Here is a 50,870-nt window from a genome sequence, read left to right as displayed (position 1 = left end):
TCTTATTTTCCCTCAGTGTATTTATACCCCTGTGTTTGTTCAGTCTTCGTCTTGCATTGTGGATGTAACCTTGTCTCTTGTTTGCTTGTCGTGCTTGTAGTTTGGTTTGGTTTTGTTTTGTTTTGTTTTGTTTTCATTATGGACTCTCATTTCAATAAAAACTCGCTTTTGCATCCCGCCTCCATGCCTCAAACGTTACAGAATGCAAGACCACACAGGGAAGCAGCGAGTTTGCAGGACCTTATCAAGGAAAATGAGGTCAGACTTCAGGAGAGATACCATCTGCTCTGTCGGCTTCAGCTGTTGCTCCCTAGTAAGGAGAAAGCCTCAGCCATGGACGTCACAGCAGGCCCGCCAGCCTCAGCCATGGACGTCACAGCAGGCCCGCCAGCCTCAGCCATGGACGTCACAGCAGGCCCGCCAGCCTCAGCCATGGACGTCGCTGCAGGGCCGCCTGCCTCCGAGGACGTCGCTGCAGGGCCGCCTGCCTCCGAGGACGTCGCTGCAGGGCCGCCTGCCTCCGAGGACGTCGCTGCAGGGCCGCCTGCCTCCGAGGACGTCGCTGCAGGGCCGCCTGCCTCCGAGGACGTCGCTGCAGGGCCGCCTGCCTCCGAGGACGTCGCTGCAGGGCCGCCTGCCTCCGAGGACGTCGCTGCAGGGCCGCCTGCCTCCGTGGATGTCGCAGCGTCCCAGCCTGCCTCCGTGGACGTCGCAGCAGGCCCGCCTGCCTCCGTGGACGTCGCTGCGGCCCAGCCTGCCGCCGAGGACGTCGCAGCAGGCCCGCCTGCCTCCGAGGACGTCGCTGCGGCCCAGCTTGCTGCCGAGGACGTTGCTTCCGAGTTCCCTGACCTGCTGGTAGCCTCTACATCCCCAGACCTGCCCATGGCCTCAGCGTCACCAGTCCCAGTTCCTGCTCCCTGGGCCACTCCTGCTCCTGCACCCCGGGATGCCACAGTTTCTGCTCCTGCACCCTGGGCCACTCCTTTTCTCATTTCCTGTCCTGGTTCGGTGCCGGCCTCTCAGCATTATGCTCCGCCGCCAACCTCCCAGCGACCCCCTCCTATGCCAATCTTTCAGCGTCCAGTGACGGCCTTCCAGTGTCCTGCTTCAGTGCCGACTTTCCAGTTCCCTGCTCAGTCTGCCACCCAGTTCCTTCACCTGCATGAACTTAATTCTGTGTTTTCCCCCAAGTCTCTAGTCCATAGTTTTGTTTTTGTCCCTGTAACCATGTATATATCTGTACCCGTCTCAATCAGTGTTCCTGTTTCTGTGTTTGGTCTTATTGTACCTGTTCCTGTCCATCTTTCTGTCCCTGTTCCTGTCCCCATGTCTATGTTAAGTCCATCTCCTGTTCTCTCTCCACTTTTGTCTTCAGTATCATCTCCTGTCTTGTCTCGTGTCCTGCCTCCTGCTGTCTCATGTGTCTCATCCTTTGTCTCATCTCCTGTCCAATCCCATGCTCAGCCCGCTGTCCAGTCTCCTGTCTGTTCCACTGTCCAGACTTCTCTCTTGTATCCAGTATCTCCGCTCCAGTCTCCTGTTCTCTCTCCACTTTGTCTTCAGTCTCGTCTCCTGTCCGGTCTACTATCCTGTCTCCTACCCAGTCCCTCCTCCTAACCGGCTCCCACTTTGGATGGCCTTTGTTTTTCGCGCCTCGGGAGCTGCGCGTTAGGAGGGGGGTTCTGTCACGGATTCTCCCTTTGTGCCTCTGAGTGTCTGTTTCTTCACTTCTGTTGTAGCCATGTGCCTTTTGTTTTCTTTTACCATGTGCTTTTGTTGTTGTTCTGTGTCTCCTCCCTGGTCCTGCCCCCTTGTTATCTGTTCCACCTGTCTGTGCTCCGCCCCTCATTAGTCCCAGGTGTTTCTTATTTTCCCTCTGTGTATTTATACCCCTGTGTTTGTTCAGTCTTCGTCTTGCATTGTGGATGTAACCTTGTCTCTTGTTTGCTTGTCGTGCTTGTAGTTTGGTTTTGTTTTGTTTTCATTATGGACTCTCATTTCAATAAAAACTCGCATTTGCATCCCGCCTCCATGCCTCAAACGTTACATTTTCATGAAACAAATTACATTACAGAATTACATGAAGTGAACTTCTTACAAGTGACAGTAAGGAACAGTTTATTAAATAATTAAACAATCCTGATTAAGAACTACAACAGTGTCTCATCAATATGTGTCCAAAATGTATTCTGTAGTGTTTTTTTCTTTAAAAAAAGTGACTTGATGTTCGTTTATAGATATTTAGCTATGAATGTAACATGAAACGATCAATATCATGTCATATCCACTTAGACATTCTAGGCATTATAGCTACAAATACATTTATTTTTTAGACCTCTTGTTAAAATCATATCTGTCCTTCAACATCTCTTCCTTTATTGATATGGTGTAATGCTTTGACCTCTGCACGAACTGCATGCAGTTCAGAACTTGCAGTTCAGCAGCAGCACATTTCACAATTTTGAAATGTGGGGAAGCAGCTCAACTATATTGCTCCAAAGCAACTACAAATGATGAAACAATGATATTGACCTTAGATTGAAGTAAAATGTAGTCTAAGAAAACAAGAACTTTTATCAAAAATTATGTATTTAAAAAAAAAAAAGTGTCACAGTTATTGGCACCTTTAGAAATTCCCTTGGTGTGTTGACATTCATAAATCATAAGCCATAGAAAACAGCTACAGTCTGAAAACGTCCATATCCACTCTTTAGGCAATGATTAAATGACTAAATTACATTTAAAACAACCAGAGCAGTAGTGAACATTCCTAGAAGGGGACACGTGTTTATTTTACCCCCACACACTGTGAGTAGGATGGTTAAAGAGGCACAAATTTCTGCTTGAAGATTTTTTGCATCTTGGGGTCACCAAGTATCAAAAACTACCTTCTAACAGGCTATTTGGAATGTGTGTTAGAAAAAGCCTAAAAATTTTAATCACAACTGTAAACACTAGATGAACTAGGAGCTTCTTAGATACTGCTGGAACTCTGCTTAGAACTGGGTTCTTTGAATTGAATTTGATAGAGAAATATACTCTTTGGTGACCACACACAGCAGTGCTGCTGGAGTTTTTAAACACTGTGCTTTTACTGTCCACTCTATTAGACTTATCTTATTGGTGCACTGTGTTGATGTAAAGTCAGAGAATGTAGCTCATCTGTTTCTGTGCTGTTTGCGTTGGTCATGCTCTTGTCCTTCATCTGTGGTCACAGGATGCTGTTGGCTGAATATTTTTGGTCGGTGGACTATTCTCAGTCCAGCAGCACTGCTGTCTCTGATCCACTCAGACCAGCGCAACACACACTAACACATAACCACCCCATCAGTGTCACTGCAGTGCTGAGAATGATCCACCACCCAAATATTACCTGCTCTGTGGTGGTCCTGACAAACAGGGTGAAAGGGGGCTAGCAAAGTATGCAAAAAAACAGATGGATGGATGGATAGATAGATTTAGCAGCCAGTAGCAGTCACACAACACAGGACAGTAATAGTAATAAGGGTGTAAACAATATAACAGGAAGAATAAATATAAAAAATCCTATCTACAGGCAAATATACAAATAGAAAAATATGACAATCTGGAATAATATCTATAACCTGAGATGAAAGTGAAAGTGGCAGTGCAATGATGACCAGGAGGCACTAGTAACGGCATATAATGACAATACTGAATAAATATGTGCAGATATGTTCAGGTAACGGCATATAATGACAATACTGACTACACACCTAAAAAGATGGTTCTCCAATGGTTGTTTAGTAAAGAAAATGGCTCTATATAGAACTATGAACTCCTAAAGGACCATTTGCATGATTAAAGGGTGAAAAATGTGCTGTAAATGTTTTTCAAAAAGGGTTCTTCTATTATTATGATGTCAAGCTTGTAACAATAGAAGAACCTTTTAAGGTGCTACATAGAAACTTTTTTAAAAAGCTTCTACATAAAATCATCTACAGCACAGTTTCTATCAACCATGAAGAACCATGTTTCTTTTAAGTGATACAGTCTGTTATTGTGGGTCTACAAAGTGCATCTATATGGTAAGTGGAGCTGATATTATGGAGAAATAGTGTAGAAACAAGGAGGTCTGCTTACTGAAGTGGTCCATCCGTGTATGAGTTCTTGCTTCAAAGATATGCACAACCTCATCAGCCCAGAAAAAAAAGAAACAGCTGCTCAATCATTCAACGAAATGCAGTATTTTTAATTAGGTATCTCTTCACCCTTCTGGCACCACTAACTAGGATAGAAGGTGTTAGAAGGTGGGAGTAATTTAAGTCAGCTTGTAAACTGAGCCCTTTGGATCTTAGAGACCAAAAGAAAAACTTGGCATGTAGCCTTTAACCTCATTCTCAGGCACCTGGCATCACGCACACTCACTACGTATTGTATTCAGTTATCCAGCTAAACACTTGTTCAAGTAATACCACAGGAAGCACTGACGTTGTTAAGTCTATCTCAATCAGAGTGTAGAAAGACTTTATATATAACAGGTGTTGCAAAAAAAAAAAAATGAGACGGAGATGGATTGTAACAGAGCTTACAGGTTTAGAAAGAATTGCACACTGCAGAATCCAAAAACACCACAAGGGGTGCCAAAACACATATATACCTAATCTGACCTAATTTAAGCCTAATCAAATCCATACTTGTACTTGGTCTGATACCTAAGAATTTACTACTACTGGATGCTACTGGAAATGACTGGCCCTCTGATAACGAACACACTCTTCTGTCAGCTGTGGCTATACATCCAAAATGTAGGCCTTAGCAATAGTGAAAGTCTGAATGTGCAAATGTGTGGTGTCCCACAGGGTTGTATTCTTGGACAAATGCTATTTTTATTATACTGTGCATTCTGTAAGCATTTGGACAGTGACGCAGTTTGTGTGGGTTTTGGCCCTGTACTCCCACAAATAAGAGCAAAATGACATATGTTTTCATATATGTGTTGGATGAACCATTTTAAAATACTTCATCCATGTAGAAAACAATCAAAATATAAGATAAGATATTCCTTTATTAGACCCACAATGGGGAATTTCTCACTATGTTTTATACAAAGTCCCTATATTTTGGGGATAATAAGGACTGGACAATTATTTAGAGACTGCATTGTATATGACACCACTTGGTGAAAGTAACACTGCTAAAACAGTCTTCTTCCTTTAATGAAATGTCACTGTAACATACCCTCCTCAGATGATGCAGAGCAAGTAGTACTGGTACTAGTACAGTCTTCTTCCATTTATGAAACATCACTAAATTATGTTCTCTCCTTACATAAAAAAAATGACAAAACCAGAACATGGAACTTCTTGGTTGAACTATTGTAATGCCTATTTAAACTCTATTTAGCGCAGATGCAGCAGCTGGAAAAAAGTAAGTTTGACTATGTTAGGTATATTTCATTGACATCACATCAGCAGCCAGATAAATTCCAAATTACCGGCAGTGATCTCTAAAGATCTTGCTCCTTGCGCTTGCATAATTTTCCTGTTTCCTGTTTCAATCTTAAAGTGTCATTTTCATGGATTTAATTTAAAAAAAAAAAATTTACTATCAAAGCTCACTAGCTATGGATTTACATTCCTGTTATAATTCAGGTCTCAGAATAATCTCAATTATTAAGCCTTGGTTGAAAACCTACCTGTTAGTATGGCAGTTAGTTAATATATTTTCTTCAGATAAGGATTTGGAGGCTCCATAAAGAGTTCAATCTAGATGTTGTCAGTGTTATCTTCCTGGCATGCTCACATGCTCAGTCAGGCTTTTTAATTTATGTTAGGCTTGTCTAGGTCACCATACAGACCTTGTGTTGAGGACATACTTTGGTGAAAACACAATTTACCCCTAAATATTGCCCAAATCAAAGAGGGTTGGTGCCTAAGGTTTGCTTCTTTAAATTTTTGGAGCTATGAAAGCAAGGTGCGTAATGGAAGATTTTGTCCATTAGTACTGTGCATACTGCATGCTAAAATCATCACCCACATGCCTCAAACCACATTGCATGTCACAATGTCAGAAACCACATAACCAAGGCTTTATGAGACTATTGAACAACTCCGTATGGTGCTAATTTGCTAGGGCATATGCTCCTATTACTTGTTGTTTACATTAGCCTCACAGCTCCAGTGTAAAGGTAATGATGCAAATTTCTGACACCTAACATGTCTTGGCTGATTGGCTACATTCAGGGTAAGGGAAAAACATGTACATTGTTTCTCAATATGTATCTGGTCACATATAAGTGCTGCATTGGATCATAAATACACAGAGCACTGTATTTGAGATCACTATGTTAACACTGGGTAGGGCCCCCCTATGCACTCTAAAACAGCCTCTTCATGGCATGGATTCCATAAAATGTTGAGAACATTCTTGTGATTTTGGACCATGTTGACATTCTAAGTTACTTTCATGCTGTGAATCTTCCACTCTACCACATCCCAAAAGTGTTGTATTTGATTCAAATCTGGTAAGTGTGAAGGCCACTGAGGAGCACTGAACTTATTGTCCTGTTAACGAAGCCACTTAGAGACGACTTTTGCTTTGTGACATGGTGCAAAATCATTGTGGAAGTAAGAATGATGGCCATGAAGGGATGCACATGGTCAGAAACAATACTCAAATAGGCTTTGGTGCCAAATTCTGACCTTACCACCTGTGTGCCTCAGCAGAGAAATTGTTGCAGAGATCCATCAAACCAAGTTTTTTTTTTTCAACTCTTCAGTTGTCCAGTTTAAGTGAGCCACTGCAGCCTCAGCTTTCTGTTTTTGGCTGACAGAAGTGGAACCCAGTGTGGTCTTTTGCTGTTGTAGCCCATCCACGTCAAGGTACTATGTGTTGCACATTCTGAGATGCTTTTCTGCTCACCACAATTGTACAGAGTGGGTATCTGAGTTACTGTAGCTTTTCTGTCAGCTTGAACCAGTCTGGCTATTCTCTGTTGAGCTCTCTCATCAACATGGCCCGCAGAAGTTAAATAACTGCATGAATGAGATGGTGTACAAGTGTTTCTGATAAAGTGCTTGTTGAGTGTACATAGGTCATCTATGAGGCAGTGTTTCTTAATCCTGCTCAGGGACCCACAGTACTGCCCACAGTTCAAGTCTTCACCTCTGCATCACAACTGATCCAGCTCATCAACTGAGAAAGGAGCTCTTCATGAGCTGGATCACGTGGGATGGAACAGGAAACAGTGGCACTGTGCAGTGGTGTGGGTCACCAGAGTACGGTTGAGAAACAGGGTTACTATAACTATTACTAAAACAAAAACTAGAAGTGGAAAAATGTGCTCGTTAACTGTAATAACACACACACAAAAAAAACCCAAAACACAAAAACTAACTCAAAGCTGTAATACCCACTGCAAAACGAACTAAAGCAAAATAAAATTACTGAGGAAAAAAAAAAAAAACTTTAGTTTTATTTGATTTCAAGGCATGAATGACAGTTTATAAGTGGATCTTTTCTGTGTTTGGTCTTTAAGGAGAGCTGGAGCCGAGCTGAGCTCAGCCCTACTGTGTTCATTTTATAGTTATCAACTTTTCAGAAAATAAAAAAGATGAAAACTTTTTTTTCCTTAAGACTAACTAAACTTAAAAAAAAAATAAATAAATAAATAAATAAACAAAGAAACATTAGCTAATTATCAAGCTGTTCATGAGGAACAGGGGTGTTGGGAGGCAGAAAATACCTGGAACTGCCAGGACTAGAGTTCTATAGTTGGAAACCACTGCTATGAAGTATGTAGTTGGGAAAAAAGGAAGAAAAAGAAAAAAATTACACACACACACACACACACACACACACACACACACACACACACACACACACACACACACACACACACGAAGTACCTTTATTTTGAAATTCGATGAGCAACCGGAACTCTCGAGTATCCGGATATTTCTCGGTGTTGTGTTGGCATCCTGCATCGAGGTTTACATTACAATCTGAAGTTGGATGGTTTTAAATGGACAACTTTTATATGAAACCAGGTAAAATAATTAAATCAGTATTCCAGATGACGTGGCATATGTCGGGTAAATAATAGTTTGTAACTAGGATTCCTACAGGTTAAGTTGATTGAATATTTATGGTCAGTCCACGTAGGTCACAGCAGTCTTAGTGTCGGCTTATCAGCTTTCTACAGCCAGTTCACCACTGTGTACGGAGCAGTAAGAGCCGGACACTTCATCTCCACACTGTCTGTACCACAGTGTCAGTTAGACGCTGATCAACTAGGTGTTTAGCTCTGGTATCCAAAATCTGAAGGGGAATTCTACTGATTTTACATTGTTCTTAGTTAATTAGTTAAGATGTACACAAAGTCACCCAGAGTGATCTGATGTGAAACGGTTCATTATAGAGAAACATAAAGACTTTCTTTTCTCTCTCTTTCATTTCTTTAGAGTGGTGCTGAAAGGAGCCAAGGGTCACAATGTCTACAACACAAATATAGATATTTTATTTAATATCTAAAACGACCAGTTAATCAACATTTGTCTTCTGAGTTTCCATATGTAATGTTTTTAAAGGTAAAACGGTGGCAAATAAATATATATATATATATATATATATATAAAATGTATGTATGTATGTATATATATATGTATATTTTGCTTTAAAACGTCCTGTATGTACTTCCCTGGCCTGAATGGATTTTATGCCAAAACCTTCTCAAACTATTGTAAAAAAGTGTCTCACATATCAGGCAGTGTATTCTTTTCATCCCATGTGAAAACATTTTTTTGAGGGAGCTTTTAGAGGCATTAAACTCTTCAGACGCCTGGTTCCAGTCACCACCATTGTAAACACTGTGAGTCTGTAGTTTCTAGAATTGAGTATTTCACCTCAAATCACTTTGAATGACTTTGTTTACATCTTAACCACTAAATTATGCTAAAATTCTGGAAAATATTTGGACTTCCCTTTTAGTACACTTGTTGATATGACCACTATTGAAGAATAGAAGGCTTCACTTCAGTTTCAAAAGTACTGATTGTTGTAAATAGTGGTCATGTCTCTTAAACACAGTTCAGCTTCTGCATAACAGCAGTACTAAACCATGGCAGTACTCTTTGTGCCTTGAAGGGCTTTAACTACATAGCAGTAACCTAAACATTGTGGTTAATTAGCACACAAAGTGGTTAATAGGAGCTGTAACGTCAGTGATCTGCGATGCTTTATGTTTTATCTTGTGTAGGTAATCAGGAGCGGGGATGGAACGATCCTCCACAGTTTTCTTATGGTCTGCAGACAAGTGCTGGGGGGAACGAAAAGAAATATTCTAAACAAGCGGGTGCCCCCACCTCAACTCACAGGCCAAGGCAAGTCAGTAGACTAAGTGATTAGGTTAGTGTAGGAGGCTGTACATGCCCTGAGGTTTAAATCTGCATCCTATATTTAAAGAACGGTTCATCAAAAAAAAAGAGTTTTCCCCTCACCCCAAACGTTGCTCACCCAAGACATGTTTGGTATCTTAAGTTTTGCGCTGACAATCTAACACAACAAAAAGTAGTGGATGTTTTTCAGACTACTATATTAACCTCCACTGCAAAACTAAAGAAGGCCTTAAAACGTAGGTCTTAACAATAGTGAAAGTCTGAACAAATGTGCGGTGTCCCACAAGGTTATGTTCTAGGACACATGCTGTTTTTCTTTTACAGTGGCACAGTTTGTGTTGTTTTGGCTCTGTACTCCAGCACAAAACAGCAAAATGACAAATGTATTTATATCTGTGTTGGACAAAGCATTTAGGAATCACCTCTTTTATATGTAAGCCCTACATTTTAGGATACCATAAGTAACTTAACAGTGGTACAACTACATAAAAGTTGCAAAAGTTTGGGCACCCTGGTCCAATTACATGTTTTCTTTTTCTAAGTAAAATAATAGTACCCATCCTCTACAGAGACACATTTCAATGCACAATTTCTGTTTATTTGCTGAATTTAACACATTGGGCAAAAATAAAACTACTGTGTGGCCTGTGCAAAAGTTAGGGTACAGTTGATATTTGATTTTATTTTTTTTTTTCCAATATTTTCTAATATTGTGCACTACATTAAGCTGAAAAGTGCCATATTAATGTTTGAGACCGCATATAAAGAAGCCAGAGCGGCAAACTTTAGACACTGTTTAGGTAAGGGGGAAATCTTCTTTAATAAAATGTTTTTCCTTATAGATTTCATGCTCTATCTAAAAATGTATTCTTTTGGAGCTACTGTTGCAAAGAGCTGGATGCAGTTTACAGAATGTTGGCAAAAATTCCATTCAACAAAATGAGAAATTGTTGCAGAGACATTTCAGTGTGATATTCATTTCAGTTTTGTTTAATTTGCTTTGTGTGTGAGGAGTAACACTGTTAAGACAGACTGGATGTAAAGTTGTATGCAAAAGTTTGGGTGTCCCTGGACAAATGACATGTTTTTTTGATTTTCTATGTGAAAATAAGTTAACACATCCTCTACAGAGAACACACTTTTGCACATTTTAGTGCACAATTACTGTTATTTGTTGAATTTAACATATTAGAAAAAATAAAACACAGAATATGGCCCATGCTTAAAATTTAATATCTGGCAGTATAATTTTTCATAGTCAAAAATTAAACAGACTCCAGTAGTTTTATATACACAATGCTTTACTGGCTGTCTGTGCCTGTTGACAATTAATTGCAGTAACAGCACCAGTGATAATGATGACTCATTTACCACTGGTTTACAAACCTGTTGTTCATTTATTGCTTTATTTTGTGCAAACAAGACATTTGAGCATAACTTTTAAACATGTTGGGTGATGTGACTGCAGGTCACGTAGCAACGAGGTTTCGCCTGGCTAGTTAGCGAATGAAAAAGGAAAAGAGAAAGACAGACGAACATTTGGAGATGAACGGACTTATTCGCATTTATAAACAGCGCAGTTGGTTTCCTGGTACGTTAAATCTGCAAGGAGAGACTGTCAAACACTAACTAAAAAGTTGCGAAGATGAAGTCGCTTCTCTTTCCAATTTTCCCGTTCCACCTTAAATGGTGCCACTTTTACATTCGGCGCCTCAGTCAGAATTTAAGGTGGAACAGGAAAGTTCATCAAGAAACTGGTGAATGAGAAGCGACTTCAGCCTCGTAAAACAGCCGAAAGCTGACATTTTACAGGAAACTATTCAACTTTTGAGGAAAGGTTTTCTGGCGGAGTTGAAAGAAAAGCGGCTGTAGCTGAGCTAAAGCTTAAAGCAGAGCAAAGTAAGTCTGTGTTTTCATTTATATTGTTTAGCCTAAACTAGGACATCACATACTGACACATACTGGACCTAACCTGGCTTTAATGCAGAGGGAGCCGGTCGGATTTCTCGATCATCCAGTTGTGTTTTTGTTATGTGCCACCACAGACTGTCCGGGCGCTGCACTTACCCACTTCCAAGTTCTGCCCTTTGCGTTCCGTCAACATTACTTTATAAATTAAATATTTAGAAAATCGATTTTTGACATTTGTGAATCGATTCAGAATCGTCCACGTCCGCATCGCGATGCATCTAAGAATCGATTTTTTCCCGCACCCCTAACCTCATGTTACCTGTGCTTTATCAGTGGGATTTCTGCTGACGCTGTTAAATCTGTGAAACCATAATATTAGCCAGTTTTATCAGCTGATCAGTCCCAATATATTGACTGTCAGGTGCCACGGAGGCTTAGTGGCAATCTGTAACTTAGAAATCATGTTTGCTGTTTAGCATTATCAATGTTTAAGAAAGGTAATTCCACAGTGTTCTATTGTGTTTCCAGGTCCTGGGCCAGGATTGCCTCTTTCTCCAGCCGCTAGTTCGGTCCCTCCAAGTAATCCAGGACCTCCTCCTGTGGGTGGATTGACTCCACCCCCTCCTAAGAGTAGAATCTCTTTAGGTGGACTCTCAACAGGCTCACTCTCAGGTTCTTCGAAGACTCAGACTAATTCATCAGTGCCAGCAGAGAATGAACCAGAACTCGATGAGGTTCACGCACCTCTTCTCTGGGCACTAGCTGCATGTAGGCAATCTGTGAAGGTATTAAAACTTCATATAATGAATACATATATTGTCTTATATAATGACTAAATTATCCTAGTTTTCTTTGTAAATTCAAGTTTTATGTAAACATTACAGTTTCTAAATGTACGGTTCACTTCCCAGTACATATTTAGAAACTAAACTGCAAAATGTGCAGACATCACAACCATAAACATGTTTACATATGATTGCCCATTAATGAGTGGCAAGTGATAAGGAATGTTGTTACTGCAGACAGTTTGTAGCAGAGTTATTGCAGAGGAGAATGTGGGAAAACGGTTAAACATCTTTACTTTGTTCGAAGACAAAGTAGCCTTCCAAAGCATCCACACATCCATAATGAGTATTTCAGTGTGAATGAGAAAAAAAAATGCAACAAAAGTGTAGAATATAGCCCATTTTTCAGTGTCTGAAATAGAAATGTCATAGAATTTAGGAGCATCACATCCTTTGTGCATTTTCTTTCCACAGAAACAGGTTTGTGCTGATGTTGAAAGACGGCTAAAGCTTTTTGAGGAGATGTGGAAGAGTGGGAAACTTTCTCTCCCAGTTAAATGTAGGATGAAAGGACTTTCCCAGGGTGAGTCATCCTGTCCTGTCTTGTCTTGTTGTTTCATTACACTTTATTGCACAAAAATTTTTATATGGCTCGGAATGTTCTGATTTCTTTAGGTGTGCATATATACACATAAAAAATGTTATATATATATATATATATATAAAATGTGTATGTATTGTTTTTGCGCAATAGTGGTGCTCCTCTGAAATACAAGAAAACTGTCTGATGTCTGACATTTTGTGTTTCTTTAGAGCTGAAGAACAAGAAGTGGGATGCAGCCGATGAGATCCATAGAGCCCTGATGGTGGATTATGTAAATGAAGTTAGTCAGTGGATGGTGGGGGTTAAGCGACTCATCGCAGAAACCCGAAACCTGAGCCCAGAGCTGCTCCAGACAGAAGACACCCTGCCCCAGGTGGAAAAGGACCTGGCGCAGACAGAAGACAAACTGCCCCAAGCAGAAGAGATCCTGCCCCAGACGGAAGAGATCCAGCCCCAGACAGAAGACGACCTGCCCCAGACAGAAGACAAACTGCCCCAGACGGAAGAGGTCCAGCCCCATATGGAAAAGGTCCAGCCTCAGACGGAAGAAACCGCTCAAAGCGACAGCTCTGCTGACCCAGTGCAATGTGAATGAGTTTTAGACTTCTCAATCTGAGCCTTACTCAATAATGGACATTACTTTATGAAACCTCTTTTCAAAGCTGCTGTGGGACCAATCGCATTAGAGATTCTGTGATCACATGAGGGAGATTTAGTGTTAATACTGCAATACTTCAGTACTGTTTATGCTGTACGAATACTGTATAATACTATAACTGGTTAATTTTGCTCCTTTACTTCACTCATTCATCTTCATAGCCCTCCTCTATCACTGATTATGTGGACAGTGGAGGGTACTATGAAGCTAGGCCCCAGAAGTGGACGTACCATGGATTTATGTCAGTTAGGTGGGTTTAAAGGCATACTCTATCGCTTTTTTAACTTCAGTCTCTGTGTGCTGCATTTGTAGCATACAGTCAGTTACCAAAGACAATAATTTCCCTGCACTTTGTAAATGAATAGAAAACCTGTTGGCTTAAAGGGAAATTCCACAGATTTTTCAAAACCTCTGCATAATTAAATCATTAAGAATTTAACAGAGGCATTTAGAGTGGTATGATGTGGAATGCATCGTTTTAGAGAAACTTAGAGTAAGAATTGTTCACAGTGGCACTGATAAGAACATGTTGAAAAGAGTAATGTCTCTAAGCTGCCTCACAGAGGGTTATTACATGAAGTGGTTGTGAATATGCTGCCTGATATCAGATGTCGTTTTACTGTATTTTTGACACAAGATTTTGTCCTAAAATGTGTTTTTGTAAATCTTTTTATGGTGGAGGGGTACATGCAGGGTGTTGTACGGCAAAATAGTCCCCAAAGAAAACTTCAGATTTACCATCATCAACATTACGTTTACAAATTCATAAGAGCTGTGTACATTCACTGTTTATTTTGGATACTAAATGAAATGGCTGTATCTGTGTTGTAGAGATTGTGACCCCTGGTTCCTATCATCATCACCACAGTAAAGAAGTCAGGGGTGAACGTGCCATTTCACATCAAACATTCCAAATGACTTAGTTTACATCTTAACAACTGAAATATGCACATTTTCTAAAAATCTGTGGAATTCCCAGTGAAGCATTCTTATCAATCGGTTGATGGGCAGCTGCCTCTTGCTCTGTATTATAAGTATCAACAGTTTTTCTGTTCTTTTACTAAATGCATAAAAATATTGTTTGTGGTAACTGATCTTATGCTACAGATGGAACCCATAGAGATTAGATTGAAAATGCTGGCGTCTTGGTTTACTTATTAAAAGATTTTATTTTCCACCAGTGAAATCACTCTAAGCTATAAACAATACACAATAAGAGACAGTTTTAGTTCAGGTTTTTTCTATGCAATTGTTCTTTCAGATAATTCCGTTTGCATGGAGTATTCCTTGGCATGCTTTTTTAATGCCATTTGGTTAAGCAGCAATAAACACCCATAGCAACTGTACCACCCTGTGTAATGGGGTTGCAAAGGCTATTGTAACTGCATGTTTATAGACTGATTTCCAGTTTACATATACGTGATTAAACATCTGGGTATATGGCTACGATTCCTTTCTTTAGTAAGATCCTAAACATATGTAAATCTCAGAGAGAAAAGGGGTGCATACTGTATGTACTTGAGTATATCCTCGACTCTGCTGCTACCAAACTACACAAGTGTGCTTTGTTAATAATTGTAGATGCCCCATCGCAACACATTTTTTTATCATGTAAATAAAATGATTTAAATAGACTCCTTCTTCCTCATTAAAGCAGATTTGTTAACTCTGCCATGGTTAAAGCAGGTACTAAACAACGCTTATGTAAGTACACAAAATGTTTCTTTAGCAAATTTCTTCTGAATTGACCACTGGCTGAATCTTAGGGGTCCAAGCATCTGAAGGTGCTGGTAGCAAAATCTCTGCAAGAGTCTGAACCTTAATAGTTATCAAAATATGTTGACATTTGTAAACAACATTGCAGCCACATTCCAATCAATCCCTCTGGATCAGAGCATTGTTGACTCAACACCTATAACTCATTAATAGGTTTGCATCTCAAAACATTCAGACGCTTTCAGGGGGTGCTACTCAATTTTAACAATGCAATTACAAGTGTTTTCATAAAATGCATTGTATTGCTTCTACTGTAAATTGTTTGAAAACAGCTCATTTGAGCTAATCTTAGCATTTTGATCCAGGCATTTCAATACTGGGCTTGAAAATAATGTGTGGCATCTGGAGGTAAATAAAACCCACCACAGTCCCCACATATTAATTATTGCGCTCTTGACGATTATGAATTAAATTACTAAAATGTAATTTTTTTAGTCTCATCATCTCAAAATTTAAATCAGCTATATGAACTGTGATTCAGATGACGCATGCACACTTTAACTCACAAGGGCCTTTAGGGGGCGCCACAGCGCCCAAAACACTCAAAATAACTTAAAAATGTATTTTTTCTTTCTTATGCATAAATAACAGGTCTTATGTGATTCAGTTTCTTTTAGCAGGACAGTTTTGCAATTAGTTATGTCAAAAACTGAAATGCTTGTCCGACATGTTGACTTATTTGTTCAGAATCTGCAGTTTAGTATACAATTGTCAAAAAGTAACCTGCACAAAACTTGAAAATGTTTTCATTTAAGGCCCCTTAGCAATAAAATCTGACCCATATCATTTATCATCTGTCTGCAAAAAGGCCCCAGTCCGGCGTGTTAGACCTCGTAGGGTTGATTCGTGTTTGGATCCTGCGTATTGCCGCTTGTGGCTATATTTTTTATTTAAAACTGACACTGTGTTGACTTGAACACATGAAACACATTAGCACATTTCAAGCACTTTCCATTAGCTCACAATATTTATAGCATTATTAGCACTTTAATAAGCCAAACTGGGTTTTCAAAGATGCAGATGAAAAAAATCAGTTGACATTTAATATAAACATACTATTTAAATAACATACATCGAAAGTAAGAGTCAACTGGCTATTTAGCACAATAAGTCATAATTATGTCATAATAATTACATTTTGCTAAAGGTTTAGCAGCATTCAAATGCAGTGCATGTACCTGACTCACATTATTTCCATCATAGAATTTCAACACAGATCAGAAAAAATAATAATAAATTGTCTGACTGCCAGTCACGTCTGGAGCAAGAATGTGCCAATCCCAGTTGTGCATGCCTTACTGAGTAAAAATAACTGTTGAGGTTTTTTTAGCATATAAAATGTGCACCTATTTTGTTTGATGGACTTGGATTCATTTCCATTCATTTACCATTGTCCACCTTAGTAAACAAGCAAGGTTAAACCACTGCTTTAATTACAAATTACGCACAAAAATATACTCTTGTTAATTATCTCAACTAAATGCAGTGTTCAAAACCCAATCAGATTTTGAATAAATTATTAATGAAACAGCTCATAAAATAATTAATCATTTCTACATCATTAAATGGTTAAAATGTAAACAAAGTCATTTTGAGTGCTTTGATGTGAAATGCTTCATTCTAGACAAACTTCAGTCAGAATTGTTCACAGTGTTGGTGATAGAACAAGACTTCTGGAGCTTTTAATGTGCCTGAAAGGTGCCTCACAAAGTTATTACACTAAATGATTACGGATACGATATCTTACGCCTAAGACAGGGTTTTGATAGTGTTGTAAGAAGGTTTTGGCTTAAACTGTATTTTTAAAATACACGTAGGCTGTTATAAGGCAAAACAGTCGAAGAAGAAAATGTATTTTTTCAGATGTATGTTTTCCCATCATCAACATAAATATAAAAACTTGAGTAGGTTCACTGGTCATTTTGGATAGTAAATTAAATTGTTTACATTTTAACATTTTAATTAGGTAGAAATTTTGAAAATTGGGTGGAGTTCCCCTTTAAGGGGACCTTTAGATAGATTTTCGGAACTGCATGTTAACTCGATTTCAAACACTGTAGCTCAGGGCTGCCCAGAGTGTGGACTGCAGGCTGAAGTTAGCCTGTGAAGACGTTTGATTTGGCCTGTCAGAAAGTTGACCCTACCCAACCCCCTTAACTAGCAGGGGCTGTTTTTGCACAAGGCAGAGGTAGGCAGGCAGCAGCCTAGGGCCCCCATGTGCACACAGATTAGACATACTGTATGTGTGGATGTTAAATAACCTGTTCTGAAATGTATATGTATTTTAAAAATAGCTGTTATTTGTGATTGTAGCTGTTATTATTCATTTCAATGCACCACCATCCTCCGGTCAGGGTTTTAATGAATTATTCCATGTTGTTACATCATGGCACAAGATAGAATGATATGAACAAGGCAACTGAGTGATAATCTAAATGATGTAGAGGAGGTACTTTGGTGTGATTTGCTTGTTGTTGAGAGGTAAATTCAAATAAAGTCATCAGAGAAATGCTAAAAGAGGAAGGAAAGCAAAAAGTTTCTTACTTCACTCCCAAAAATTAGGCCCAATTCCATTCCTTATTTTATCCCTACCACTTGTTTTCGAGTGTCAACTTGCCCCTTGGAACTGAGTTAAAAGGGGTAGTGGTTGAAATCTTCCCCCACGAAATGCAACAATCCTCAAATAAAAAAAGAACATTATCTCACTAACAGGCTACTATAAGTGCTCTGTATGCGACCCTGCCTGTCTGCAGTGATTGCAGAGGAGGTAAAGCTCAGCAACCTTGCTGCTGGGCTTTAGTTACATTTAGGGAATCATGTGCTTTTAAAGAGGGGGATGCGATAATTATTTAATTATTCTTTGGTGATATGAAGCTCAAGTCATGTATTCGCCAGCTTCTCGTTCAAATTTCCCGTTCCACCTTAAATGGAGCAGTAGTTACATTCTGACGCTTCAGGCATCAGTGACTATTTAAGGTGGAATGGGAAATTTAGCTATCTAGGTACAGAGACATCAGCATAATATTAGGGTTTTTTATGCTTGTTATGAAACAAAGGACCATAATACATTGAAACGACATTACACTAAGACAATACAATGGTTATTGCATTTTTTTAACATAGAAAATACTCACATCTGTGGGTTTCTTTGGTTGCTTGTGCAGCCATCTTGCTGTGTTTTCTTTTCTTCTCATAACACTCCCTGTGCCTCTGGAAAACCTCAGTTTGGAGGGCCGTGTAGCGCTAACACTTCACCCTACCCCTCTATCTCAACAAAAATTGGGACACCCTACCCCTCCACTCAAAAGCCCAGAGCCTCACTTAATTTAAAACATGCATCCAGGGGGCCCTATTCCACTTTTGCCTAGAGTCCCTCAGTCACTAAATGCTAGCTGGGTAAATAAAGGTCCTGTCAGAATTTCTCACTGCCCATCTGCTCAAATCTGTCCTCATCTTCCTTAAGTAGCTTTTTCATTCTCGTCTTTTTGGCGCTACCTTGATTTTCTGCAGTTCTTGTTGCTGCTGTCCATCTTCAGGATTCATGTACGAACACTGCTACATTAGTAATGCAGACACACTACTGAACTCTGTAGCACAGCCTGTTGTGTCAGCCAGAACCAGATTCACACCGTCATGCTGACCATCTCTTAAGGCTGAATTTAGCTTCTTACTTGCACTTCCGTTCCACCTTAAATCATGCAGCAGTTACATGCTAGCATCCGTACAGGAGTCTGAATGTACCTGCTACATCATTTAAGGTGGAACAGGAAATAAGATTAAGAAGCTAACTTTTTCTGATCTCCATCACTGTATGAGGCTTAGTTGCAAGCAGCTAACCTGGGCTGTACCACTTGAGGTGGGGGAACCTGGTTTAACCCCTAAATTACTACAGATAGACACTTGGACGTAAATGGTAAGCATTGTTGTTTATACATTAGCTCACAGTAACTGACTCCCCCCATTTCCCTATATATATATATATATATATATATATATATATATATATATATATATATATATGCACTGCTGTGTCTGATCCACTCAGACCAGCACAACACACACTAACACACCACCACCACGTCAGTGTTACTACAGTGCTGAGAAGGGATCTAACAAAGTATGCAGAGAAACAGATGGACAACAGTCTGTAATTGTAGAACTACAAAGTGCACCTATATAGTAAGTGGAGCTGATAAAATGGACAATGAGCATAGAAACAAGGAGGTGGTCATAATGTTATGCCTGTTCAGTGTGTATATACATATATACACTTGACTTGAGGAGGAGGACTGAATGAGCTGCATCTTACTGAAAGGAGGAATTGCAGATTGCAATCTGTTTCCACTGGGAATTTCCTCTGTACATTCTGTTCATGGTTTAAAAAAAAAAATACAGAACTCATGAGCTTTATGTGGGTGTGTTGAGGTAGATAAAGAATTTCTTACCCTCATCACAGTCTCAACTTCTGAACAGCTTCAAATGAAGCAGCACACAACCTATGTATGCGTCAAACTTAGCTATAGATATACTCACTGACTACTTTATTGGAGACACCTTCTATAGCCCATCTGTTGCTATGCATGGTGTTTTAGCCATTACTAACGGTAAGTTTCTGATCTCAGAGCTGCTCTTGGTTGGGTGGTTTCCTTTCAGGTGGTGAACCATTCCATAGTACACCTGTAATGGACTTATCAAGTAGGTGGACCTACAGCCAGTGAGTGTACGGCCCGTGTTTCTAATGACGTGGACGGTGAGTTTGGTCTGTGAAATACTTTTTGGCCACTAGAGGGAGTTGTTTTCTGTGTGGAAAAGAAACCTGTTCAGTTCATTCAGTTCATTTAAATTTACAGCTTGATGAGACCTTACAATCTCATGGCTGTCCTGATGTGCCCTTAAAGAGGAAGTCCACCCTTTTTTCAAATTTTCTTCTGAATTTAATGGTTCAGCTGTAAAGTAAATAAAAAGGTGTTTTTATGTGAAATGGCTATTTGCAGAGAAACAGACTCTGATTTCTTTACAGTGGTGCTGATAGGAACCAGGGGTCACAAATGCCTACAACTCAAGAACTGCCACACATTTTGCTTTTCATGTGCCTGTGACTGAGCTTTATAACTTGCACTCTATTCTTACTGCACTTTACCCTTAATAAGCTAATTTTAATAACATTTAAGTCTTTTGTTTTAATTCACTTTTATGTTTTATCATACTTTATGTACTTTGTACTTTTTTCAATTATTAATTAATAATAATTTTTAAAGGTTATCTTTTTTTTTCTTAAACTTTAAAACTTCATTTTTTTTTTTTACTCTTGATGTTTCTTTTGCTTTTATTTATGTAAAACACATTGAAATGCCTTTGTGTATGACATGCTATATAAATACACTTGCTTTGCTCAGGTTTTTTATTTATTTATTTATTTTTTGATAATGGTACAGTGGTGGTACATCTGAAAAAAAAATTCTTTGGGTACTACTTAAACCTTAAAACACTGCATGTAACTCCTTGCCATGAACAGATTAAAAAAATGCTTTAGGCCCAAATATTCTGTCTTCGATCCGAAACTATTGTAAAACAAACCCTCAGATGTCATGCAAAATATCTGTACCGTGATATCACAGCGCTTCAGACGTCTGGTTCCTATCAGCAGTTCCTATCAGTTAACACTGTCAACAACTCTTACTTGTTAAGCTTCTCTAAAACGATGCATTCCACAACAAACTACTCTGAATGACTCTGTTTACATCTTAATGATTTAATTAATCAGAATTTGTGAGAAATCGATGGAATTCCCCTTTAGTGACATTGACTACATGGCTCCCTTTAGGCTGGACAACCTCCTTGCCATTTACTTTGAGTCATGAGATTCTAATTCAAGTAACTCCACGTGTACTGGACTTTTGAAGCTGGCAAAGTCCTTCTTTTGTGCTTCACCAAATAGCAGCTAAACATCTGCAACTAGGCTGGGCTATCTTATTGTTAATGTAAAATGAAGGTAAATTGTTAATAAGTGAACTGTACAGATGGTGCTTTCTTACATCATGTTCTTGTAGGTGATTATTTCATCATCAACAGTGGGCAAAAATGCATAGATATCTGTGGAAGCTCACTCTGGATGAGCTCCTGCTGCTACAGTTCCAGGGGTACAAAGCTACCCAAATAACATCTGGTCAAATGCGGTCCTATGGTCCGAAACAGAGCATTGAGGAATGGGCTCAGGGGACAGTTCAGGCATGAAAACAGATGGGCTCCAACTGTACAATTATATGTTGAACCTATTAGGTAGGTCATAAAGAGCTCATAAAATGAGTGGAGGTACAAGGTATTCTTTTTACAGCGTCAGGAAAGAGCAGGAAACATATTTCATAGAAAACTACACAGAAACCTTAACAACTAAATATAACTTTTTTGTGTTCACTCTGCCTTTGATTACAGCTTCCATTCTTTTCACACTGTTTTAGTAGACTTGCATTCAGTTTTTCAAACAAATCTGCATGGATATTTTTCCATTTTTCCTTAGACATTGGCTGCATTTTCTGTTTCTCCTGATCCAAATAAACCGAATTACAAATTTAGAATCATCAATCCATAAAACCTCACTCCACATCTCAGATGTCCGGTTTTGATGCTCAAGTGCAGTGCAGTTCTTTTTTTCTTAGTAATGGCTTCGCCTCTTGACAGCTACACATCCTTTCAGAAGCTTAGCGTTGAGTTCTAATAGAGTTTTGGTGGCCTACCAGGTCTTGCGTAGTTGTTACAAGTTTAAACTCAGGTTTTGAAAGCTTTTCGGCTTTCCTTTAAGTGGATGGTCTTCTATCCAATCTTCTATCCAGTACTGTAGGTGTTTGGAATAAAGAGGATTCTCAGTATACACAATATTTAGCATGCATGAGTTGTAGAATTACTATAGAATAAAATTGTTGCACTATTTACTTGTATTTTGTAGGTGTCTGTATAGCAGGGGTGTACAATCGTATCCTCAAACACTGTTAAAAAAAAAAAAAAGTTCTGTGCAGGTACATTTTTTTGTTCATCAAGGTACAAACAAAGTAAATGTATCCTCAAAGGTACAACAGTGGTTTTAAGGTCCACTTGTGTGCCTTAAATAAGTTTTTCCAGGTGAAAAGTACATGTTCGTACCTTTTAATAACCTAATGTTTTAAAACAGAACATTAAAATAAAAAAGCCTGGAGACGAGACGGGGTGTGTGTGGAGTCAATACAGCTTAAAAAATATAATTTCAGTGGATTTTGGTACAATTATGTTCCCTGACTAAAGGTACTGATGGGGGTGCCCCATCATGGTCCTGGAGATCTACGACCCTAGTGTTCAGATCCAACACAACTGGCTCTAATATTCAGATGCCCTAAAGGCCTTCATTACCTGGATGAGGTGTTTTGGTTAGGGCTGGAGCCAAACTGTGCAGGGTGGTAGATCTCCAGGACCAGGTTCGGGCACCCCTGCCTTAAGGGTACCGCCCCAGGGACAGCCTCGTTCCTTTATTTCTGAGAGTGAAGCACTGGTGTTGCTGCAGGTTTTCACTCCAAACAAGGTGGAGCACATCTGACTCTGCTTGCTTAATCAGTTGGTTTCAGTCTTTAAACTGCTGATCATATGAGCTCCTACATTGCTGGAATGAAAACCTGCAGCCACAGCAGCCCTTTATGGGTAAGATTGGACGTCCCTGTTGTAGAAACTGCGTACTTCTTCTTTAAAATAAGGCTTAATTTGAGCCAAAGTTAACTTTTTTGTGCCTAATCTGTTTAATTTTTAGACAGTCATATTTTATTATTGAAGACAGCCTCATTACTTTCAGATGCCTGGAGAGCTCATCTCTGTGATCCCCATCTTTACTTACTTTGAGGGTTTTTGAATCCAAAGTTTACAACTTGAGATTAAGAACACATTTCTTGTAAATCTTTGGCCCTTCAGTACAAGGCTTGCCTACGAGTATAACAACACCACCCTAGACCTCGTCTTTCATATTTCATGTCCCAACCAGTAGCTCTGTCTTTAAATATTATTTTCACCCTGGTGTCCTCTCATGACATCACAAAAATTGAAAATGGGCTGTTATTATTAACCATTTATGGACCGTATGGGGTGGGAAGTGAAGGGTACGCTTTGAAACGTTTAATATATATTCTACACTATATATATATTGCATATACAGTGCATTAAACTCATATTTCAAAAAGAGTAAAATACGTAATGGGCCATTTAATCGCGGTACCATGCTAGTGTAGATTCAGTCTTACAGGACGAAAAACTACAAACTGTTCTCAACAAACCTTGATGATGGACTCCTTTGTAGACACCAGGCTGCTCTCGTCTTCGCAGCTTATTACCTTTCGCCCAATTTAAACAATTCCAACCGGCTGTTTTCCTGACCCAGCAGTTTTCTCTCCTACGACTGTTTTCCTAAGTATTTCATGCTAGACTAGCCGCTACACGAATCGTGATCACGTTCTAGTGGCGTGAAGAGCTCAGCCAATCGCATTCGCCGCTCAACACGGTTATCCAATCAGAAGTGCAAAACAAGAGCGGCCAATCAAAACGCAGGCTGAAAAACATTTGGTTGGGGGCAACCACGCGTTAATCAAGCACTGTGCGCTCCGAAGAGAAAGTAGCAGGAGCAGTAGCAGCATTCAGTGCACTGGCTCGGAAGTAGGTCACTTAGATTGAGCATCGCAAACTAAAGTATCTGAAATACTTTTACTTTACAGCTTCAACACTCAGAAAGCACTGTGCACACCATGGAGAAGAAAAAGATTATTAACTTTGGTGCCGGGCCGGCCAAACTGCCACCCTCCGTAAGTCTTCCACATATTTTCATTCAAATTAGCATCTGTTGTTCATTCGAGGAGCTTTATTTTTCTACGGAGCTTAAGTCAGCTTCTTAAGTGCCAGTTTCTTGTTCGCATTTTCCCGTTCCACCTTAAATGGTGCAGCAGTACATGTAACTGCTGCACCATTTAGGGTGGAACGTGAAGATTCGAACAAGAAGCTGGCGAATAGGAAGCCAGCTTCTGCCTCGTTATTTTCTCTCTCTTTGGTACTGCTTGTTACTTCTAAGCACACTGCGTTAGATTGTGTCACCCAGACCTGCAGGAATTTTGTCGTTGTTTACTTTGACCCAGCAGCTTTGCTGGCGAGCTCTGAATTGAAAGTAGCTCGAGCGGAGCTGGAAACAAGGTCGGTTTTTCAAGTTGAGTGCGAGGTGGTACTTGTGGGTGTTGATGATGTTGCATCAGCCACTCATTCTTCTTGCTTTAGGGGCTCCTTCAGCACTGATGTACGCAAGATTTGAATACCTGCCCGTGTGCTGCCTGTGCGCTTTTGCCTGAGACTGTTTCGACGGTAACACTGATTTTCTGGAATAGAAGAAGATTCAGTGGCGCTTTAATTCGCGCATCGTTCTCGCACCTCTCTGTGACGTAATCGAAAACAAAGACAAATAAACTGAAGAGAAAGTGGAGATTTCGCCGTTGCAGATTACAGGCAGATGAGGGCGGATAACAGTAATGGTACTTTCTACCCGCTACCAAGTAATACTGAGGCAAACGTCCTGATACCACTAATTATTTGTATTTCTGCAGTGAAAACCAGCACACGTGGACACCAGAAGTATATTTAAAATTTACAGTAGTATTACTGTCATAGGACATTAAAGGGCCCATATCCTACGTTTTATCTTTAATGTTTCATTAATGACCGTGTGCTCGTCAATGTCCCAAAAACAGTCGTAATTTTTTTTACATGACCATTTCCAACCTCTCCTTATTCCTTAAAATTAAGATGTGTTGGTACTGTGTCTTTAAGACCAATATGTGTAAGTGACACCTGTTCTGAGTGGCAGCACCTCATTTAAATATATATATATACACACACACATATACACTCAATGAGCACTTTCTGTGGTGGGTGTTTAGTAAGGATCTAGTTTAGTCCAAGTGGAAGTTAGGGGTCCATCAGTGTGTTCAGTAATCTGAGCCCCTTGAGCTTAATGACAGCTCTTCTTGCCACCTGGACGTATTCAGGAGCCGCTTCTTCATTAGTAACAATTAACACAGGATTAACCGGTTTTTAAAATGTCACCAATAGAATAAACACATGGCAAAGTAAACGAGTGGAATGAAACATAAAATGAAAGAGAAAGTGCTGCAGGTACATAATCAGAGTCAGTGTCATGGCATACCACCTCTTTAATTTATGCAGATGTTTTGGTAGGGAGCCAATAAAACAACGGTCTTCGGCAGCTTGTGAGCCAGCGGTTGCGCTTGCAGGCAGAGTTTGAGGTCAAGCAGTAAGTGCACTGTTCCCCCTACTGACCAAACTCAATAGTGTTAAAATTACGTAGGGCTGGAAGAATAATATGTGCAGAAAACAAAACAACTTTTTTTTTTTTTAGGATAGTAATGTGATTATTTTCCTAAAATAACATTTAAATGCTGTATTTATGCAGTGAACGAGATGCTTCTGCGCTGTTTGTATTTTGTATTTTGTATTCAAAGATCAGATTTGTCCAACTTTGATGAATAACGGCTGTTTTAACTGTTTGTCCCCTAGATTTCATATTTTTGTTGAATACCATGCAACTGATACCGCTGGTAATCCCTTGGTCAAATTATTATACATTCACTGATCATTTTATTAGATACACTGTACTAGTACTGTGTAGGGCCTCCCTTTGCCTTTAAAACAGCATCTGTTCTTCGTGGCATGGATTCTACAGGATGTTGGAAACATTCTTTTGAGACTCTGGTCCATGTTCACATGACTGCATCATGCATTTCCTGCAGATTTTTCAGATGCACTTTAATGCTGTGAATCTCCTGTTCCACCACATCCCAAATGTGTTCTACTGGATTCAGATCTAGTGTCTGTGAAGGCTACTGAAGAACACTGAACTCATTGTCCTGTTCATGAAACCAGTTTGAGACGACTTTTACTGTGACATGGTGCATGATGGATGTTGTCATTAGAAGATGGTAAATTGTGACCATGAAGGGATGCACATGGTCAGCAACAGTACTCAAACAGGCTGTGGCATTCAAGCCTAGATTCTTTTGTATTAACAGGCCCAAAGTGTGCCAAGAAAACATTCCCCACACCTTCACACCACCTCCACCAGCCTGGGCTGTTGACACGAGGCAGGTCCATGGGTTCATGCTGTTTGTGCAAAAATTTGACTCTACCATCTGTGGGCCTCAGCAGAAATCAAGGTTCTTCAGACCAGGTTATATTTTCCAGTCTTTATCAGTTCAGTTTTGTTGCCCATTGCAGCCTCAGCTTTCAGTTCCTTCCTGACAGAAGTGGAACCCGACGTGGTCTTCTGCTGTTGTAGTCCATTCACCTCAAGGTTCAACATGTTGTGCATTCGGAGATGCTCATGTCTAACTCCTGGAGATGTCTAACTCTGCCGACCAGAAGTGTAGTCTACATAATGCATTGGTATACATGATGTACTTGTATTTGTGTACAGTTAACAAGATACTACTTGTTTTTTCCAGTATCTATATTGAATCTTTGAGGAATAGTTAATACCAGTACCTGTCTGATTTTTTTTTTTTCTCCTCAAAACCTGCTAAACTTTAAAATGAGTTATTTGTAGTTGGTGGGCATCTAAAAGTATACTGTATTAAACAGCATACACAGATATTTTTTAAATGTAACTGGAAACACAGATGTGCTAAATTATTTAAGCACATTTTGAGACTGTACTTGGCCAATACTACGACTGTGAAATTGACACAATAATAGAAAATAAGAGATTAACACCAAACCTAAAGTCTGAACAGCCAAAGAAATAAAGTTCTTCCTTACTATTTATCAGACCGGCTAACAAATTGAAAGCAAAGCTTTAAGGTGTTCTAGAAATGCAAGTCACATACGTATTTTCACAAACGCTTGCTAGGAGCTGTTGCCAGGTTGCTAGGGCCCAGAATAAAATGTGCCTTTTAGAATCCTGTTCTTTATGTGTTTCATATTATTATTTCACATTATTTGTTTCATTGCATGTTTCAGAACCTGGTCAGTGTTGCCAGACTGGGCAGGAGGCCTTGGAATAGCATTTTATGCTAGTTGTTATCACAACATTTTTTATCAGTGGTGTTTTTCAATTACTATGTAGTATTTTTTAGTATGTACATATGTAGTACAAATATGATTAAACATTTTTCATTGAATCATTTAGGTGAAACATTTTTCTTGGCTTTCTTTATTTTTGTAGACTATTGTTGATGATAATTTCTAAAATATTCAAAGATGAAAATTTAGTTGTAGCCTTAGTCACATTAAGGCAAAAGACTGGATTTGTGTCTTTTCAATCTGGTAGCGTGAACATAGCCTTCTGTGCAGTGTGCTTTGTATCTTTGTCTGATTGAAAGACACTCCACTAGTTCAAGATTTCTGGCAGAGATGTGGTTTTTATATTTATTTATTTATTTTATTTTTTTTCAGGGGTTCTCTCTGTTTGGTGCCCCATTAATTTCTTTTCTATTCTTGGCAAGATTTTGAATCCCTGCTGAGGGAAGTACTTTTTGTTTGTTGTTGTGCAACTTGGCCGGTGTCCCGAAAGGCTGAAGAGTTTCTTTTTAAACCTCATTGGGCCACACAGCTCTGCCACAAATCCGTTGGCAGGGAAAAATGTCCAGATGGTACATTTTTGCATCAATGTTGTGAATTATGTTATATGACCAAAAGTATGTGCATGGCTGACCATTGGAGTTGGGCCCCCTTTTGCAGCTGTATTTGCCTCCACCTGTTTGGGAAGGCTTTTCACAAAATTTTGGAGTATTTCTGTGGGAGTTTATGTCCATTCAGTCAAATAAGCGTTTGTGAGGTCAGCCCCTGAGAAGGCCTGGCTTGGAATTGACATTCCACTTTTATCCCAAAGATGGTCAGTGGGGATGAGATCAGGGCTCTGTGCAGGCCACTGGAGTTCCTCCACACCATGCTTGTTAAACGGTGTCTTTCTACACAGGGTCACTATCATGCTGGAACAGGAAAAGGCCTTCCCCATAGTGTCTTTCTATCCTGTAGCATTAACATTACACTTCACTGGAACAAAGGGGCCAAGCCCAAATTCTGAAAAACAGTCCTGATCATTATTCCTCCTCCACCAAACTTTACTGTTGGAACTGTGTATTCTGGTAGGTAACGTTCTCCTGGCTTCCGCCAAATCCAGATTTTTCCATCAGACTGTGAAGTGAAGTGTGATTCATCACTCCAGAGAACACGTTTGCAGTGCCCCAGATTTCAGTGGTGATGTGCTTTACACCACTAAAGCCGAAGTTTGGCATTGGGCATGTTGATCTTAGGCTTGTGTGCAGCTGCTTGGCCATGTAAACTCATTTCATGAAGCTCCTGATGCAGAGTTATTGTGCTGATTTTGTTTCCAGAGGCAACTGTAGTGAGTGATGTAACAAAGGACCGGCTAGTTTTACCCCACCTCCCGTGAGTTTGCGTGGTCTGTTCTTCATGGCTGAGCTGTTGTTGCTTCTAGACACTTCATTTCACAATAATGGCACTTACAGTTGACATTGACTGATCTACCAGGGCAGGAATTTCAAGAACTGTGGAAAAGATGGAATTCTATGACCGTGCCATGTGTAAAGGCATTTAGCTCTTCAGTACGACCCATTCTACTGCCACTGTTTGTCTATGGAGACTACAAGGCTATGTGCTTAATTAAATACAAATGTTAGCACTGGGTGTGGCTGAAACACCTGAACTCAGTAAGTAGGAGGGGTGTTCACATACTTTTGGCCATATAGTGTGTGTCTTAGTTCCTACCGATGAGCCTTATGGGAATGGTTGTGGTTGTTTTTTGTTTATTTATTCCCACCTTTAGGCAGTGGAGACAGTAAACAGTGTTCCTTTTTTCCATCAGGTTTTGCTCCAAGCACAGAATGAGCTGTTGGATTACAGTGGCATTGGAATTAGTGTTCTTGGTAAGAGGCCATTTTGACATGAAATTGCTTAGCTAATATGTAACTACTGTTATTAATGATTCTTTTTAATATCTAGAAATGAGCCACAGGTCAGCAGATTTCATCAAGATCGTAAACACCACAGAAAATCTTTTCCGTGAACTTCTGTGAGTTTTTAAGTTTTATAATTGAGTACAGTTTACACCACCGATCACAAAATAACTGTTAACATCTGTGTATTTTTATTCTTGCTCTTTTACAGAAACATACCTGAAAACTACAAGGTATTGTTTCTTCAAGGCGGTGGAACAGGGCAGTTCAGCGCTGTTCCTCTGAATCTGATTGGTCTGAAGGAGGACAGATGTGCGGATTATGTCGTGACTGGAGCTTGGTCTGCAAAGGCTGCCAAAGAGGCAGAGAAGTACGGCAAAGTGAATGTGGTTCACCCAAAACTGGACAAATACACCAGTGAGTTACGAAGAAGCATTCAGCTTATCTTCTTGAACACTAGAGGGTGCTGTATGAAGTGATTTGTGATTTGCAGATTAGATTAGAGTGGTGTTGAGTGAAGATTAGAGAGAACTCAGCCATTTGCACGTCAGTCAGCTGATCAGGTAATGTAGTACTTCTTGGCATCCAGAACGATTCAGTATGTTTGGTAACTTAAAAAGGCACATATTTTCTAAAAGAGGCTCTTGTCAAGAGCATAACAGCAAATATACTGCATTGCTATGAAAACTTTTTGAAGGTGCCGAAACTGTAAAAGGACCAACACAAGCATATCTTACTTGGCAGTCCAAGTTTGGCTGTTTTTCTGTCTTTCTCCTCTAATGATAAAGCAGATATAAATTAAACAGCTTCTGTGTGGTCAGTTACATCATTTGATGAAATTTGGTATTGCAGATATTACACATTAACAGTACAGTCTTCAGCTGTCTCAGATACAGAGACCTAAAGCAGCTCTTCACATGTAAAGCTGCAACAACTATATATGTGATATCTCTATTGCTGATACACACTGACCGGCCACTTCTTTAAGTACACCTCCTTGTTTCTACAATCTGTGTTCATTTTATCAGGTGCATTTTGTAGTTCTACAATTACAGACTGTAGTCCATCCGTTTTTCTGTATAATGTGTTAGCCCACTTTCACTGAATAACTGTACTGTATTCTGTACAGTCATTTTGGTAATTAAAATGATGAAAAAATGTAATGGAATTCACTTTCTAAAACTTCAATATAATACTGTAATTTTTAATTATAAAACTTTTTGATCTCAGAAATAAAAAAGAAATACTTCCCTTCCTTTCAGGTATCCCAGATAAAAGCAGTTGGTCACTGAATCCTTCAGCATCCTATGTTTACTACTGCTGCAATGAAACGGTCCATGGTGTTGAGTTTAACTTTATTCCGGATACCAAGGATGCGATTCTTGTCTGTGACATGTCGTCAAATTTCCTGTCCCGACCAGTGGACGTTTCAAAGGTTTGCATTTACATTCTAAAACTTTCTCTTTTTATTATTCTCTTGTTTGGGATGCTGTGCAAAATGGAAATAAAAACAGAATGCAGTGGTAGGCGAATCATTTAAACCCCACATTAGATTTAAATTAGCACAAAGACAACATATGCTGAAGTGGAGAAAGTTTGTTTTTATCTATGCTCATTTTTTTAAAAAATTGGGACAGGGACATCAAAAGACTGGTTAAAAATAGCAATTCTCAACCTAAAATAGCAAAGAACTTGGAAATTTCATCGTCTATGGAGTATAATATCACTGAAAGATTCAGAAAATCCGGAGAAATCCCTGTATGCGAGGAACTAGGCTGAAAACCAATATTGGATGGCTGTGATCTTCGCCCCCTCAGGTGGCACTATATTAAAACGAAGTGATTCTGTAGTGGAGGTCACAGCAACACTCGAACACTTCTGAAAGCCACTGTTTGTCAACAATTTGTTGCTGCATCCGAGTTAAAACTGTACCATGCAAAGAAGAAACCATATATAACTCAGAAACGCCACCACATTCTCTGGGCCAGTTCATTCAAGATGAACTGAGGTGAGGTGGAAAGGTGTCCTGTGGTCTGACAAATCAAAGTTTGGAATTCTTTTCGGTAATCACGGATGCTACGTCTTCCGTGCAAAAGAGTAGAGATACCACCTGGCTTGTTATCAGAGCTCAGTTTGAAAGTCAGCATCCCTAATAGAATGGGGGGTCATTAGTGAACATGGCGCTAGTGACTTGTACATCTGTGAAGGCACCATTTAAATCTGAGTGATCTATGCAGATTTTGGAGCAACATATGCTGCCAGCCAGATGACGTCTTTTTCAGGGAATTATTTCAGCAAGACAGTGTCAAACCACATTCTGCATGTATTACAACAACAGGACTCTATAGCAAGAGTCCAGGTGATAAACTGGCCTGCCTGTAGTCCAGACCGGTCACCTACTGAAAACATTTAGCACATTATGAAATGAAAAGTACGACAAAGGAGACCCTGAACTGTTGACATCTAACTGCTGAAATCCTATATCAAAGAAGAATGGGAAAACATTTCACTTTCAAAACTACAGCAGTTGGTCTCCTCAGTTCCCAAATGCTTACAGTGTTGGTAAAAGAAGAGGCGATCCAACACAGTGGTAAACAAAAAAAAAAAATTCTCAGTTTCGACATTTGATGTTGTCTTTGTATTATTTTCAATTAAATATAGGCTTTAAAAGATCTGCACATCATTTATACTGCTTTTATGTACATTTTGCACAGCATCCCAACATTTTTTGGAAACGGTTGTTTCACATATTTATTTTTATTGGTTAATTTATTTGTATTTATTTGCTTCTGCTCCAAGTTTGGGCTCATATTTGCAGGCGCACAGAAAAACATAGGATGTGCTGGAGTCACTCTTGTCATCGTGAGGGAGGATTTGTTGGGTAATGCCCTGAAGGAGTGCCCTATTGTACTGGATTACCAAGTGCAAGCTGGAAATAACTCTCTCTACAACACGCCCCCTTGCTTCAGGTAAATCTGAAAATGAATTCCCATTTCAGGAACTTGATCTGGTGGTGCTGAAATGAGTCAGTATTTAGTAGGGATGCACCAATGCAACTTTTTCCCTCCTGATACCGGATCCTTGACTGTTGTCCAATACTGTGTACCGTTACTAACCCTCTTTAACCTAACCAGCTTATAAGTCCTGATATTTATACAGTTTCACTTTTTAAGTATTTTATTTTGGTAAAAGCTGTGTTCCTTGTCACTAAGAAAACATATCAGAACAATCCATCCTGTAGTGTGGGATGGTTATAAATGTAGCTTAACCAGTGATCCAGGCAACAGCCAGTGAGAAAGCTACTTGTACAAGTGGTTGGCCAAAAAAATTACTATATTAATTTATACCAAACAGCCACTTCATTACGTGCACCTCCTTGTTTCAGCAGTCACTATCCATGTTATCAGCTCCTCTTACTGTATAGGTATGCAGATACGGTGTCTGATCATATTGTACCAGCGCCACACACTAACACACCACTAGTCTGTGTCACTGCAGTGCTGAGAATGATCCACCACCCAAATAATACCTGCTCTGTGGGTGTCTTGACCATGGAAAAACAGGGTAAAAGGGGGCTAACAAAGTATGCAGAGAAACAGGTGGACTACAGTGTAACAGATTTACATCTGTTCCAGTAGTTGCATTTTGTGTTTGGTCATGAGGTAATGTAGGTTAATGAATCCAGGCCTCTAGAGGGAGCTAGTTCATCTTAGTGTCTCTAGTATTCCATATAAGGGTGGCAAAGAAGAAGTTGAGCAGCATGGTGACTCCAACAAACAAACTGCTGTTGTTGTGGAGAAGCTCCTGCTGTGCAACTTTCACAGTCCTTTGTTTGAAGAACTTCTATTCCCTTTTCATTCAGTAAATGTTGGATGTTTTTTTTTCTTTATCTTTGTGCTGGATACAAAACATTGTGTTGAGGCTTGTTTGGGGCTTATGCTAAAGCTAAGGTTTGTGTTAGCAGGCCACATTTTCAGTTTTTCAGTTGTAAATTAATTTGACAATACCTGTATTTGCAGAAGGACTTTTTTGGTGCCTATTTGTGAACTGCTGGTGGCAAGAGAGGCATGTGACACCTAAAAAGATTCAATATGCATGTGATGTGATGGACATTCTACTGTGGGATTAACTCATTATCACCCAGTTTCCACTCATCTCTGTTTTTCCAAAAAAAAGGACTGGTTTGACTTTTTTATAATACTTCGGGACTCTTGAGGAGGCCACAGGCCCATATGGACTCAAATTGATTCTTTTTTTTTCTCTTTTTGTATTTGTGTGTGGTGGGTTGAGGATTAAATTGCTTGTGTCTGTGTAGAGGTGGGATTTGTATTCCATATTAGCCTGTTCATCTTTACAATAACACCAGAAAAGGTACTCCACCTCTGTTGTATTTCTTATTTGCTTGTCCATTCATTCAGCATAGTCCAAGACGTTCTCGTTCCCTGTGTTTTTATATAAACTCGGTAGGAAAAGGGTCCTGCTGGGTCTTATAACAGTGTGTAAATGTAGAACTACAAAGTGTTCTTATGGTAAGTAGACCTGATAAAATGGACAGTGAGTGCAGAAATAAGGAAGTGTACCTAATGAGAGGCTGATCACTGTAGAACTTCGCATCACAAATTCACATCAGTGTTTGAATTTAATTGTTTGGTTTTGGTTTGGGGTTTTGCACTCCGTTCCCAAAGTTTAACCTTTATTTCACAAAATACTATGAACATTTCTGTTACGGCATATTTGGTATTTGCAGTAAATAATAATGTCACCTCTAGAGACACCGATTCAGTGTGTGTATATAGTCAACACAGTAACCTTTTTTTTTTTTTTTGGACTCAATCAAGTGAGGGCAGCAGTTGTTTTTTGGTTGTTAATATATTCATTGGCACAGCTCTAGCTTTTGCAAATGGGTCGACTGTAGTTTTGTGAAACCTGCTGTTTGTAAAGAAGGCTTCCGCAACACAAACACAATGTGAAATGAGGATGGGGCTCTTGATAACAGCTGTGTTGATATGACTGTGTCCTTTTTTCCCTCTGCTTATTTCTTCTTATTTCCTTGTTCCTCTGTTATGGTTTTACAGCATCTACATCATGAACCTGGTTCTGGAATGGATCAAGAATAATGGAGGCACAGAAGCCATGGAGAAACTGAGTCAGAAGAAGTCTTCTTTGATCTATGATGTCATCAACAGCTCCAATGGATTTTACTCGTTAGTGCACTTTTATTTGTCGCAAATGTTTACCTGTATCCTGTAAATGTCTGTTTTACAGAATAAAGTATTAGGGGTCGACTGATTGCGAGCCAATATTTATAATTTTTCTGATAATCGTAAACAGGATTAGACAGGCTTCGATGCAAGCAATATACTGGCTTGAACCAAAGCTGCCTCATGTGATCATTTGGGGAGCCCTTTATCTAATTAATTCATTTTTATTATTTTGAGAAGTTTATTTTTAGCTATTTAAAGTTTGTTTTAAAATGTTGTTTTCCAGATGATTATACTGTCTGGGTGCTCCAAGCATGTGGTTATGTTTCAGAAAGATTATTTAACTTTTTTTCATATTTTTTGTAGTTGTTATTCCGAGTTTTGTTTTATAAAACAAGTTTCCCTGCATCCATACCCTTTTAAATCATCATTTCCAGATCTTTATACAGAAGGGAAGCTCCATTCACTTTTGTTTTATTTGTTTAAATATTTAGTGTTTTAACAATTCATTTAACATTTGTTTCATTATTTCATGGCTCTGAAATAGTGTTTGGCTGGTAGTGGAACATTTTCTATCATTCTTTTGTTGTGCACACTTTTTTTTTCCCCCAAAAATACTGTCAGATGCCCTGTTGATGTGGATTGCCGTAGCCGCATGAACATTCCATTCCGCATTGGAAAAAGGGAGGGAGATGAAGCCCTGGAGAAACTTTTCCTGGATAAGGCTTCCAAACTTGGAATGATTTCATTAAAAGGACACAGGTATTTATACATACTGCACTGAAAATACCTAATATTTTATGTCACATTTTACTTCAGATTCAATTAATGTCGATATCATGGAAAACTGGATTTTCCTTGCAAGAGTTTATTGTATTATTAAAACAAGTTTCAAAATATACTATTCATCCCCCACATACTGTTCATTAGCTGCCCCTTTTGACTTTTTGACTGTAATGTCACAAACCTGACATATGACTGCCCATTCAGTGTCCAGCACTTTAGCTGCCCAGTGACACGAAAGTGATTCAGGTATTCCTGCAGACAGTCTGTTGTGCTGTTCCAAAGATCCACATATCTGAAGAGTGAGTGAAGTTTATTTATTTTTGGGTATGCTTTAAGACTTCAGTCTGAACTTCAGTTTGTTCCACTTATCATTTTACACTTTTTTTGAACAAATCAACATATATGGCAGCCAATCAGAAAAGAAGTCACAATCAGTGCACAAAAATAGTCCTGGGACTGTCTCTGAATACAGTGCATGTGTTGTTTATTTATTGCTTTCCAACATTGTCGTTTAATCATTTGTATTCATCAATAAAGTCATCACAACCAACAATAATGACCAGGTTTACTGTCTGAAATTGATCCTGGTGATGAACTGAAAACTTCAAGTAAAAGTACTGAAACGTTGCCCAGACAAACATTAGTGTCTCTTTCCTTTATGTAGGTCAGTATTCATTTTGTTGCATATTCATTCCTTTGGGTTTCTTCTAGGCATGGAGTGCATGAGTTTGCACAACGAATGCTTATTGTGCAAACTCATGCACACCATAACTGGCTTGTTGGATGTTCTTTTTAGATGCCCTAAGCAAGGCTGGTCCTGATCACGTCCTGTCTCTTTCCACCACTGCAGTACATTTATGATTTGTTTTTTGAGTTTACAGTGTATCTGTAATCTTTCTCACAGGCATTTTGTAACCAAACGCTCAGATATTTGATCCATTGTAGTGCAATGATGATGACACAATCAGGCTCCCACTGCAGTGGTGGGTTGTTCTGAGATCACAAAGCCAGAACTGATCCACCAAAGGCAGTACAACATTTTTTTGTTTAAAACACATTTCTAAAGTGTGATAACTAGTATATTTGAATGTTTTTCCTTTATTTATTTGTTGCACTAGTGATGACAAATGCAGGCTGAAATCTAAATAACTGAGATTTCCTGCTGCATTACTTCTGCTGTGTCCCAAACCACATACTAGCACACTATATAGTATGCGGAAAACAGTGCAGTAAATTTTGACTAGAAGTGCTCTCATTAGTGGTGTTGGTAAAATATAGAAGTGTGTGGACGCGTTTAACAATCCAGCAGCTCCAGCTGACTATAGCTTTGCTGTGCTGCTTGTTATCTGCCCGTTTAAACATTTCCAAGTAAAGGTTTAGTGCTGCGTTTGTTTAAAACAATCATGCTAAAGGTATTTTATGTCAACCATGAACCTTATGAATAGGAAACCAACTTTAGCTTCATATGTATGTATGTATGTAGTATGTATGTATGTGTTTGTTATTTAAGAGCTTTGGCAGGTTTGGTGGCCAACTTTAGTTTCCCTAAAATCTTACGCATAGGAATGTTCTGAAATTGAGTGGTATGCTGGTTGTACTTATCTAGCCCACCGGTCACGCTAATCTATTCCTCATAGAATTTTTTTTGGAGACTGCAGACTAAAATGTCCACCTATCTTTTCATCTTTACCATGGTCATTTATACCTTTCAACTTTACCATGGTCATTCTGTCTATTTGGTTTGGTCTTCATCCATCTGCAGGGTTGTAGCTGCAGCAACGGTGACGCGTTAAGCTGTTTCCAAGTTGCGGTTAGCCTATCAAAGTGGCAGCGGAGCACGTTCCTAATGATTGAATTATGAATTTATCTCGGTATTCAGATTTTCTAAAGCAACATCTTTAGAGTCGGGTGCGTTAGATGGTGGCTTTCCAGGAGCAGCTTTGGAGATGTTCATTTGGATTTGTTTTCAAGTATAATGGGGGATTTGATTAACATTTTCTGGCTTGCTATTGGTTAATTGGACCCAAAGTATTGATTGATTATGAAGTTATGATATAGCTGATATCATGTAATTTTAAATGTGGTAAACACATTTTTTACAATACATAACAAATTCAATAAATTAAAAAAAAAGATGGTAGTGTCCTAAAACTGCTTTTGAGCATTTTCAGTCTTGTATGCGCAGAAACAAAGCCTGAAAGAGGTGGGAAATTGGTCATATAAAAACGTATTATTTTGGTACATAAACCTCACACAGAGAACGTTGGTGAACTTCAGACAAAACAAGAAAAATATGGAACATGGCCATTTCAGTGGTGGTGATGTTAACTATTCACACTGTTTGCTGAAATTTTGGAAGATGCCAGCTGTTGTCCAAAACTCTTTTTAACCAGCATCAATTCACATTTGATCACTTTGTATGTGTAAACAAGCCCTACATGCCACAGCATAACGATCTGACGTTATTGGTTATAATCACTGATAAACGTCCAACTGGTGTGTTTTTTGACAGATCTGTTGGTGGGATACGAGCTTCTCTGTACAACGCAGTGACTTTAGAAGACACTGAAGTTCTCGCTGCCTATATGAAGGAGTTCCTAAAGGATCATCAGCCTAGTGAACTGAAGAACTAGACAAAGTCACGTTTACAAGTTACCTCAACCACTAATAACGGCTTTCTTGTTTGCAGCTGCTAGGCTGGTAATGTCACAATAGAATGTTTATTGCTGCAGTAGCTGTAATGTGAGTATAATATAGCTGTAAGTACATACACACGTCATCTTCCTCAAACACTAAGATTTTCCTGTAGGAACTGATATTGTTTAAGACCTCATGTTATCATTGAACAACACTACAATACCATGTCAGACACTGTGTTCGGAATAGGTTGTCACTCACTTACTGTCCTTAACCTGTGTCTAAGCTGGAAAACTAATATTTCTCCTAATAATAATAGCGTGCCTTAGCATATGTATACAAATGTGTATGTAAGTCTATCTATGTATCTGTCATTTTACAAAGACATTTGTACAGTATAGTTACCGTATATGTAAACACAGTAAGAAAGTTTTTAAAAAATAGTAATTAAAGTGGCTGATGAACCTCATGCCAAGTTCTTGAGTTTTTCCCTACATTGTTTAGAGTGAGCCTTCTGATGATGTGAATATACACTATGTCCAAAAGTATCCAGGCACCCCTTTTAATTAGCTGTGTTAAGATGCACCCGTTGTTAGAACAGTTGTTCAGTTGTGCAAACTTTGATTGTAAGATTGTAAAATTTCCATAGAAAAATATTGGTAATAGAATGGGATGCTCTGGAGCAGCCACCTGTGAAACTAAGGTCACCATGCCTTGTCAGCTGGAGGGGTATAAAGCCCCTTAGCACTGCACTTTGGAAAAGTGGAACTGCGTTCTCTGGAGTGATGGGGCTCCATCCAATACATTGGGGATGAGTTGGAGTACCAGATCTAACTAAGGCTTTTATGGCTGAATGCAAGTAAATCGTCACAGCAATAATCCAACCTCTGGTCTAAAGCTTACCCAGAATAGTAGACTGTTACTGCAGCAAAGGAGTGACAAACTCTATTAATACCCATGATTTCAGAAGAAAGGAGTTTTAGCAGGTGTCTACAAACTTTAGATATGTTAGGACTGGTTTCTCTGACCCACATTGAGTCTGATGTTGGACTAATTGGGATTTTATATTGTGGAACACCACTGATATTCTATCTAGTCAAAGACTAGCCTTGCATGTCTGTGAAAGCAGTTCATGATGTATTTAGCTAAGAGGGTGTGTACACTGGAAGCGGAGTTCATTTATTACCCTGTTGTCTGGCGTTAGACTTGCTCTTCATGATGAAATCAATAAATTGACTAACTTGACAAGTGTTTGACAATTATAACCATAATAACCTTAAATCATAACCATGTTAGCTGTTTCTAGGTTGGGAAAATACTTAAAAATGCATCAATATCCAATCATCCATTGTTCTCAAACACAAAGCAGCTCATGTACTTGGACTATCAGCATCTTCGTTACAATTTTATTAATATGCTGCTCCATTGCATTTGAAAGGGAATGCAAAATTATTATGAGGCAACATAGAAATATTGTGAGAAAAAGGGCCTTATGGCAAAGTTTGAAATAAAGAGAATTGTCCAGAAAGATGGAACAAGATGAGCAGGATAAGACACAAAAGACCATGTGTGCACAAAAAGGAGAACAGTTCAGCTTATGAAGAGCCAGAGTGGGAGCAAAGTGCACACTAGTCTAAAATTGGGGCAGCAGGCAAAACTTAATGAGCAAAACCCTAATAGGCTGATGGGAACTGTGAGGATGAAGAGGAGAAAAATAAGGAGCAAATGGAAAGAAATAGAAAGCAAGAAGAACAGTGAATGGCCAAGGAGATGCACTTCAATTCACAGAGGCATTGGAAGAACAGGACATTTGATAACAAGGATGACAAAAGCTCTAGAGGCAGTGGAGAAAGAATGGGCAGAGCGAGACGCTGGGTTCCTAACAACAGCGTCCTAGCAGAACATATTCAGAATCTTGAAGAAGCTAATCGGCAGCTGAAAGAGCAGCTGTTGGAGTGAAATAGCTGGACAGAGAGAACTGGTCAGCAGAAAAAGATGGTCAGTTCAGTTTTATGATTTACATGTGGGTTAACACAGAGTCAACCGTACAATGAAATGTGTTGGACGAATAAACAGGTCAGCTCAGCACTAAGAACATTAGTTATGTAGAAAATCACATATAAGAAGGAAAAAGATGGGATGAGGTATAAATAGAATATTTATTATGACATACGTAAATATCATAATATTTATTATTATAAATATTATGATATTTACATATGTGAAAAAAATTAATTTAAAACAGTGAAAGTGTATACAGCAGCATTGCACACTGGGTATGTATAATGTAGCAGCAGTCGGGTTCAACAGACCTGGTTCAGTAGCAGCAGTCATGATCGATAGTGCATTTTTGTGTAAACAGTGCAGTGAGCATGATACTCATGAGCAGACAGTGCATGGACAACACGATGGAGCTCTGCTCAAAGATCTAGAAGAACATGCCAAGTATAAGATCCAGACGAAACAGAAGGTGAAGCTGGAATGTGAATGCGTGCAGACGAGAGTGCACATTTAAAAAAGATGGATCTTCTAGGGTTCTTTAGTAAAAACAATGGTTCTATTTAGAACCATGAGTTCTATACAAAACCATTTCGTGCTTATGTTTCCTTAGATTGATGAAGAATGTGTGGTATATGGTTCTGTATAGCACCAAAAAGGGTTCTTCACAAGCTTGACATTTTCAAAAAAGCTTCTACATAGAACCGTATATTCTGCATCAATTTAAAAAACCATTTACCCATGCAAGGAGCCATTTAAGCACACTTAAACACACTTAAACACACTTAAAAAAGATGGTTCTTCAAGGCTTAGAACCATGAGTTCTATGTAGAACCGCTGCCTTGAAGAACCATCTTTTTGAAATGTGTGTGGAAAGATGTGTTGAGGTTGGCAAGTCCTATCACGGCTGAGCTAAAGAATGTACCCAGAAGCATGCCAAAGTCCAAATGAGACCATAATCAAGAAGGAGGGGATAGAATGTAAGAAGATGGAGAAAAAGATGGATAAAGAACTAAAAAAGGCAAAAGAAGGCTGAGGAGAAAAGAACAAAGGAGCCTCAGAAGGCCAAGAAAGATCTGAGTGATAAGAACACAGAGAAGAAACAGTTCTGGACAGGACTGTCTCTAATGTTAGAAAGGAGAGAAAGAATAAATAATAATAAAATAATGTCTCTTAAAATAATGTCATCACTGTCATGCAACAGCCTTGTATCTCCTTTTTTAAAACATATCTCATTTTTTTAAATAATATTTTTGCATAAATACTCCAGTTAACTCCAGTTACCCTTTGCAATGTGTTAAAATTTCATGAAGAACGTTAACAACAGAACTGGTCCAAAATTACCTGGACAAAAATCTTGTTACATTCACTTCAATTACAAGTTACAAATGTAACGAATGTTTTTTCTTCTCCTATAAAGTTACCATTTTGAAGATAAGAGGTTTTGTTCTGACACTGACAATGTGTAAAGTTGATTAAATGGTAACTTTAATGATGCACAGAATGTACAGTATGTTTCATCACCTAATAACTAAAAGCAGCTAATTTTTAATGCCAGTTATTCTAGTGCTAGTTTACATTTCAGTGCTCGCTTTTTAGCTTTATAGATTTGAATATCTGCCTTTTGCTAAATAAATAAACACTCATGTCTCACTCTTACTTTTGGGTTAAGCCCAAAAGAGCGATAATGTTTTGTTATTTTTAGTCAATTTCCTTTAGCTTATAAGTTTATTCTTTCCAACCGTATGTAATTAACGTTAGATAAATTTCACACACATTCTTGATTTTCATAAAGGAATACTAGCATATTTTGAAATTAAATTTTTTATTATTACCTTTTTATCTTTTCTAGTTATCTTTCCGTACCTCTCTACATCTTTGTTTACTTTTTTCGTAAGTAGTTTTTAATCTCGACAAATTGTTCATTTGCAAATTTAGATTAAAAAAAATCTGTCCCCTAGGACTTTTATTTACTACCGTAAATCATTTTTAAAAAATATATATTTGTGTATTGTTAATGTATATGTACGTAAAAGTGTATATGTATAATAAAATGAGTATATTCCAAAATGAAAACTGCGAGTTTCCCTTCACAACGAAGTTTCTCGACTGTTGCGTAGGCGTTACGTGTTGCGCCAAGGTGGATGTTAATTGGTCCATGGGACTGCCAATCAACCGAGCAGCCAATCGTGTTCGAGTTTTGTTTGTCGTTGGATGGGTCGCTGTTCTCTGGTGTTTACATCCAGTCCAGAGAACTTTAATCACTCAACATGTCTGCCTCCATAGCGAGAGCGACTGTGAAGGCGGTCAGCAGGCGAAAAATTTTGCCGACAAGAGCCGCTTTGACACTGGTGAGTGTTTCCTTAATGTCTAGAACGCACTCTGACGTTTCAGTACCGTTTAACAGAAGTCAAGACTAAAGCAAACGGGTGTGAGGGTGAATGTGCTAGCTAGCTAGGTGGCTAAGCTAAGCTGGGTTATCTAACGTTGGCACTGTCCGCTAAACTTTCTAGCTAGTTCTCAGAAAGGCTAACGGCTAATTAACGTTAGCTGCGTCTCAAAGTGTGAACATAAAGGCTCTTAAACGTGTCAGAGTCGTAAGATTTTTTTGGTTGGATTAGTTAAAGTTGGCGTCACATTGGCGGTGTAGTTTGATATTATGTGCTAGTTTTAGTCATGTAAAATTATTTTTGTTCCTTAAATTCAAGTAGCCTAACCAGAGCCAAATGAGCCTGATTTAGTTGCATATTATTTAGCGTTACTTTGTTTCTTGTGAATTGCCTCACATTGTTTTCATCAAAAGCAATTCTGATGTGAACATTTCAGCGTCTGTAAATGTTAAAATGTCTCTGTTACGAAAAATGACGATAGTTTTGCCCATTTCCTGAACTCGTAAACTAGAGATAACAGACATGCCTTCTAGGCATGTTACAGTTTTCTCAGCTAAGTACAAAGTAAATGCACCTTTCCGTGCAAGTGTAATTTGTATGTAAATGCAATTTAACCATAAAATTCCAAACTTTTTCTCTTCTGATGGGTGGAGTGTTGAGAATGGGAGCAGGCCCATCTGTACACAAGGCACTGGGTGATCTCTTGAGAGGGAAAACAGTGTAAACCATGTCAGTGCTTTCTCAGACACCAATTCTCAACCTAGCTTGGAAGTGGAATTCCACCGATTTTTCTTGCATATAATGTTGCATAATTATATCATTAAGATGCCAACAGTGTCATTCAGAGTGGTCTGATGTGAAGTGCTCAGTTCTAGAAAAAAAAACTTTTAAGTCGGAATTGTTCACAATGTTGATGAGGAACTAGATATCTAAAACGTTTAATGCCCCTAAAAGCTGAACTTACAGAAAATGGTTACGAGTGCATTGCCTGATGCCTGAGACATTCATTTATGACCTAAAACATTTTTAAAATCCAAAGAAAACTTTTCTTTCCCAGATTCACCCCTATTTGATGACTATAAATATACATGTAAACCCTCAAAGACTCATGTGGACCCACTAGTTATTTTGAATAGCAAATAATATGGCTATATTTCTGTCATAGAGATTGCCGCTCCTAGTTTCTATCACCAACGCTGTAAATAAACCAAATCTGTAAGTTTAGTGATGGTGCCATCATAACACACAACATCATCATGGAATTGCTTGTGAGAAATCTCTAAAACCGTGTCATTTGTAGCAATGACTTTTGTCCACAAGACTTTACATTATTGTTGTAATCAAGACTGATCAAAATCTTAATCATTGTGTGCAGATATCTAATGTCTAAACTAATGGAGCTGTTGGGAGTTTTGAGCACATATTTTATTAAACATTTATGTGCCTAGACTTCAAGTTACTATATACATTTGAAAGTGAACATTCACCATCTTCTAAGTGAATCACTTCTGTATAATGTCAATCTCTATTTCTCTTTCAGACACCTTCAGCTGTGAATAAAATCAAGGTACTTTTACAGGAGAAACCTGAATATGTAAGTAATCATAGTAAAATTGTTTATGGTTGCCTCAAATCTTTTTTGTTTGTTTGTTTATGAACTTTTTAATGTAAAATTTTTGCACTGCATCTAGATTGGGCTGAAGGTTGGTGTTCGGACCAGAGGTTGCAATGGCCTCACCTACACCCTTGACTATACAAAACAAAAGGACAACTCCGATGAGGAAGTGCTACAAGATGGTGAGTGATGAGCAGATGTGCCCTATTAAACATACAAAATCCAAGGTTTTACATGAAAATGAGAAGCCTGATGATTTTGTTTTGTGGTAGGCATCGACATTTGAAACATTTTGTTTCAATTTGAATATTGAAAATATCATTTTTAAATTAATAGTAATCAAATGTGTCAACAAGAAAATATTTAAAATGATAAATAAAGAACAAAATCACAAAAGGTTTAATGTTGGAAGTAACTCTTACTGGATTATTCAGTTGATTTAATCAGTTATCTTTGTGTTTAGGGGTGTATGATTTAACGCACTAGCAGCTGACCCACAGGATGATAACTGACAACTTCAGAGTGTGTTTCCATGAGTAGTAGAGTATTAGTATTTGAGTACTGAAATAACTATTTGATTATTTGCATTGCAAGTATATTAAACTTTGCAGTACGAAGCACAAACGCCTGAATGTGAGCCCAAATGTGTGACTGAGAAGGTATGGATAGTGCGTCTGGATCTGGTGTGACTTTTGCTAACTAGGCTAACAACTGAGTGTTGTCAGTAACGTCCTAAAAATTGTGTAAAATTTACTTTTTCGGCCAATACAACGTGTTGTATTGCTTACTGGCTATGGTTACTGTAGTCTGTTATTGTTGTTATGCTTATAAAAACGATCATGAAAAGTTTTTTCTATTTTTAATAAATTTGATATATCCACAATGGTAAAAATAATTTAAGCCCCCGTTCATTTTTCATGAGGAAAGGTGCTCTGGGTGTGGAAGGCTAAAACATGGGTTTATCTTCCTCACGCTGTCTCAGAATGTTCTTAAGCCATGCAACATATCAGAGCTGATATAGAACATGGACTGCTCATTAAAAGACGCTAAAAGAAACAAAGATTTAAGACAAACATGTTGTGATGTTAAAGTTGTCAGTAGTGCATTTTATGACAGTTTGTCTTCTGACATTTAAATCATCGCGCCAACTTGACTGGCAGTTGCAATAAATGCAGTCTCTCTGCGATTCACAAAGCTATAGGTAATTGGCTCAAGCCTAACGTGTACTTCAAACCTCTGGCAACACCTTAATCAAGAAGACAATGCCACATGTTGGATTGTGTTTAGTGGGGGTAGAAATAAATATAGCAAACTTGCACACATGTAAGTGCTTCATTTTACTGTGTACAGATACATATATTTCATTGAGTATACGTACCTTGTTTGTACACTTACTGTCCATTTTATCAGCTCCGCTTACCATATAGGAGCACTTTGTTGATCTTCAATGACAGACTGTCGTCCAGCTGTTTCTTCTTGTACTTTGTTACCCTTAAACCCTGTTCTTCAATGGTCATGAATCCCACAGGACCACCACAGAGCAGGTATTGTTTGGGTGGTGGATTATGTGGTCTACTTGTTTATAGCCTAATCTAGCCGTAGTGCAAAGGCTGCCACATACTGCTGAGTAAGTCACTGCCAGCGAGAGTAAATAGACAACAGTAAACAAGATAGCATTGGGAGTTGGAGCTGATGAAATCACCATCATGTAAAGCTGCACGTAGCCTAAAGACTGTGTACCTAACCTGGAACTGAATAAATTGGATCACTAATTTTGGTTATGAAAACAATGAATAAATCACTGGAAATAGGTATGTGCAATATATTGTTGTTGCTGTTATTATTATTGTGATAAATTATGCCACAGTAAACTTTTGTAATTATATCATGGGTATCATTGGTACTGAGTAGGGATGCATTGTGCCATCAGACCAGAACGAGTACATGGCTTTTTTTGGTATTTGTGATACTGAAGTGCAGAAAAGCGCTTCTGTACAACTCTAAGTAAAATACATTTAGTAGTTTTGAGACCCACTCCACATCTGTCTCTTTCAAGAGCAGTGTCTGTAGCACAGTGACACTCGGAATCCCATCTGAAGCTAATGCATTTGAGGCACTCGACATACATTTTGTTGGAGTCTTGCTGGCTGGTTGCGCTGTAGTTGAATGTTCTTTGGTGACTCACACTGTATGTTTGAAAAGACCATTGTACAAGGATAAAGTGTACAATTTATATACTCGCACTGTACGAACATTGGTCTGGTTGACGTAAAAGGCAGCCAATACAAACAGCTCTGTCTGTAAACAACTTCCAATAAAGCTGTTTCATTCAAAACAACATCCAAGGACTGAATTAGAAACCAAGCTATAGCAGCTTTGCCAACTAGTGCTACAACTGTGCACTGAAACTAAAAGCAAGCGGTGATGTGCTTAAAAATGGGCTAAAATCACATGTCTGGAAGGAATAATCCAAGACGGAATGTTTAAATTGACCCACGACTTTGTGTCCAACCTCCATGGAATCAGCAACACTTCTGTGTGTGCAGACCCTCGTTCACTGCCAGCTTGAGTTGTTTGTTCATTAGAGTGCCATCATATATGCTTACATCACACGGTAGCTTCTGGTATCGGTTTCAGTTTCTTTTAATGAGGACAAGTACCGGTAAATGAGTACGGTGTCAGGCCGAAGTCACAGCTTTGAAGAGAAAAAAGGCAATTTATCATCTTAAAAAACAGTCCACAGATGAGCCTAAGCACAATTTTAAATGTTGATATAGGAAATGAAATGAGAACATTTTGTTGTTTTTATTTTTTTTATTTTTTATTTTTTTAAATCATTTGCCCAGAAATCCAAAGGCAGAAAAGATTCCTCAATCAAAATGACAGCATGTACGAAGTGCACTGCTTCAAGCTTGTAAGCTTTTAAGCCTACATTCTGCTGCTTGCTTTACAAAAACACACTTGGAACATTTTCACTTGGGCAAACAAAAACATTGCGAAAACCTGCTTTGGTGCCAGGCTGATTCAGGCAGGCCTGTAAAAGAATTGTTTGGACTTTTCTTGACGGTACCACTCAGTGGCTTCAGCTTAAAGTCTTTCAGGAAATTAAACTTAATAGCCAGTAGTTTAAAAGATGTTGACAACTAGAGAACTTTTTTCAGTGAAATCCCAGGGTGTATCTACGACTACAATCAATTCAAGAGTAAATAACAACCGGTGTAAAGCAGGGCTGGGACAACTTATTGATTCATCAGTAGTTATTGGTAACAACCGTGAAATAACAAAAGTAGAATTTATTTTTCCCTTCTGCACCATCAGAAACAGTATTGCTCCTTCCTAATGTTGGTTTAGTGCTTAGTGGCGTGGCCATGAAAAGTCATGAGCTCTGATGTAAATGCTGGGTTTAGTGCTAAAATGTTTGTTTGTTTATTTATTTATTTATTGGGGGGGGTGTATAAAACGTGAGACTCATGAGGCTTTATTGCTGCTCTGGTGCAAATGGAAACTGTCCTATATGTCCCTTATTATTATTTATATCTTATTTTATTAATGTATGTATACCAGTTGTTAGATTTCTCCTCCTGTTTGTATTCCGCAAAGTGGGATTTCTGTTAGCCAGATAACTTTAGCCCAAAGAAGAGGACTATGTGGAATGTCCCTCAGCTCTTTTCCGATTGTACAGGCTTGACTTGGGCCTAAGTTAACTGGCTAAACTAAGAAATCCAGCTTTGTGAAATACCCCAAGGCAAAACTGTTCAGGATGTGCAGACTGTTTTCTTACAGCCTTTTAGTGCTTGCAGTGCTAATGTAAGGAGCTGTTAGTGTTTCATTTATTTTTGTTTTGCACATATTGAATGGTGCTTTTGTAATTTGGTATTTTTGCTATTTGCTGAGCTTTCTGTTTACACAAAAAAAAGAACACAGTGTCTTCCACTGTGACAAATCATTTTATACATTTGTCGCCGAATTTATCGCTTCTCAGATCGTCATTGTGGTATTTAACAGTTTTATCAACCATCACATTTTATGTCCATATCATGCAGCTGTACTATAAAAAATAAATATTTGTCTTGTCTTTTTCAGGTGTGAGAGTTTTCATTGAGAAGAAGGCTCAGCTGACCTTGTTGGGCACAGAGATGGATTTTGTAGAGACGAAACTGTCCAGCGAGTTTGTGTTCAATAATCCTAACATCAAAGGAACGTGTGGCTGCGGGGAAAGCTTCAACATCTGAACCTCTTTGCATGCTGAGCTACACATAGAGCCCCCTTTCCTTTCCTGCCATGTATTATCCTGCAGGACAAACCCAGCCCCATTCCCAGAGCCAACATCAAGAACCACATTGTTGCTTAAATGGCAATAAAAGACTTGAGGGATAGACTAAGTGGAAATGAAACAAAAACAAAGCTCAATGCAAGTCACTAAACTCCTTTGAGCTATGCTTGGTTTTGATGTTGAGGGACAGAAGATCATTTTCAGATGTTTTGGTTGCAGCACAGGAAGCTGAGGTCCAGTCGTGTGTAAAGGATAAGTAATGTGCACTGTGGGTCAGTATTTATTTTCTTGTCCATAACGTGAAATGATAGCTGTTGATGTACATTCATTCTTTAGTTTTAGGAAGATTCTGACGTGTGGTGCTCAGTGTGTGCAGTGTGCTTCTTCGGGGCCATCATAATGGAAGGTAGGCTGTGGCAGTAATGAGAATGAGACAGTGCTTGGCACCCTTTTACAACAGTTATGACATTTACTTGAGCCACAATTCAATTTGGCACTGAACTGGACACTTCATTAGGTGTCTACACTTATTGTACAGTTTAACAGGTCTGCGTTGTAGTGCTGCAGTTACAGATTGTCGTCCGTCTGCTTCGCTGCATAATTTGTAAGCATTACAAATTATTACAGGTATTATTTGGGTGATGGGTCATTCTTAGCACTGCAGCGACACTAACATGGTAGTGATATGCTAATGTCTGTTATGCTGCTAGGCCTGTTACATGAGATTTTAACCACCTAATACCTGCTGTATAAATAGTTGCATTTATCAGTTTGTCTTTGTGCATTGTATGCATCCATTAAGTAAAAGTGGTCAGACTGGCTGATTAGCTGTCAATACTGTCAAGCAGCTCCCAACTGACAATAGAGCTTCATCTCAAACAAACAGTACTCACTGCTGCACTCTGTAGGTGTTAAAGGACTGGTCAGAAGTTCTTGTAAGATCCAGAGCACCCTTAGGCAAATTATATGTTTAGTTGATTTTCTAAGTGAAAATAAGTTTCATTTTCTACAGGGAACAAACTTTCTAATGCATTTTAATGCACAGTTACAATTTATTTGCTGATTTTAACATCGGACATAAAATGAAACCTAAAATATGGCCTGTGCAAAAGTTATGGCACGTTTTATATGTCATGTTATATTTTTTCCAATATTTTAAACTTAGCAAAAATATACCAAATATATGCCATACCTATGTTTGTGTTCTATGGAGGATGTGTTAACTTATTTTCACTTTTTGTACAGGGCTGTTTAGACTTTTGTGGAAAGTGGTTATTTAAGCGGTCACCTTAAATTATTAAAATATCAAGTAACTGTGATTAGATGATGTAATAATTATCAGGCCTATCTGCAATGAGTGGATTAGACAACAGTGTACATTCATTGTCCACTCTGAAAGCTCATCCGTTGCTCCACAGTTTGTGTTAGTCATCCTCTAGTTCTTCATCAGTGGTCACAGGATGCTGCCCACAGGACGCCGTTGGCTGAATGTTTGTGGTTGGTGGACTATTCTCAGTTCAGCAGCGACACACTTGTTTAATAACTCCAGTAGCACTGCTTCATAGCATGTCAGTGTCACTGCAGTGCTGAGAACGATTTTCACCTGAATAATACCTGCTCAGTGGTGGTCATGTGGGAGTCCTGCCCACTGGTGAATGGGGTAAAGGAGGGCTAAGGTATGTCGAGAAACTGATGGACTACAGTCTGTAACTCTAGAACTGTAGTGTGCATGTATATAGTAAATGGACCTACATATAATACAATACAATGTAGGAGTCCCTAATAAAGCAGCCAGAGTGTGTTTTTTGTTTTCCAGTTAAAGCATTTCACAGACAGTTGTCCTGGAAAATAACTAGCCAAACATCACGCTTCATCCACATAAACCTGTTTTTAGATGCAGGTAAGCGTCATGCACATCACTGCCTGTAGAGAGTAATGTAAATCTGCTTAGGTTCTCATAGAAGTTATTAAAGTGATGATTTGAATTGGATTTGTGTTGTTTCTGGAACTCAGCACAGGAAGAGCTTATGTTTTAAAGAGTCTTTGTAAAATCTCATCTGTGGTTGTAAAAACTAAGGATGCTGTGTGTGTGTATATAGAAAGAATGTAAACTCTGTCTTTTAACGCACAATAAATGTACAGTTATATGCATAAATGCTGAGTCTCTTACTTGATCCATATACAGAATAATCTGCTGTTGCCCTGTTGTGTGACTTAAAGGAATACTTTACTTACCAAAAATGCTATGTGCTGTTGCTGTGGCAACAATGCTTCCATTTTAATCAATAGTCCATACCATAATCAGTCCATACCAGCTGCACAAGATGCTTACATCCGTCAAAAAGCAAGGCCTTGTGTCCTGCTGGTTTATTGGTATATGAATTAAGTCTAGAGTCACTGTAGGCATGGATGAAGTGAGCAGAGGTCCAGTCAAATCACACATGCTTTCTATAGATCATAGATCACTTTCTGCAACCCCCAAAAAGTAGGTACAGTGTATAAAGTGCTAATAGAAACAGAAAGCAGTGATATAGTAAATTCTGTTTGACTTGTATTAAATTGAAAATGGTACAAAAACATTATTGGTATTATATTTATATATTTATTAATATATTTATGTATTATATTTTTATTATATTTTAGTTTATGTTACCTTTAATGTTTACTCTTTAATAATTTTGAAAGCAACAACATAATTTGATGTTTTTGATGCAAATGCATTCCCAAAACATGCATCATGGTACCCAGTTCTTGGATTAGACAGAAAGTGTACTTGCATTTGCAGGTAATTTCATTTTTAAAAACTTATAAGGTGTTGCATATATTCTGTCAAGCATGCTTTTTGACATTCATGTTTGTCCATTTAGTTGTCTAAGTAGGTTCCAGACCTAGGCT

General features: G+C 38.7%; 3 protein-coding genes across 3 annotated transcripts; all 3 read left to right on the top strand.

Moving 5' to 3' along the window:
* Window positions 1-7,972: 7,972 nt before the first annotated feature.
* On the top strand, window positions 7,973-14,951 carry sra1 (steroid receptor RNA activator 1). Its single transcript, XM_036597964.1, is given in 6 exon segments — window positions 7,973-8,012; window positions 9,221-9,282; window positions 9,284-9,344; window positions 11,799-12,055; window positions 12,530-12,638; window positions 12,869-14,951. Coding segments are annotated over 6 exon segments (900 nt in total). The 5' UTR covers window positions 7,973-7,987; the 3' UTR covers window positions 13,255-14,951.
* Window positions 14,952-23,682: 8,731 nt separating this feature from the next.
* psat1 (phosphoserine aminotransferase 1) lies at window positions 23,683-38,168 on the top strand. Its single transcript, XM_036597945.1, has 9 exons — window positions 23,683-23,903; window positions 28,985-29,045; window positions 29,122-29,191; window positions 29,287-29,492; window positions 30,338-30,510; window positions 31,875-32,044; window positions 34,151-34,279; window positions 34,901-35,038; window positions 37,575-38,168. Exons 1-9 carry the CDS (start codon window positions 23,847-23,849, stop codon window positions 37,693-37,695), a joined length of 1,125 nt encoding a protein of 374 aa, XP_036453838.1. The 5' UTR covers window positions 23,683-23,846; the 3' UTR covers window positions 37,696-38,168.
* A 3,752-nt stretch (window positions 38,169-41,920) lies between these two features.
* isca1 (iron-sulfur cluster assembly 1) lies at window positions 41,921-50,130 on the top strand. Its single transcript, XM_036597976.1, has 4 exons — window positions 41,921-42,048; window positions 43,628-43,681; window positions 43,779-43,884; window positions 47,786-50,130. Exons 1-4 carry the CDS (start codon window positions 41,968-41,970, stop codon window positions 47,932-47,934), a joined length of 390 nt encoding a protein of 129 aa, XP_036453869.1. The 5' UTR covers window positions 41,921-41,967; the 3' UTR covers window positions 47,935-50,130.
* The last annotated feature ends 740 nt before the right edge of the window (window positions 50,131-50,870 follow it).

Source organism: Colossoma macropomum, unplaced genomic scaffold, assembly GCF_904425465.1.
Source record: "Colossoma macropomum unplaced genomic scaffold, Colossoma_macropomum, whole genome shotgun sequence".
Lineage (NCBI taxonomy): Eukaryota > Metazoa > Chordata > Actinopteri > Characiformes > Serrasalmidae > Colossoma > Colossoma macropomum.
The sequence above is the reverse complement of the archived record's forward strand: the minus strand, read 5'-3'. Positions and strand labels throughout refer to the sequence as shown.

Bases quoted from the DNA above. Each gene is read 5' to 3' on its own strand.
- psat1 (XM_036597945.1), top strand. From the start codon at position 23,847: ATGGAGAAGAAAAAGATTATTAACTTTGGTGCCGGGCCGGCCAAACTG. The intron at 30,511-31,874 runs GTTTGCATTTAC...TTCTGCTCCAAG, and splicing joins GACCAGTGGACGTTTCAAAG to TTTGGGCTCATATTTGCAGG. The intron at 35,039-37,574 runs GTATTTATACAT...GTTTTTTGACAG, and splicing joins ATTTCATTAAAAGGACACAG to ATCTGTTGGTGGGATACGAG.
- isca1 (XM_036597976.1), top strand. From the start codon at position 41,968: ATGTCTGCCTCCATAGCGAGAGCGACTGTGAAGGCGGTCAGCAGGCGA. The intron at 43,682-43,778 runs GTAAGTAATCAT...CACTGCATCTAG, and splicing joins TACAGGAGAAACCTGAATAT to ATTGGGCTGAAGGTTGGTGT. The intron at 43,885-47,785 runs GTGAGTGATGAG...TGTCTTTTTCAG, and splicing joins TGAGGAAGTGCTACAAGATG to GTGTGAGAGTTTTCATTGAG.